Source organism: Cydia fagiglandana, chromosome 14, assembly GCF_963556715.1.
Source record: "Cydia fagiglandana chromosome 14, ilCydFagi1.1, whole genome shotgun sequence".
NCBI lineage: Eukaryota > Metazoa > Arthropoda > Insecta > Lepidoptera > Tortricidae > Cydia > Cydia fagiglandana.
The window spans coordinates 13,470,999-13,543,087 of NC_085945.1; the positions used below are offsets into that span (position 1 = coordinate 13,470,999).

Here is a 72,089-nt window from a genome sequence, read left to right on the forward strand (position 1 = left end):
TCCATGCACCATAGCGTCTTGAAACATCGAATAGCCAGGGACATTCATTTTCTTAGACAACCTTTAGGATGTCAGTAAGAGACATGACATGATGGCTTGAGATTTCACGCAAAATCTTACAGGAGAGAAAAATTTACAGAATAGATGACAGATCGGTAAAAAAAATATATTTTTTACAATTGGGCTCATTCGGTTTGTCAGTCACGTTTAACATAGAAACATTTGTGCGTAGATGTAAAAAAAATATCTAAGTATGTATATTACTGATAATGGAGCAGCAGAATGGAGCAGAATGGACCCATAATTTATTTTAAGTTACTTTACTTTTTTCCTCAATTTAAAAAGATTTAGGAAACTATTAAAAAATAAACCGATTGCAGGAAACCTCAAGCCATGAACCACAACACGATTACGCCTGACACTCTTTGCACGCCTCCCTCTTCTTTCTACTCTCCTCGTCTTCCTCGTCCTCGTTAAATTCCTCACTATCCCTCCCAAGCCTCAAGAACTGGTTCCGAGCCCTGCTCTTCCTTTCTTGGTACACACCAGGTTCTTCAGATTTCTCACCGGATCTGCCGAGCCTCATGAACTGCGGGCTCCTTCCGAGTCTCATGAAGGTGGTTCCCCTCTTGGTTGGTTCTTCGTATTCCTCGTAAGATCTTAAGAGGGATATGAGGTCGTCAGAATTCATGGTTAAGGGTTGAGATCTGCCGAGGCGGAGGAAGCTGGTGCCTCGCCGTACGGGACGCTGCAGCTGTTCTCGGATGTCTGCCGCGGATGGTTCTGCCGGATACGATCTGCCGAACCTGTGGAGTTAGTAAACCGCTCAATTTAGAAAGAAGCCTTGACATGCAGCGTGCAATATTAAGTATTGGCTAAAAGTCAACTAAAAGGGAACCTGGGTCTAGCATATTTTTGATGTTACTAAGTACCTCAGTCAAGTAACATGCAACGTTTTTAAGTTTAACTAAAAACTTACGTGGTGACTTGTAGAATTTTTGGGGCATGCAACTTTCATTGAATATACCTAATCGTGAAAATATCCGTCAAGACAAGACATATCAATGTTTTTTTTTCTCCAGCTGGAACTTTCTGTGTACCGACCTACATTACTTTATTATTTAATCCTAGCTATTACAAGGATAGAACGTCCGTATTCGATCTATCCGGTAAGTGAGTGTCTCGACACAGATCTAAACTATAGCCTCAAATATGGTACCAATTATATTTAGGTACCCACTACAAAGCTTAGTCATCGAGCTAGGTATGGTACACTGATTCTATACCGTAGTGTTCAGGTTATTATATACCTAGAAACCTATTAAAAATGTTAAAATGCTTTATTAGGATGTATGAGAAATGCCCGTTATTTGAGTTATAATAATAAACTCGCCCCTTATCGGAATTTTTTGTTGAGATTTAATTCTATGAATCTTTTTTGATGTGGGATTTTTTTTATACCTAGAGTAGGTATGTTCATAAAGTTGACTTCATGTTTTTACAACATAAGAACTACTTATGCTATTTCTAGGCTAAGTGGATTTGCTCTGAGTTTTATATTTAGGTACCTAGAAAACTACAAAAAAAATATAAAGACTAAGAAAAAAATCGAGCTTCGAATTTGTTAGTTAATATAGGTATAGTATGTCGATGTAAGGCCCCGTACATCATAGGTCGGTCGTTGCCAAATTGAAGTTGGCGTTTAAAAATCTATTACAACAAAACAAATGGCTCCGTTTAGTTCAGCTGCCAATTCGAGGGCACGATTTTTTCTTAGATATATATTTTCTTCTACAATTAATTACTTTGTAGCTACAATACATCGGTCCTCACCTGATCAGACTCCGGTCCACCGCGCTCCGACGCCTGGCCTCGATGTCCTGCGACCTCCTGGCCGGGTTGGCGGCGGCGCCCATCATCAGGCACATCACAGTCATCGCCAGCAGGTTGCGGTAGCCGGTCTTCATGGCTGTGGCCTGCAACAACGTTCCTTGGTTAGCCTCCTGACACAGAAGCAATTGTTTTGTTATTGAATTTGGAACCCCTAGTTATACAAGTTCAAAATATAAATAAATGAATAAATGATTATGATTATATTTAACACTTTAAACTCTCGTGTTTTGTACACATAATTAATGTCGGGTAGTTTATTGTTGTTTACCAATAGAGCTAGACCAAGAAAGTCTGCAGCGATTTTCACAGCACAGGCAATGCAAGTGTTATTTATACGTCATAATTTAATAGAAGTTTGACGCTTAAAATAACACTTGCACTGCGTGGGCTATCAAAATCGCTGCAGGCTTTTCTTGGTCTAACTTTTCTTGGTTATCTTTTCACGGATTAGCAAAGTAATATTTTGGTTTTAACATCATTCAGATTCAGAATCAGACCGGTTGTCAAATAATAATAATTATATAATAATATTAGTTATGTGTGTTATTATAATATTATGTTTAGTTATTTCCACGTGTTAAATGGGGACCACAGTCACCAATCGTAAAAAATGTAGGCTCTTCCCCTCTCTCCTGGCTTTTATGTTAAGTGTTTTCCTTAACTTCAAAACAGTCAGGCCGCGTAGCCAAGATGCCAATCGCTTACGCTCCGTAGCGATCGAAACGCAACTGTCACTGTCACACTAATGTGGAAGAGTGATAGAGATACATAATGCTTTTCGTTGTCGAAGCGTTAGCGATTGGCATCTTGGCTACGCGGCCAGAACCTTTAGATGTATGAATGCGTTTTCCAATGCTGTAACGTTCAAGATATTAGATTATTTGACAGATTAATTAACATCTGCATTCAAAGTCAAAGAGTTAATTCTAATATTTTAGTAGCGTAAAATGGGGTGAGTTGGGTGAAATTTGACTTTCAAACCTCGATAAAATTTTATTTTTACATGTGAAAACTGAATGGTGTATATAATAAGTGGTTCGGACGTTTGTATTTTAGTTTGTATTTTATTTTGAGTAGTTCCATTTCATAACTTTGACGATAAAGAGGAAAACCCATCTCACCCCGTAGTGCCTCATATTTGGGGTGAGAGGGTTTTCCATACAAAGGTGATTTTGGAAGATTGTTGGATCGATTTTTTTTATTATGCGTATTACTATAGCCCCATTTTAAATTGGAATACATTATTTTTGTAGCAGTAGCCTTAAAATCCCTTCTCACCCCCCTCTCAAACCTCCTCTCCCCATTCATAACCCAACTCTCCCCGCGAAACCTACTCACCCCGTTTTACGGTACCTAATGCTTGTAACAAGAATTGAAGATCTAAAGAAGCTCATTCCAATTATAAATATAATAATAACATGAATAACCGTTCAGCGAATGCCGAAGTTATTGTAAGTCCTTTTGTCTATAAAAAGAGGTCGGCCTTCAAACCAGCTCGTTCATCTATTATTAACTTTTCAGCCTCTTCATTACTATTGACCGGGACATGTAGTCACAATAATTTAATAAAATAAATGTCATTTTTAGGGTTCCGTACCCAAAGGGTAAAACGGGACCCTATTACTAAGACTTCGCTGTCCGTCCGTCCGTCCGTCCGTCTGTCACCAGGCTGTATCTCACGAACCGTGATAGCTAGACAGTTGAAATTTTCACAGATGATGTATTTCTGTTGCCGCTATAACAACAAATACTAAAAACAGAATAAAATAAAGATTTAAATGGGGCTCCCATACAACAAACGTGGTTTTTGACCAAAGTTAAGCAACGTCGGGAGTGATGGTCAGTACCTGGATGGGTGACCGTTTTTTTTTTTGCTTTTTTTTGCATTATGGTACGGAACACTTCGTGCGCGAGTCCGACTCGCATTTGCCCGATTTTTGGTACCTACCGTAATATCAGGTAGGTAACTATAGTCCTTAAGTACTTACAGCTATGGTCCAGTTTTGAACGTTGATTCTAAACGAGCCTTTATGATTTGTACAGTCAGCAGCAGAAGTTGCTAAGTGGGCGAGGTGTTCATAATTACCTTGACACGCTCTTATTCTCTTAACAATAAAGTCGCGTCAAGATTATTTTGAACACCTCGCCTGCTTAGCAACTATTGCTGCTGACTGTCGTTACATTTGTTTTGGAGCTTACGCTATGGATACACTATTAGGGGCGGATTTATACGGCGGCGCGCCAACTCGCATGCGATTGGAGTTACACCGACAACCGACCGAAAACCGCAATGTAATGAAACTAATGCTCTTTCTATATTATACTACATACTACTATACTTATACTACATACTGTACACTCAACATAATTTGAAAATACTATAAGTTATATTACTGGAACTTGAATTTGGACCATAGTTGTAAGTTGTGGACTAAAGTTACCTGATTACGGTACAAGCTTTTAAACCTAAATATAACTCAAAATAAAAAAAAAACCGGGCAAGTGCGAGTCGGACTCGCGCACGAAGGGTTCCGTACCATAATGCAAAAAAAAAAACGGTCACCCATCCAAGTACTGACCACTCCCGACGTTGCTTAACTTTGGTCAAAAATCACGTTTGTTGTATGGGAGCCCCATTCAAATCTTTATTTTATTCTGTTTTTAGTATTTGTTGTTATAGCGGCAACAGAAATACATCATCTGTGAAAATTTCAAGTGTCTAGCTATCACGGTTCGTGAGATACAGCCTGGTGACAGACGGACGGACGGACGGACGGACGGACAGCGAAGTCTTAGTAATAGGGTCCCGTTTTACCCTTTGGGTACGGAACCCTAAAAAACAAAAGTGTTTAAATGTTAGCCGAACCATTTGGATAAAAGGAAATTGCAGTGTGCAAGCTGTGCCAACCCGCGAATGCAACGAACAACCCAGTCAGAAACTTTAGCAAAAATTTTATATTAGGTATTGCAAATTACCTTTACATTTAAATGAGAATTTAAAGTAGGGTGTGCAAAATCTTCTCCAGACTGTTTAGCATGCATTTGCCAGTAGGAACTAGTTACTGAGTTTTCTGACCCTGCAAACCACTTTTAAAAGTTTTCCTTGTTTTCTTTTTTTAAATCAACCTAGTTTCCTTCTACATTAGTTTACTCGGAGCCTTTGACTCTGTTTTATTTAAAAAGTACCTACTTTAATACTTATTTTTAATTTTAATAAATTAAAGTTCTTGCAAATATTTATAGCATCAGAAAAATGAAGCCTGAGAAGTAGTGCGTCCTTTGCTCTTTATAAGAATTAATTAACTGGGTCAAACACAAAACTGTGTTTACATGTTTAGGGTTCCGTACCCAAAGGGTAAAACGGGACCCTATTACGACTTAAGACTCTGCTGTCCGTCCGTCCGTCCGTCCGTCCGTCCGTCACCAGGCTGTATCTCACGCACCGTGATAGCTAGACAGTTGAAATTTTCACAGATGATGTATTTCTGCTGCCGCTATAACAACAAATACCAAAAACAGAATAAAATAAAGTTTTAAGTGGGGCTCCCATACAACAAACGTGATTTTTGACCGAAGTTAAGCAACGTCGGGCGGGGTCAGTACTTGGATGGGTGACCGTTTTTTTTGCCTTTTTTTGCATTATGGTACGGAACCCTTCGTGCGCGAGTCCGACTCGCACTTGCCCGGCTTTTACTGTAGACATACCAAAAAGTAAAATACGTACATCGTCTAGGTATATTACACACACATTGACTGAATGCACAATAGGCGAGAAAACCCGGGTATAGTAGATTGTTAACCAAGAAACGAAAGGCACTCATTTCTGCCGAGGTAGTTTGGCGCTCAAACGCAGTGAGAGCGCCAATAGTCCGAGGCTGAAATGATGCCTTACACCCTAGTTAAGGGTCAAACAGAGAACTGTGTTCGCGTCTTTTCTGTAGATATACACAAAAGTTAAGGGCTATAAAGGTTAATTTTCTTATTTAACCCTTATCCACGTGAAAAGGTACTCCTTTTATTTAGAGAACTATGATAAAATCGTTACCTACATGCCCAAAAGCTGTTAACTATTGCCCACAAAAGAGAAAATTGTACAGTTCGCGCGAACACACTAGTTTTCTCTCCTGTGGGCAATAGTTAACGGCTTGTGGGCATGTAGGTAATGATTTTATCATAGTTCTCTAAATAGTCTAAATAAAAGGAGTACCTTTTCACGTGGATAAAGGTTAAATAAGAAAATTAACCTTTATAGCTCTTAACTTTTGTGTATATCTACAGAAAAGACGCGAACACAGTTTTCTGTTTCACCCTTAAACACTCTACTTTTCATTTCGAATACGAAGAAAGTCAAATGCATGTGTTTTTTTGAGGATACTTTCAATTTAGGCAAAAGTATCGACACCTTAATTACACTTCAATTAGTGTTAGAGTGAAAGATACCCGCAATTGTCGAATATCGATGTTCGCGGTAGGTTCTGCCTTAATATGGATTCAAATTGAATTTAGAACCAATCCATAACTTAACGTCGGTTGTATAATCTCTCATTATTCGTTGTACAGTCGCCATCAAATATATCGGAGCGGCCAAGGTGTTCACAATATCTGAACAAGCACTCTAACGCCTTGACAATAGAGGCGTGTTCAGATATTTGTGAACACCTTGGCCGCTCCGATATATCTGATGGCGACTGTAGGTTACTTGTCAACCCTCACGTGAGTGTTCACGTGTTTGTCAACCTATTTGGACGTCACGTGTTTCTCACACTATTTTGGTTAAGCAACAGTAAAATAATTGAAATCAACACGTTGCCAGACGATTATTCACTGTTGTTTACGTATTCATGATTAAATAAAGGTCTTTGTATGGATTCTTGTTATATAACGTACCTACCTATACATATAATTCTACTATTAGTTACAGGTTACTAGTTATATACAGCAATAATCCCTAAAGGATGACTCATGCTAGACCGGGCGGGCCCGGGCCGAGGCGTCCGACATGTCATTTTCTATGACGGCATGACATTTCTATTTCTATGTCGGTGATCACTTGGTGCTTTCCATACAGGCCTATTCGGATTTCGAGATAACCACAAGATCTAGAGACGATTTAGAGATCAACTAGATCTACTACTACTAGATGTGACTTAGATATCTAAGTCATAACTTGTCGAAATCGTTCAAGAGGACCTCCAGAATCGCGGAAACGTCAAATTTGACATATCTATCTTACAAATATCTTTAAATTATCCATATCGTAACTTGTTGAAGTCTAGTAGAAATCTAATTCATTTTCCGAATCGAGCCCATACAAGAAGAAGCGCCGGAAGCTCCGGCCCGGTCTAGCGTGAGTCACCCTTAATAGCTACACGAACCTATAAATAATACAACATAGAATCGAAGTTAAGGTTGACCACGTTAGACTGGGCCGTGTCCGGGCCGAAGCTTCCGAAGCTTCGTTTTCTATGGAATGCATCACGTGATCACCTGTCATAGAAAAGTAAGCGCCGGAAGCTCCGGCCCGGACACGGCCCGGTCTAACGTGAGTCATCCTTTACGCTCTTATTTTAAAACAGCATTCTGAAATAACATGGAATATGACATGAAAATATATTGCATGTAAAATTACTACTAATACATATATTATTATATATGTTACGTAAACATATATGCCAAGGTTCATGTACCTAATAAAAGCAATTCGTTTTAAATGAGAGCGTTAAATCGATTGTATGGGAGCGGCTTTTTAGAGGTAGGTTCATGTGATTCTTAAGGCGTAATTATATGGTACGTGCAGAGGGGGAACGCGGCCAGCGTCCTGGGAGCAATGCCTCAGGCTAATTTAGGGCTAGATTTATGATTTATTTATTTTGTTATTTAATATCTGTTTTAATAAATAAATATTGATTCGTGTTTATGCGCTGAGTTTTATTATATTTCCTAAATGTGCAGTGGTGTGTATGATCCCTTATTGTCTTTTGTCATATCCGGGCAGGATTGATCCCATCATTTCCGGTACCTAATAACGTTCGCATCAGTTTGAATTTATTACGACTTCCATTTACGCTACGTCTTACGTAGGCGAACAACGCGCGAACGCGGCGCGGCGCGGCGCGGCGAAATCAATCCTTTGATGCCCATAGAAGTGTCCTACGTAAGCGATCTCGTTGCGAACGCGGTGCGGCGCGATTTGCACGCGAATGTCAGGCGGCGCGGCGCGGCGCGGCGCGGCGGCGGCCGCTTTCGCCGCGCCGCGCCGGGCCGCGTTCGCGCGTTGTTCGCCTACGTAAGACGTAGCGTTAGTGTCCATCCAGTAAATTTGACGTCGAGCGCATTTACATCCTACTTTTAACCTGTTGTGTATGAGTGAATTGCAAAAAAATGTATATGATTAAGCATAGTTAAGGAGCAGTGATTAGTCTTAATTTAATTAATTTATTTGTGTTACGAAAATTGTATTGTATTTATAGTACGTACGTTACATATCCTTGTACATATTCTCTGGTGGAAACGCACCCTAAATAAAAAAATAAAATAAAATAAAAAGCTTTTATTTCAGGCAGTGGGTAGTGGGTACCCATATAAAAAATGCATTAAAAACCAAAACTACAACTAAGTGTTCTCCATTTAGTACAGTCAACAACAGAGCTATGAATACAGGCAAAGTGCCAAAAATATGTATACACGACGTTAATGTACAGGCAATAAAGTACTGTATACATATTTTTGACACTTTGCCTGTATTCATAGCTCTGCTGTTGACTGTACATAAATATTTATTTATTCTAGCGAGATAATGAAATGGCAAGATTTCAAGAGATAATAAAACGTTTTGTATTACGCAAGTTAAATGCCAAGGTTGTAGCGCGAGACTTGCAGGCACCAGTATATAATCATACATGGTACGAGTATGTAGTTACCTACCTATATACACATTATTTAAATATACCTACATTTACGTAGAGATTTCTAATAGCTGAAATATGTATTATATTTACATACTACCGACATGGCAGCGAAAACAATGCCTAATGGTAACATTCCATTTCTAACCGCAGCTGCACTACCGGTGAACGCGTCGCTGTCATTGTCAATTTCCATAGTAAAATGAACAGTAGTGCAGCTGTCGTTGGAAATGGACTGTCACCTTTATGGTAACATTCCATTTCTAACCGCAGCTGCACTACCGGTACTAAACGCGTCGCTGTCATTGTCAATTTCCATAGTAAAATGAACAGTAGTGCAGCTGTCGTTGGAAATGGACTGTCATCTTTAAGGAGCTCATTGATTACCAGTCCGCTGGACGATATCGGCCTGTCACTTAAAAGCAAAATTTGACAGCTCCGAACAAATGACAGGTGTTATCGTCCTACGAACTGGTAATCTGTGGGCCCCTTAAAAGATGACTCACGTTAGACCGGGCCTTGTCCGCGGCCGACCACGTGATGCTTTGCATAGAAAACGACGCGCCGGAAACTCCGGCCCGGACACGGCCCGGTCTAACGTGAGTCATTCTTTTTCTTTAAAAAAATATCATACGCCTTATAAGTTCTGACAAATGCAAAGATAATCCACATTTTCTCATACATTAACTAAATAACAAGACGGTAACCTGTTCAGCACTTCGTGAACGGTATTCTTACTAGGTAAGGCCCATACGGGTAAGCACCTAAGGTATAGCCTTCATATAGGTGTATGTTTACACATCGATTATTAGTGTTTATTGTTGTTTAATACATTTTCTGCTTGCTGTTTGCGTTTAGTGGCCAATGTATGAACGCGCACATAATGTGGGTAATTGGTCAAAAATCAGTTCTGCAATAAACACCGTATGAACAACACCGTTCCGTTACTTCATCCTTAAACAACCGTATACCATAGGTAGGCCAGTCACGTATCCCTCAGCCATATGGCGCGATTCGGGAAATGAATTAGAGATTAACTAGATACGATATAGTAAAGATATGTGACGTCCCACGGGTAAAGGTACCTTATAGCGGTTGGCGCTTACGCTATTATTAACGCCGCTCCAATATTACTGCGGCGCTATAGGACGTAAGCACCAGCCGCCATAAGGTACCTTTTTCAGTGGAACGTCACATATATTATCTTCACTATTTCATATCTAGTGAATCTCGAATTCATTTCCCGAATCGCAGCGCCAGCCGCAATAAGGTACCTTTTTTCCGTGGAACGTCACATATCTTTACTATTTCATATCCAGTGAGTCTCTAATTCATTTCCCAAATCGAGCCGACATTTAAGTATCCGTATTAACCGTATTCATATTTCCGAGAAGTTCATTTGCCAGCAACATTGCCAGTCAGTCCCAATATTGCAATCGTGAATCTCCGCTTAATCTTTGGATATACTGTCACCCAACTGACCTGCAGCCCAATTCAGTTTTAAACACTTGGAACGGTTTTGGTTTTATTTTGATACGACCTTGAAGCCCTAGCCCTTGACGGCCGCCGACGCTAAGGCAGACCAAAAGCAATAGCTCGATGTCGTGAAATTAGATATGAGCGTGAACGGGCTCACACGAGACGACGCCCAGGATCACGCAAAGTGGAGGAAAGCAAGTAGGAAAGCGGACCCTGGCAAAGGCCGGGATAGCGCTAGGTAGAAGAAGATGACCTTGTAGATCGCTCATGCTGTTTAGTGCATGCGATGTGACAGTCGATTTCAAAGTCGTATCAAAACCAGTTCAAACTATAACAAGAGGTTTAAGCTAAATTGGCCTCCCGCTCTGCCCTTTCATAAAAGTTACAAGGCAATTTGCCGACTACTTTTTATGTCTCTATATTAAAGCCTTTATAAGGCTTGTAAGTTTTAAGGCTTTGACATGAACTCGCCGAGAATTCTTTCTTAACTATGTCTACTCGTACGTCGTCAAAAGTAATAAATAAGTAATTGAAGGATACTCTGGGCGTAGGCGGGTCGTATAACTAAAGTAGGTAAACTTAAAGGATGACTCACCGTTAACGTAAGAGATCCCTAATTCGTTCGCGTCTTTCCTGTAGACATTGTAAAGTTAGGGGAATCTAAGGCTATTTTTTACGCTGCACCCTTATAGGTGGGATACATTTTAGGGATAAGTTCCCTCCCTCTCTCCCTTTTAGGGATAAGTTCGCCTTTGTACATAACATTTTTATATTTGTTTTGTTTTTGTCCATTTTATGTAAACCTGTTTATGTGCAATAAAGTGACATACATACATTTTCAGTGCCTAAATACTTGAAACTCAAAGAAGAAAAACAGGATATACATGTATGCCATTATACAGGGTGTTTGGTACATCGTTTGCCAAATTAAAATGGCAGATAGGTTGAGTTATTTGCTATCTTCTCGGGCCAAGAAATTTTTATAATTTGGTGCAAAAAAAATTTTTCACGTTCTGTGACAGTTTTTCGTAAATTTCAAATTTTCACTTGCGTAATAGAAAAAAAAACCATGGCCAATTTTGTTTTTCTAGGCATGAGAAGATAGCATATGACTCAAGCTATCTGCCGTTTTAATTTGCCAAATGATGTACCAAAAAACCTGTATAAATGCAATTTTTTTGACACATCATATCCTGTTTTTTTTTAACTTAGAGCCTGCATCTCTGTGGTATTAAATTCAGATATTCCGTCACCATAGAGATTCTCTTATACAAAAAGGCACGCAGAGTTATTCAAAGAAAAGTCTGCAGAGATTTTGACAGCACACGCAGTCCCAGTTTTATTTATACGTCAAAATTTCATAGAAGTTTGACGTTTAAAATAACACCAGCACTGCGTGTGGTGTCAAATCTCTACAGACTTTTCTTTGTTTAACTCTAGACTGATATTTAAAAAATCAGGCTATTATAAATTATTGTTTTGCGTTATCTTTCCTGGGCTAGATTGAATTCTTCAAGTCATATGAAGAATCCCAATACAGCTTACTGACATTTCAAGCACGTAACAAGTGGACGGCATGTGGGTGGATATTTAATCTTGTCCAGATTATACGGTTGGATACGCTTGATTAAGTACAAGTATTTCATCTTAAATGTTTGAGTCAGATATATCTACACTACCTACAGGCATAGAGATAAGTAAGCTACATCATCATCATCATCATCAAGACGTCCACTGCTGAACATAGGCCTCCCCCTTGGACCTCCATTCGTACCGGGTGGAAGCGACCCGCATCCAGCGTCTTCCGGCGGCCTTAACAAGGTCGTCCGTCCATCTTGTGGGTGGACGTCCTACGCTGCGCTTGCTAGTCCGTGGTCTTCAGTAAGTAAGTAAGCTTAGCATAGACCAAATAAATAGGTATAGTATATGTATAGGACATTCTTACACAGATTGCCTAAGTCCCACTGTAAGCTCAAGAAGGCTTCTGTTGTGGGTACTCAGACAACGATATATATAATATATAAATACGTAAATACATAGAAAACAACCATGACTCAGGAACAAATATCTGTGTCATCACACAAATAAATGCCCTTACTGGAATTCCAACCCAGGACCAATTGGCTTCATAGGCAGGGTCACTACCCACTAGGCCAGACTGGCCGTTAAAAAAAGTCGTTAAATAAAAGGTACAAAATATACGTAGCAGGTTTCATCGAGTAACAAATGATATGTCAAGATGTCCGATAACCTCGTTCTAAGGGACACGTGCAGTCGGTCTCATGAAATAAGAACTGAGGGCGGCGAACCACTTTCGACGTGTTTCCTCTCTGTCGCACTTGTTAATTCGTACGTAAGTGTGACAGGGAGGCAGCACGTCGAACGTTGTTCGCGGCAGGCCCTCTGGTGTAGTATAACTTGGCTTGTAGGCACATACGTTTTATTTTTATATTTAGCTGCTGGACGATATTATTTTTATGAAATTGCCGTGCCTAATGGCTCTTTTACACGATGGGCCAACGCCGGCCACTCTAAGGGACGCATTTATGCGTTAGAGGGAGCAAGTGATATTGCTATCTCATTCTACCGCATGGCTGCGTCCCTTGGAATGGCCGGCGTTGGCCCATCGTGTAGAGGAGCCATAAGCTCACTGGCCAATACCAGAGGGCTTACCGCGGAGCACGTTCGACGTGTTGCCCTGCACCTGTAAATTTGTACGTAAGTGTGACAAGGAGGCAACACGTCGAAAGTGGTTCGCGGTAGGCCCTCTGTATCAGTAGAGCTCTACCTACGCTCTATCGACCCCTATGTATCCTTCATTCATATGCCTAGAGTTGTGCCTTTCTAGAAAACATTTTCTGTTTGCAGTTCCCGTACAGCACAGACAAAACATCCTCCAGACTTAGCATAGTCGCGCTACCCCCTCTGCCACGCATACGGTAATTTTACTCCGTTCGAGTCGAAAGTGTCTTTGTGTGACGTCCGTGTCTTTGAACGGACCAATCACGGCACGGGACTTCGCTCACCTCGTCCCGCGCACCCCCGCATTTTTGGCATCATCGGTTGCATGAAACAATTGCTCTAAACTCGGTCTAGAGGATTCCTAGTCTATGCCGTACAGTCATAAATGAATACATTTTACTTTATTAATCACACGTCGGCCTAAATCGCAAACCACGTAACTCCATTTCAAGGAAATTAGTAATTGCTACCTTGGACAACAATACTTATAGCCACAAATCTCGTAACTCCCCCGGAGGAGTTACGAGGTTTGCGATTTAGGCCGACGACGTATTACTATAAAATTCGCACTTGACATTTGACAAAAAAACGTAAACAATGTCGTATTGTAGGTAGGTAGTAGCGAGATCTGTCCTAACCTTTCAGTTTGCCTCCTCATTCTCATTACCATATTCATTATGGGCCCGATTCGGATTTTGAAATAGACATCTATTAGACATCACCAAGATACGATAACGATATGTTTAAGTTCTAACCTGTCAAATTTGACATTTGCGCGATTCTGGAGATACTCTTGAACGATTTCCACAGGATATGACTTAGAGATCCAATTCACATCTAATATATATCTTACTCTAACGTAAAAGTGACATTGGTTGCCCGAATTGCGCTGCAAAAGAGAACTAGTTGATATCTAAACTATAACGTATCTAGAATGGATCTAGTACGTGTCGTCTTGAGAATATCTCTTAGTAGTGTGAATATCTCTTAGTAGTCATGTAATTAGGTTCATTGGGTAGACTGCGAAGGTTATTTGATCTATTATCATTCAGTTAATCTCACATTAACCTTTCAAGTAGCCGTTGTGTTTATCATTAACGCCTACGCAATTATCATCTGTAAATGTTATACTAAGCTTGATATATTAAATGAAAACACATGACAGATCTTTAAACTCCTACACAAGATATATTTAATAATAAATGAATTAATGTTTCTTTATTCACGGAATAGACCCATTACATTTTCATTACAGTCTCTTTTTGTAAGGTTTTCCTTTAACATCTTATTATATATTAAAACAAGAGAATAAATAATAATGCGTTCTTTTATTTGGATACTAATAAACAAATGAAACTCATCAGCGTAAAGAAATGTACATGAAATGTGTAGAAATGTTAAAAATACTCGAGAAAACAAGTGAATGTCAAAGAAGCTATCACTTATAGAATTCATCTTTGCCAAATTGTTGGGTATTCAAAGATAAATAACGTAAGTGAAAATTATCAAAGCGCGATTCAAGAAATCGGGTCATCGTTATTACGCCATCTATCGGAGAATCGGATCAACCTGTATCTAGGGTTACATCGGCACAATACTGACTTGCCAATACAAAGAGCCGGATACGATAGAGCCCGACTTGGAGACAATATCTGAACTAGTATTATTATAAAAGCTATTCTAGGCTATCAATGGAAGTCTTAATTCATTCATATTTTCTGCAGCGCATAACAAATGAGCTACGGTGTACGGTTCACATAAGATAGTTATTGCTATGAAGTAATTTTAGAACCAATCTGTAATCATTTTTATACAGTCAAATGAAGAAAATTATCCACTAATTTGGGTAGAATGCGTCCAAGTCGCCCCGCCATCTCCTTCACGGCCTGCCTGCACCCCGACACTGCAACATCTATGGTGTTCTGTGGACCTGGGACCTCAGTGGACCTGTGTGGGAACCTGGGTGCAAGCGGGAGACATGTCCAGCCCAGTCCCAATTTACCTAAGCGATCTTGACACCTATATCTATGTACATTTCGAGTTTTGCTGCGTAGTTCCGTGTTTATGATTCGATCAGTTCTGCGAACACCTAGTAAGTATACTGTCCTCTGTGCTCCATTGCTCGCAAACTTCGAGTTAAAACAAAGACATACCTTGAAATAATCATCGAGTTGCTGCCTCAAATTGAACTAGGTAATTTTGTCATTTAGGAAATCCTCATCCAAAATTCACTTCATTTGTTTGTCAATTTTGTGGTTGGAAACTAAATCAGTTAATTTATGCCTTATCACAATAGACATTGGGTCTAACATTCAAGCACGGTTGTCATTTGCTATTCTGAATTTGCTAGATTCATTTTCTGCGCTTTAGAGAGCTGAAAATCGACTGAAGGCAACGCTGAATTGTGTTTTGTCAATTCCGTTTAACGTAATTGAGGGGAAAGTTGATGAATTATTTGCAACACAATACAAGGACAATGGTTGGGTATAGGATCTATTACTTGTATGTTGTGTTGTGGTGTAGGGAATCGAAGAAAAATATAAACAGATATTCCTGGTTGACAATTTTATATAAATAATATTGCATTTGATTTTCAAAAGGCTTCTGACCGCATGCGCGTGGTTTTAACAGAATCGCCGCCAAAAATGCACTAGTTGATGTATTCATTTTGCAATGGAAATGGGGCACTTGGCACTTAAATGTTAATAATTAGGTACGTTGGCTAAACCTGTTCTAATTTTCTCCTCGATATATGCGCAATAGGGGCCCCACTGGTTAACAGTCCGCCGGACGGTATCGGCCTGTCAGTTGTTGGGAACTGTTATAATTTTGTTCTAACTGACAGGCCGATACCGCCCGGCGGACTGTTAATCAGTGGGCCCATATAGAGCAAACTGTTTATTTCCCTCTTAAGGGTCACACAAGGTTCAATTCTGGGTCTGTTTATTTTTATCCTTATAATTAAAGAGTTCAGTAACTTCGTATTAAATAAACCAACTAAAAGCATGTTAGCCTGCCATGACCTATGATACACCTACAAACCAAATTAACTACAATTTAATAATAATAGGCACCCATGCTTGAAAAGAAATAAATTATACATATTAAATAGGTCAATACTCGTAGTAATGGGTAAAAATATAAAGTACCTATGTTCCGTAAACGTAGCTAAGTAGGTACTATTACGGAAATTCAACTTTTATTATTTTTGCGTGGTTTAAATAAAATTTTGTTTGGTTCACACAATCATTTGCAGAGATTTTAGTACCTAGTCATTGGATCTGCAATCATAATTGCATGCAAGCTTGTAATTTGCATATAGTAGATAAGTCTTATAACCTATGTATATTAGGCAGTAAGCATCCCGAATAAAATAAAATAAAATGAAATAAAAATAAAATAACGTAAGTGCGCCTCGACAACATATATTAGCAAAATATTGATTTCCCTTTTCTTTCTATTATATAGTTGATACCAATTAAAAGAAAAGGTAAGGTTAGCTACCTCACGTAGGAGATTACTATACATACCTATACCTATACGATTAATCCGACGAACATTGAAGAGGACTTCTCTTTGGTTAAGTCTACAATATTGTTTGGACTTACTGTACGGTGAACCACAATAGACGTCAGCGCTTTGTATCAAGCGGATACTACTGTCGCGATGTCGCCGGGTATACACAGATACATTAATTATCTAATCTAATGCAAAATGTTTAGGTATAAAAGTCAATGACTTGGCAAAAAATAAAGTTATCATTGTATCAACTGTTGACGTAATAAAAGAAAAATTTATAAATTGGGACGTAAATAAACCATTCCTATAGTTCGTTTTTTTTAGCATTAGAAAGAACTTCGCAGAAGTAAGCTTGTGGTTCCAAATCCGGCACTTTTAGCGGTAATAATTTGAAGTAAATTATATGTATTGACCGTGCTACATTAGATAATTCAATAATTATTAACAATTAAAGAGCCTGATAAAAACTGTACGCTTACTTCTGTGGAGTTCTTTCTAATGCTAAAAAAAACGAACTATAAGTATATTTATATAGGTTGTGAAGCTCAAAGTTCCGATCTTTGACCTTGGTAGGTTTTTAGAAAAGTTGGTTTTTAATGTTAGTGTTGGGGGATTTAGCTAAAAGTAAGAATATTGGGGCTCGAAATTTGTATGTAATTAGATAGGTATATAAAGAGCGTAGTCTTTGCCAAAAACTGATATTGTCGGTATTAACTTGCTTACGCCTGGTAAGTAGGTAAGGTGAATCGGGGTAAAAGCGTCCGGGACTAAATGGGCTTTCTCAAGAAATACAAGTACTTAGGTACCTAACTGATTAAAGTTATATTTCAGCACAATAAATGGACTTAGGTTCAACTGCCTTCATACCTATTTAGGTAGGTATTATAATTTTGAAGCTATGCTTTGAAGTATGAGTATTTTTTACCGTCTGGCACAATTTTCCCGGTTTTAGCTAGATACTTACATAAAGATTAATTTAAATATATATTATTAATTTCATTTCATCGTCTCACTGTCGCGACCTCTTTGACTATATCAACTAGGATCTAATATGTAATAACTCATAAACACAGACAAAACATCCTCCAGACTGAACATAGTCGCGCTACCCCCTCTGCCACGCATACGGTAATTTTACTCCATGTTCGAGTCGAAAGTGTCTGTGTGAAGTCCGTGTCTTTGAACGGACCAATCACGGCACGGGATTTCGCTCACCTCGTCCCGCGCACCCCCGCATTTTTGGCATCATCGGTTGCATGAAATAATTGCTCTAAACTCGGTCTAGAGGATTCCTAGTTTATGCTCATAAATAATGAATAGTTTAACCCCGTGACGCATTTCGTCTACGATGTACAATTGGAACATTGCCACATTATTAACATGTTACTGTAATGTTTTACGACCTAAAAGGATCTAGATTTTCATTTTATGACTCATGTTACGTAATAAAATGAAATAAAACGTCTGTAACTCATGTATTATTGATGTCTGAATCACTTGTACTATGTTGAGTAAAACAGGCCACTGACGAGCCTTTCAAATGGATGCCGTTACAATGGACGGCATCCTAATATTAAACATTGTACGTTTTGACATTCACGGACCGATTTTGATTTGCAGCCACGCAATTTGGACTGTTGGAAGGCTCGTCAGTGGCCACCTTAAGAGATTGACGAGAAAAACTATAAGTAGGACACCAATTATTCTACCCTTAGCACGAAAACCTCGAAATTAGATTTCCTTACCCCGCATAAGTTAAGAATAGAGTAAAGTATGGTCCCATCCAGGGATGTAAATTGTCACGCATGTAGCTTCTTATCTCCATTTACAAACACATACACGTTTACATAATCTGTGTTTTATTTGTAGTTTTTTATTTTTAGAAAAACAATATTGAACAATATCTTCTCTACTCAATACTCTGCAGTTTTTTCGTCGGATGAAAACATGCATAAAAACCGGGCAAGTGCGAGTCGGACTCGCGCACGAAGGGTTCCGTACCATAAAGCAAAAAAAAAACGGAAAAAAATGCAAAAAGAAAACGGTCACCCATCCAAGGACTGACCACGCCCGACGTTGCTTAACTTTGGTCAAAAATCACGTTTGCTGTATGGGAGCCCCACTTAAATCTTTATTTTATTCTATTTTTAGTATCTGTTGTTATAGCGGCAACAGAAATACATCATCTGTGAAAATTTCAACTGTCTAGCTATCACGGTTCGTGAGATACAGCCTGGTGACAGACAGACGGACAGACGGACGGACGGATGGACGGACGGACGGACGGACAGCGAAGTCTTAGTAATAGGGTCCCGTTTTACCCTTTGGGTACGGAACCCTAAAAATTCCTATATTTGTTAGGGCCTGGGCCCACAGCTCGCGTAGTACTCTCGACATCTTGTAACGTTTGATAGTATAACAGGAAATAAATATAGTTTTTAAATAAGGAAAAAATTACGAGTAAGTATGAGTTGCATTGTAAAGCAAACTTTAAAACTTAACTTCATCATCATCATCATCTCAGCCATAAGACGTCCACTGCTGAACATAGGCCTCCACCTTGTTATGGGGGGTGAATGCCAATAATCGCCACGCTTGGCAGGCGGGTTGGCGATCGCAGTCGAGTACACCGAATTTGAGGGACGCTGCTACCCGTCCACCGGTGGTCTTGGACGTAGTTTAAGGACATACCCGGGTCCGGGTCAAACTTAACTTACAAAAAAAAAACTTAGGAATGGCACACAAAATACACATATAAACAAATTTGCCATTTCAAAGGTTTCACCATCCTAATGACTATTAAGTTAAAACAGCTGAAGCATATTAAACGTAATAATTATTCCATCTCCCATAAATATGGTTGGATTTCTTTCAGACACATGAAAATATAGTAATTCCGTTTAACTAGTTCTTTAAAAATACTCCTTATCTGAAATAACATAAGGTTGAGTTTCAAAATTCAGTGAAGTATGACATAAGTTGTTTTGAAAGAAATGCCGTGCTTCTATTTGAGATCTTGGGGCCAGATTAAAATCTCACTCGATACATTTTCTGGATTATAGGGGGCACAAAAGAAGGCATTTGTCAGGCTTTGGTTTCAAACAAATTTATGTAACGGTAATCTTTGGCATACATGCTTTCATTTAGGATTAAAACGCTTTGATCTGCCGACAATCTTGAGGTTCTGAATATTTTCGCCTGGAGTGTACTTAAGAAATTCATTGATTTAAACTTTCACGATTATAATTTAACATTATGAAACTGCTTTTAAGGTAAATCTTAAAACTTAAATACGCGATTAAATCCTGTACAATCTTGGACTCTGGTTTCGAAGGGAAAGCAGCTTCAATCAAACACCTTGTTTTTATAAACAGAAGTATGTTTAATTTGGCACACAAATCGTCTCAATATACAAAAATAAGTTAAAAATCCTATGTATTCTACGACAGACAACCGTTCGCTAGTTCTAGAAACAAAAAGCGACATCTATCGGGAAATTCGGTAAATACAGTAAATAAGGCGTTTTATACAAATCCCGTTGTGCAGTTTCATAAGAAATTCATTTATTAGAATCGTTTTAGCAAAATAAATCTTCTTCGAGACAGCTGTTTACTAGTTACGAATGTACAAGGAAACTATGAAGCATGAGGAAAGAAGCTAAGTATATTTGTCATAGAAATTAGTACTGATAACAAATTTACGAGTATTTTTGTTCAGTTAGGAGGGCGAACTGTGTCTCAGCATCGTGCAAGACATCAAAAGCTGTTCATACTTAATTATTCATCTCATCATTTTAACTACATAACACATCTCTAGCATTTTAACTACAGTACCGTAAAACGGGGTGAGTAGGTTTCCCGGGGAGAGTTGGGTTATGAATGGGGAGAGAAGGTTTGAGAGGGGGGTGAGAAGGTTTGAGAGGGGGTTGAGAAGGGATTTTAACTGCTACAAAAATAATGTATTCCAATTTAAAATGGGGCTATAGTAATACGCATAATAAAAGAAAATCGATCCAACAATCTTCCAAGATCACCTTTGTATGAAATGAAAAACCCTCTCACCCCAAATACGAGACACTACGGGGTGAGGTGGGTTTTCCTCTTTATCGTCAAAGTTATGACATGGAACTACCCAAAATAAAATACAAACTAAAATACAAACGTCCGCACCACTTATTATATATACACCATTCAGTGTTCACATGTTTCACCCAACTCACCCCATTTTACGGTATCAAAGAAAACAAGTTGTTTGTTTTAATGTGCAAATGTATTAACTAGTGCTTTTGTCAGGAAAAATAACGAGAAATAGAGAAATGAGACCGTGGAAAAGCACCAAAATAAACTAGATTTTAATGATAAAAAAACGCTTTTGAAATAGTAAATAAAAGCTAAAATGTATTTCCTATATTGCGTTACTCACAGCCGTGATAAAAATATTAATTCCTGGCTTGTGAGCAAAACGGAATTTATAAGTAAATATTTTGAATACTAGTGTTAATTTTTTCGCAATAAATATACAGTACTATTAGGCCAATTCGAACGTACATTGATATCAGAATGACATCTATACGGTATGTAAACTAACGAAAATCCTTTACTCAAACCTGTTAATGTGTAGGTCACACTAAGCAACTTTTACTATGGCACCGACCCCTAAATCGCGAAAAAAAAATTAGGTCGTTTCATACATTTTGCTGATCTAGCATTGAAATTTTCTATGGGAGAGTCAATTTTTTTTTTTGCGATTTCGGGGTTGGTGCCATAGTGAAAGTTGCTCAGTGTGACCCATTCATTAACGGGCTTGAGTAAATGTTTTTCGTTGATTTACATACTGTATAGATATATATTTTATGTTTTTTTTTAAGGAATGTAATTTTTTATATGATTGAATATATTATAATATACCGGGTGTGGCCTGTAATATGAGCAAAAATTTAAACTGTAGGCTGTACTCCTCATACTGACCAACATTTTTTCAGCGACTTTTAAAAATAACTTGTGGTTTGATTTTAAATACACTTTAAAATTTATTCTAAGACGCAATGTATTGCGAATTTTGTTATGTTTAAGGCGTGACAAGCAACGTCAATCAAAATGAAATGGCGTGGCGATGGCGTCCATTGAAGATAATATTTATTTTGTATGAAAAATAGTGAGTCTAAATATCTACTTCATAATTTTAAAAAGTTGTTGAACAAAAGTGTCACCGTTTGAGGAGTGCAATCTATGTTTTAATTATTTGCTCATGTTACAGGCCACACCCGGTATATTTTTATATAAAGCTGTTGCTATGGAAGGCTGTTGCAATAATGCTTACATCTATAAGTATGACATAAATAACATAATTCAAATATGATTCTGATGTCAGTTTTTGTTCGAATTGGCCTGTCAGTTTCTTTATAAATTGTTGTTATTTATTAATATATTTGACGCAAAAATAATATATCAGGATGATTATTAAACTGCTGCCTACTTCTATTATTATTTATGCAATGCAGAAATTATTTTTAGACATCCTCATAGTAGACTCCGACGAAGACAAGTCTGCAACGATTCTGATCGAACACGCAGTGCAAGTTTTATTTTAAACGTCAAACTTCTGTGAAATTATGACGTATAAATAACACTTGCACTGCGTATGCTATCGAAATCGTTGCAGATGTTTATAATTCGGTAATCGTTTTAGGTTTCCAGTAAGTAAAATAGGGAAACCCTTTTCAGTAGGTTATTTTGGTAGGTATGTAGTGTCGAAAATAAAAAGTAAATAAATGTAGATAAACCCTTGTAAATGGCATTCAAATAATCTCATCATTTACCTTAGACCTTTGTTTTGCTCCCTCAGAAAATTCGGTTAAATATTTATGAGAGCATGTTAAAATCCGGGCCTACAACACTGGCTAGATACAGGCTGAGGTCCCAATTGAATTTACGTAAGTAATTTGACTTGTTTTTTTGGCCTTCGTCTAAGTAAGCTAATAAAGACCTTCAATATTAAGAAAAATTAAATCTACATACGGTAATTTTTAGTATTCCATACCCAAAGGGTAAAAACGGGACCCTATTACTAAGAGTCCGCTGTCCGTCTGTCCATCCGTCTGTCTGTCTGTCACCAAACAATCCTAAACCAAATTTTACTACCGAGCTGGGTGAATAGCAAAAATTTAACCTTCAATTAACCTTAAGTTAATTGATTCCATTGTGTTGGTTAAATTAATAATGTAATTTATTGTTCATATCTACAGACGTATTTATACCGTACGCCAATTACACACTCTATATGTTAACTTAAATAGAAATTGCTTAGTTGTCGTTCTACAATAGAATCAATTAACTTCAGACTAATTACAGGTACTAAGCTAATACATTTTTTTATTCACCTATACCCCAGTTTGATATTTAAATTGGCAGCAAATATAACTGCAACTTATTTCTTTAATAGTCAATTGATATGGTTAAACCTTTATCTAGCTATAATTTAGTTTTCACCACACCAGCTCGTAATAAAGGTACTCTTTATTCTTTAAAAAATGATAAGAAAGTTCCATTTTATGTACAAGAGTGGCAAAGTAAATTAAAAATAAATAAAACGGCTGTATCCGTTAAAATGAAGCCAAATTATAAAAAACCGGTCAAGTGCGAGTCGGACTCGCGTTCCGTACATTATCCAATTTTAACAATGCATTTTTATGTGGAATCAAAAACGAAGTTATTAAGTCCGATTCACGCTTGACTGCACATTTCTAATAGGTTTTCCTGTCATGTATAGGTAAAGAACTATTTTGTGTAGGTACTTTTTTCAAAATTGTAGAACCTCTAGTTTCTGAGATAAAGGTCTGGGGGGGCGGGGAATAGTCGGACAAACAGACAGACAGATGCACGAGTGATCCTATATTTTTTCCATTTGCGGTACGGAACCCTAAAAAACTAATCAAGGGGAAAATCTTGAAACTCTTCCAGATACAGGATTACATAAAATTAAATCTAATATTTTTCCTGTAACTCGTGTAATCCAAGCCAAATCGCTTTTATTCGTGACGATGTCATTTTGACTTGCCTTTAGGCTATTTGAGTATAATGTTACCAGTACCTATTTTTCTTGCATAATAAGGTAGTAATATATTTATACCCTATTTCATAATACCGGGTGTAGCCTGTAACACGAGCAAATAATTAAAATATAGATTGTACTCCTCAAACGGTGACACTTTTGTTCAACAACTTTTAAAAATTATGTAGTATTTAGACTCCCTATTTTTCATACAAAATAAACATTATCTTCAATAGACGCCATCGCCACGCCATATCATTGTGATTGACGTTGCTTGTCAAGCCTTAAATAAAACAAAATTCGCAATACATTGCGTCTATAAAGTGTATTATACCTTTAAAGTGTATTAAAAATCAAACTACAAGTTATTTTTAAAAGTCGCTGAACAAATGTATATTTCAGCTCTACAAAGAAATCCTTCGGGCATACTAATAACAAGAAGTTAAAAGAAATGTAGAATCTACATTGTAGATTACTATAGTTATTTGTTTTACAAGGGGGCAAAGTTGTTGTTTAACCGCTCGTGGTATTAATTGATACCCGAGCAAGCGAAAGATTCCAAAATTGAACCACGAGCCTAGCAAGTGGTTCGAAAAATGGAATCTTGAGCGTTGCGAGGGTTTCAGAGCACGAGGGTTAAACAAAATTTGCCCGCAAGTGAAACACAAAAATTTTCACCACACCAACCCGAATCAAATATAAAATGTAAAATATCAAACAAAATCAAATGAAATTAAATCCAAATGAATGTTATTAAACATTTATCATCGAAAATTATCATTTAAAAGTCAATTCTACCAGCAAACATAAGAAAACAACTCAAAATTTGCATTTGATTACTTTGCCTCACATGTGAATAAAATGCAACTTTGCTATCAGTTTTTGAAGTGCAACGAGCTTTTCCGAGCTGGTGTGGTGAAAAGTATATTGCGTACCTACATCATCACTAATAAATAAAGAACTGGCCGGCCATTTAGTTAAGCAATTACCTAAAAACAACCAATAAATTATTTATAGTCCAACAAATATTTTCCCTGTATAAATAAAAAACTGCAATGGTATAAATTCTGAGCAGTTTAACAAATAATTAAGCCCCATTCTATCTTTGAAATCAATTTTATGGTTTGATATTTCTAATAGCAGCAACACACAGTTAACAGCCTCAACACAGGCTGGCCCAATATTACATTTTCAAGATAATTGAAATTCAACTTAAAGTCACTATCTGCCGTATTCGAACTTCAAGATATTCACAAGAGATGACACGTACTAGATCCATTCTAGATACGTTATAGTTTAGATAACAACTAGTTCTCTTTTGCAACGCAATTCGGGCAACCAATGTCACTTTTACGTTAGATAGAGTAAGATATCTATTAGATGTGAATTGGATCTCTAAGTCATATATCCTGTGGAAATCGTTCAAGAGTATCTTCAGAATCGCGAAAATGACAAATTTGACAGGTTAGATCTTAAACATATCGTTATCGTATCTTGGTGATGTCTAAAAGATGTCTAATAGATGTCTATTTCATAATCCGAATCGGACCCTATGACAATGTTCAAATTTCAGTTCGATTAAAGTGAAACATAGAACCATGTAATATTGGGCCAGCGACTTAAAAGCCGTATTGTCAAATTACTTAAGTTGATTTCTATAGAACTTAAATAGGCTTCCTTGTTATACGTCATGCCGCCTACACACCTCGGTGTATTTACGTAAATTCGATTCGCTTTTGTTTTTCTACAGTTACGATACGTATTTCATATTTATTTATTTCGTATATGCACGGACACATTACACGGCTTTTTGAAAATATAAAACGGATTAGTGCACGCTATCAATTTTAAATAGTACACCAATTTAGCATTCGCAAAATGTATATTTTACACATTTATACGGTACAGTCAGCGTAACGATAGTGTACTCCGAAGGGACCTAACAACACTGATAGTTTGGTTCTACTTTGGTTTGCTACATTTGCCTACCAACAACAAATCGGTCTATTCGTTAGATCTCAGTGTGGGACTTGGTAGAGTTAGACCGTAAAAAGTCTGCAGCTATGTTGATAGCCCACGCAGTGTCATTTTAAACGTCAAACTTCTATGAAATTACGACGTATAAATAACACTTACACTGCGTGGGCTATCAAATCCGCTGCAGACTTTTATTGGTGCGACTATATGTGTGTTAGAAAGAAGTATGGATGGTATTAGTCACTACTAGTCATGCAAAACAAGGAGAAAAAACTTTAAGAATCCCGATAAAGGTTCATTGTATTGATCCTAAAATAACACCATTATATAGTGATCCAAAAATATTTTTTAAGTTTCTTTGACCACTTTTAATTTTAAATGTCAATTTAAGACCTACAGCGAGTTAAAGTTGATACATGTTTTTTTTTATTATAACTGTAAAACTCCCGTGAGTATATATTTATAGTTTTACCCCCTTATCCATAAACGTTTACTAAAGTTGACAAGCCGATAATAATCGTTTGTCCCTTTCCGACGTATTGGTATGATGGAAAGGGACAAAGTAAACGATTATTATCGGCTTATCAACTTTAGTAAACGTTTATGAATAAGGGGGTTATACTATTAATCAAGGGATAACGGTTAATTTATGTTTATTCCATGTTTTATGTTTGTTTTAACATGGTTATTTCACCCGGGATTCTATTTATATCTTGACGTTAGCATTGTAGTATTACGTATTACCTATATAGCCTATTCTTCGGTACCTAACACTTATACTTTAGTAGGGCAGTGGCAGTAAACCAGTAAATTAGATTGGCTTCAAAATGAGGCTGCGGATGTTTGATCACGGTAGCAATCCTAACCTTTACAATAAAACTGACATAAAACACTTCTTTTTACGAGTCATTTTTTTTAGGGTGCGTGTCTGTTGGCTACTAGGGACCACATATTGTAGCGTTAAGGTTCTGTAAGTTTAGCTAGCTTCGTCAAAAGTTAACGGGCCAATAAACGTATTTTTTTACGGTCTCCTACCTAGTCGGCGGTGACCCTGCCTACGAAGCAGGAGTTCCCGTATTTGAATATTGACCACTTACGGTGTAAAAGAAATAACAATTATGTTACAGTGATCCGCGCATGGTGAAATCACCATGCTGACAAATTATACGACACTGACAATTTTCTGTAAAAAAATATCTTTGTTTATTACTTGTTTAAGTAATAAAGCTGAAGGAGCTGAAGATCACCACACGGCTCTCTACAAAATGTCAAGAACGCGCACTCAGCTTCTTTGGTTATATCATGCGATCTAAAAAGCACGACCTAGAAAGGCAGATTATCTTGGGCCAAATAGAGGGCAAGCGAGCGCGAGGAAAAGCACCCACGAGATGTTCTGATGTTGTGAAGAGGGTGGTTGGCGGCAACATGCAGTGCGTGATCCATATGGCCTATGATCGCACACTGTGGAGACGTAGCATACATGATCGCGATCCTCAGCAATGAGGGACCGAGGAAGAAGAAGAAGTAATAAACAAAAATTGAACCAGCAATGTGCGGGAAATCGTCAGGTGACAATTTGTCTCAGTGGTGAAACATAAGATATCATGTGAGATAAGCCTGACTGGAATACATGCGCTCGTAGCGGCCACAGCGTAGGTATATAGTAGGTAGCTAGGTATATAGTAGTAGGTATGTAGCGTAGGTTCTTCACAAGGTGAATAAAATAAAATTAAACACGGCAAATTCAATTTTAACGGCGCACTTTGCATACTGTTAATTGATTTTAACTAACAGTGTTGCAGCTGAAATTGAGTTTGTTCCGAGGCTGACTCGGAACTTGGAACCCCGTTTGGTTAAAATAGTATGGACAATTTTAATATTTAAACTAATATCGTGTGCGCTAGAACTCTTTGTAGCAATTTAACTTGTGATAAATTAATCGGAAATTGCCAAATTTCTATAGGAAATGTTCTCAGAAATTTAAATTTAACAAACTATGAAAAAGTAGAAATTTTACAAATAAACAATGAAAAGGTGACGGAAAAAGTAATGGTCGTGTCGTATCAAAAACACACTGACACACTCTATAGACACTGTCTATAGAATAAGATCATTTATGTATACCCATTTTTGTACAAATAAATAATTTCATTTCATGTCAAAGAGAGCTGGCGCAAGATAGGTACTGATACTCTTTCCACATTGGTGACCTTCCGACATTGGACAGCCATGAAGACCTCAAGATCCTGGTGACGCCGCCTCGCAGCAAGCCATTTCTCTCTCTCTCTCTCTCTCTCTCTCTCCGCTCGCCTCTCTGGCTCTGAGCAACTACGCTCGTCACACTGGCTCTGAGCCGCTCTGCTCGCCTGTGACTCTGAGCATCTTCACTCGCCACACTTGGTTTCGCTGCACACTTCATACGTCGTCGCTGACCCCTCCGCTCAAAGGGGGGCTGATGTGGCGGCTCCTCTAGCTGTCACTGCCAACGCCGTGCCACAATATTCTAACAGATGGCGTTAGGAAGCTAAGAACGCACAAACTACTAAGAAGATACTACGTCTAGAAGGCAATTAGTATGTAAGACCTACATCGCGCTGACGGAGTTATAATGTTAGTTTCCATATATATAACTTCCGACCAACTCTCAATGGACTTCGGTCCCCAGGCATAACACCCGCCTGGAGAGAGTACTCTCTATTGCCTCTCTACCTTCTTCAGTGGAATTTGTAAATTAATGTAAATAATTGTTGTAAATATACTTGTACATACTTGTACTTACACTTTCTACATAGGGAAATCTGGAAGATACTCCACCGACAAGAGTAAATAACTCTTAAGTTAATGATGATGATGATGAAAACATGTTAAAGAGTTAATAACTCTTAAGTTAATGATAATGATGAAAACACGTCAAGACCTAAATAGATAGGTAGGTACGTACAGGCTTTATTAGATTAGGCAGTATTTGTCAGAATGTTCTCTAACTTGGCCAATTCTAATTAAACTTTTTAAGGAACTTTCAAAAAGGATTGTAGACTTCACTGGTGACCGAAGAGCTGGCAGCTTTCTCGCCCAACTTATTAGTTTAGCAATACAGCGGGGAAATGGTGCCAGCAAAGGGGCCCAATTTCTTAGACATATTTTAATTTAATTTTATTTTATTTTTTTGGTTTTTAGTTTTAATTTAGTTTTATTTTATAGATAAGTTATTTTATTTTTATTTTTAATATTTGTATCTACCTTATAAATATTTTTTTCTAATATTAAACCCTTTCCTTATTGATATTAAATTGTTATAACTGTAACTAGCGGCCGAAAGCCACTGACGTAGCATATAAAAAAGCTTTCCTTAATGGGGTATTTTACTTCGAAATTACAAACGTTACCTCTTTGTTCAGATGAGACCAAAGAATACAATATTGTTGAGACCCAGGGCCCGATTCGGATTATGAAATAGACATCTATTAGACATCTCTTAGACATCACCACGATATGTTTAAGATCTGACCTGTCAAATTTGTCATTTGCGCGATTCTGTAGATACTCTTGAACAATGTCCACAGGATATGACTTAGAGATCTAATTCACATCTAATAGATATCTTACTCTATCTAGCGTAAAAGTGACACTATATAACGTTTCTAGAATGGATCTAGTACGTGTCGTCTCTTGTGAATATCTTGAAGTTCGAATACGGCAGCCAATCAATTTTAAGTAAAGCACAATTTTATTTCTTCCGCTATAATATTCATAGCATGTAATATGTCTTAGAGACTGGAATTATAGCTACAATATTGTTTCCTCTCGCTTCCTCATTGTATCTTATATTTTATCTGAATTGTTTTCTCATCTCTTCTACTTTATTATAATTTTTAAAAAGCTCCTATACTAACTATGAAACCAAATTAAAAAACAAATAACGAAGCGGTGGTCAATACATCAAATAGTGTAAATAGTCAAATAGTGTAAATAATCAAATAGTGTATAGGCTCTATAATATTAATATCCAGAGAGGAAAACGAGAACTACATTTATATGGAGATGCCGTCGATCCCTTTCCTCTTAAGTAGGTACCTATATTCCGATTATTTCAAAGATGGACTCATGCAGTGTCATGTCGAATTAGAGATTCAAAATATAATGGAAAGGAAGACCTTTTTATAGGTCACTGGGCGGATAGAGGATATGTCTGTCTCATATCATATCCCCCAGGCTGACAGTTGAAATCCTCAGATAATACGTATTTCTTTCTATTGCCGCTGTAAAAACAAAAATAGTAGTTTGTGTTACAAGGGATCAAAATGATACTTATTCCGTCAAAGGCGTACATTGTGTCCCGAATGAAGCGATGGATTCTAAAGTAGAGTCCTGAGCGTAATGAGGGATTCAAGTGTTAACGCCCAAGACGAAATAATTTTGATACCGTGTGACACATCCTGCTTTTCACATCACCTATGAGGGAATTATGATGCTTAAACAGATTATTTAAGCTAAAAAAATAATGTGCAAAAAAATGTAAAAATAGTGTGCTAGAAAAGAAAAGTGTTACTTTGATCCCTTCTAGCAGGGAAGAATAGTGCCACTTTGATCCCTCCTAACAGGGAAGAAAAAGCCCTTTTTCTCTATTTATCTAAATTGTTTAAAAGATGCAGCATTACTATTGCTAAAATATTCTCGTAGTACGATAGTCAAATTGTCATCTTGGCTATTATTAAGACCCTCTTTAGTGCAATTTTAAACAAACAGATTAGAAACCATTTTCAACATGTTACAATTAACGTATGGGTAATAAATCATAATTGTCAAAAGTTATTAACTTAAAGGGAATGCTTAATCAAAGTTGAGCCTTCAGGTTTCACTTCAGGGTGCAGTAATACAATTAGTTGCCTTTTGTTTCAATATGTATTAAGTCGATTAATCTTGCCTTAGTATGGTCGAACTCGGAAATGGATTGGTATGGAATTTATTAATGTCTATGTTTAAAAGTTTAATTTCTTTATTCATCATCCTTCTTAGGCTAGCGTTTTTATAAAATATAAAACACTTACAAAACAATAAAAATACATATAAACACATTATATAAAACCTAACCTAGGGTGCCGCCAGCAGCGGGGCATGTTTAATTTTATTATTAGTGTGTTTAATTATTTAATTATTCGACCAGAAGTGACTCCACTTGGCCTTCCAAATCAGAAGGAAAACTAGGCCTTATTGAGACTGGTCAGGTTTCCTCACGATTTTTTCCGTCACAGATTGGTAAATATCAGATTATATATCGTCGTAAAAAAAAGTCATCGGTACTAAAAGTATAATGCCGGGACAAAGTTAGAAGATGATGATGATGACTAAAAACCATGTCCCAATTATAAATCCGATAAAAATGAGAAACTAAGCTCTTATGATTGATACAATAATTAAATTAAGTTAATTAAAAATAATTTCTCTTGGTGTAGGACATTTTGGTATTATACAGCCACAACGAATTCTTACAAAATGCCAGCATAATTGCTAACTTCATTGTGGGAATTAAAACACAATTCGTAAGGACTTAGTTTCAATTAGGTAATTCTTGGAAACGTCTATATAATATTCCTATTAACACAAAAAAGCTTTATACTCGTACAGCGTTGCCTTCTTTTTGCATTTGATATTTATTGAACAAAACGTATTTTTTGAAACAAATTTTAAAATCTAGGGCGGCAGATACTTTTGGCGCATTGTATCGTTAGCTACTATTGATACTGACTGTACCTGACATACCTATAGTTAATTAACTGTTTAGAAAAAACTTTTTATACGCAGAAGTAATAGTTGGTTTCACTTGAAGTTTACGGAGTTGTAGGTTCTCTTCAAGCTCACGATAAAGTTTGCGCTTTTAGGAAACTAAAATACCTTCTGGGTATTTTTATTAATTTTTTTAATCCAAATAAGTTATAATTACGTTGCTGAAAACTGCATTGCAGTTTGTTGGCAGAAAATCTATTTTACCCTCCACCATACTTCAGAACTCCATACACTTTTTGCACAGATTACAACTATTTGCAAAGACTTAATACCTATTTCGGTGCTTGTGCGAGAGCTTTTAACATTGAAGAGCGTGATCAAGTGATGATGGTGCCATGGCACAGAATAAATGATAGTACTAGGTACAGAAGACTCACTCTCTAACAAAACGCGTCTGTCACGATCAGCACAGATATGGCCGCTAGGTGGCGACAGCGCCACGCGCGGCTTATGACAAACCCCAAAATTGGGGCCGAACGGATGTACTTTTAGCTACCTGTAGCAAAGCGACGAAATCGCGGAGTGAGCCACGCCTGGCCATGGGACATGTGTGCATTTTCGGTACAGCTAATAAGTGAAGACTTCGTGGTTTGAATAGTATATTACGATACAAGTGTGAAAAGTAGAAAATTCGCAACGAGTGGCGATAAATTAAAACACGACCTAAGAGTTTTAAATCGACACAAGTTGCGAATCACCTTTTCGAACGTGTATTGTACAACGTTTTACAGTGTATATGGCGTTTAAAATTTTCAGCATAGGCACGTATTGTACTACTTACCGCTCTAGGGCGGTAAAGTAGCACCAAATGTACTGTAAATTAAATTGGAGCAATATAACTAACAGGCGTACGAGCTGTGCAACCAGTTAAGGGGAAGTCCGAGTTCCCTCGCAAAATATTACCCACAGATAGTTCTCAAGAGTCCATATGAAGCCATTTATAAACGGACCCACGCTATCACGTCGTGGCCCAAATCCAATGTTTAAGTTGTATTTTGGTTTCGTGTAGGTATAGGGATTGTTTTTGTTTATTTTATTTTGAAGTTTCACAGTGCCTTGGTTTTACTGTAAAAGTGACATTCCATTTCCAACTGCAGCTGCAATACTGTTCATTTTCTATGGAAATTGACAATGACAGCGACGCGTTTCCCTAATAAAATGAACAGTATTGCAGCTGCAGTTGGAAATGGAATGTCACTCTTATGCTGTGTTACTTATGTGAGTAATAAAATAATAAATAAGTATCTGGGAGACGGAGCTTTGCTCGGAAAACATATAAAAACTCAAAAATGCGCATTTTCCCGGGGATAAGACCTAGCTAGATCGATTAATCGCTCCCAAAAACCCCCATATAGCAAATTTCATCGAAATCGTTAGAGCCGTTTCCGAGATCCCCGAAATATATAAATAAATATATAAGTATAACTACAATATACATATATATAATCAAGAATTGCTCATTTCAAGGTATAAGATAAATAAAATTAGAATATGTTACTGAATGATAACAAGGAAACGTTTACGTACATTTATTCCTTTGGCTACTTTCCTACTAGTCAAATCAGCTTCTTTTTTAGAACTGTCAAAACGATTTGCTAATATGGAATTTACCTATATGAAAACTTGTGTAGTGACGTCACAGTCAACTCACCTACTTTTTATACTTCCATCCGATTTATTAAATATAAATTATGTTTAAAAATAATTGCTATCTATGTTTTTCTTATAATTATCTGGTGCTTTATTTCGTGCACGGTGTGAAATAATTTATTTTCAGTATAGGAAAGTACGCAATTACCCAAAAAACGCCACTTCCATCTTCCAAGAGAATTTATATGACCCCAATTTCCTTCTATAATTAATAATTAGGTAATAAAAACAGTATCTATAAATACAACACATTTTGTTTGCGTTCGGAGCATCTTGTTAATAAAGTTTCTTCCTCCGCTGTTTGTATTTTTAATTGAATCACGACATCTTTTCCTGGATCAGTTGTTGTGATTGTTTTTTGTCACGTTTTGCACTTTATACTAGTCACAGACCTCTGGACAATGGATGACTCACGCTAGAGGGTCAAACAGAAAACTGTGTTCGAATCTTTTCTGTAGACATACACAAAAGTTAAGGGCTATAAAGGTTAATTTTCTTATTTAACCCTTATCCACGTGAAAAGGTATGATAAAATCATTACCTACATGCCCACAAGGTGTTAACTATTACCCACAGGAGAGAAAACTAGTGTGTTCGTGCGAACTGTACATTTTTCTCTCCTGTGGGCAATAGTTAAGTTAAGCTTGTGGGTATGGAGGTAATTATTTTATCATAGTTCTCTAAATAAAAGGAGTACCTTTTCACGTGGATAAGGGTTAAATAAGAAAATTAACCATTATAGCCCTTAACTTTTGTACATATCTACAGAAAAGGCGCAAACAGTTTTCTGTTTGACCCTAGAACGGTCCGGGTCCGTGCCGAGGCGTCCGAAACTTCATTTTCTGTAGCATCACGTGATCACTGATCAAGTGATCTCCGAGACTCGGAAGTGGCTTTCTCTAGCCGCCCATACGTCAAACCTTGCCGAGCAAAATGAAATTATATTTCGTCAACACAAAGTTGAAATTAGAATGAAACAGGAGACCTTTTTATAGGTCTCTGGGCGGCTAGAGGTTAAAAACCAAAGTGAGCAAAGCTTATTAACAATTAATCAAACTACTATAATTAATCAAATTAAATATCGTGAAAAACATGAGCAGTTCCGTCTAATAGTACCTACAGAAGTGCCCCAACGGATTCTGCGCGGGCTACTTAATGCATCACAGCCATAATAACCGGTAACTACCTAGTTACAACAAAACTTGCTTTTTTAATTACTTAATAAATAATAAAATAAAATAATATTTATTGCCACACCTTAACACAAAATAAACAAGAAACAAGAAATAAAACTAGAAATACAAAATAAACTTAAACTTATCAACTAAACTTAACATAAAACTTGAGAAGTTAAACTTATCAACTTAACATAAAACTTTAACTTCGAAATAAAATTAAAGGAAAGATGTATAAAATCTTGTAAAAATTCTAATCGTGAGTGATTAAAGCCTTTTAGACAAAAATACAGTCTATAAAAATCTGACAGTCAATTTTCAAAACCAACTTATTTCTAAAGAAATTTTGCTACTCCAAATATCAGGAATTATGTATTTTTTTTCGTTCTACATTTTATTAAAAGTCTCGTCTTTTTCAGGCCGGATACAGCCTCTCTAGACAATAGAACCTTCATTTGACGCCGGAAGTTTGAAATGCTAAATTTTTGTAAGACATTAAGGAGTTCCCAAAAGAGTTTTCATTTTTTCCCCGACTGTGGCAATGCCTAAAAGGTTTGTTTGTGGTTTTAACAATCTAAACTTGTTTTGTTTTTTAAATTCATGATGATTTGACGACCCGTCTAGCCTAGTGGGTGTGACCCTGCCTGTAAAGCCGATGGTCCTGGGTTCGAATCCTGGTAAGGGCATTTACATATGCTCCATCTCCACAGTGTGCGATCATAAGCCCAATGTTCAATCGGAAATCCTAAGTGTTTAATAACGACAACGGCGACCTGGGGCAAATTTTTTATCTTTAGTTTTGTAAGTTGTATTATGTTTGTTTATTCCTTTCTTTGTTTAATAATGATTTTACTTTAACTTATTTGTGTTGTGATATGAGTCATGTGTCATGCTTAATGAAAACGTCGAAAGTTGATAGACACCTCATTAGGTACCAAAATCGACTTTGGAAGTCGATTTTTAGTACCTAATGAGGTGTCTATCAACTCGTTTTATGGTCACGATGACATTAGGCCTATAATTTTAACGACTTCTAAAAATACAATTTAAAAACATGTACCTACCATCGTCCACACTGTTAACTGTACATCGGTGGACCTTCTGCTTTTTGTAATAAGGTTCACCGATGGACGGTTACTAGGAGTATTGCTGTTTGTACTAAAGTATAAAATGTTTAACTTTCCTACTTTTGGTGCAAATATAACGACCACAATAATACCTATCAGGTAAATAAGTCTAATATTTACACATCTTATAACAAAAGTAAGGGTGTAGGTACAGCCAAAACAAGACAAAATAAGATAATTAGATTCGCAATTTCGCGCGATTTTTCGTATTTACTGAGGTATTCATTTATTGCATTAGTTTTACACCTGGGTCCGTAGCCAACATGCTAATCGTTCACGCTTCGTAGCGAACGATACGCAACTATCACTGTCGCACTGATGAGGGCTCGGTTACACGTACCGAGTAGAGTGGCGAAACAGTAAAACGAAGAATGGAATTTTTACTCGGCCGAGTAACAATTTCATACTTCGTTTTACTGTCTCGCCACTCTACTCGGTACGTGCGATCCTGGCATGAGAGACACAAAGCGTTTCGTTGGCGTAACGCAAGCGATTGTCATCTTGGCTAGGCACCCTGTACAGAAAGCATTAAATCAATTCAATTCAAGCAATAGTATAAATTATATTTTTTACGCATAACTAATTCAATCATCAAACTTCACATTGAATTGAATATAATTCCACTTATTCGTAGCTTGTTCATTAAAAATCCCTCAAATATTTAAATCAACATGTATCAAAGTTTTAAGTGACGAAAAAATATTCATAAAAGTTGTGCGAATATATTAATGCAAAAAGGCGGCATATTTATGCTAAAGAATGTAATGGATTTAAACGATTCCTCTGGGAAAGATATTTATATTTAAGATATCACTTTTTACATATTCATTTAATGTCAAAAAAATGTTTCTGGTTACAGATTTTTATCGCAAATCATCGGATAAGTTGTCAAGCGGACCCCAGGCTCCTATGTGATCCGTGGCAAAATGCCGGGATAACGCGAGGAAGAAGAAGACAGATTTTTATCGCAAAAACGTAAGGTAACTTTCCTTACAACATTTTTTTAAATAAGTTCTTACGTATTAACATTATTATAATAGTGTATCATTTGTCAACGTATTGTTGGGCCACCACGGATTATTAAAAAAAATAATTGTAACTACTTATTATTGCGTAGTTTTCGCGGTCGGTCAGATAACACTGTAAAATGTAAGTACGTTAGGTAAATCAAATTTTTCTATAATTGGAACAAAATAAAGTGTTCTTAGTGTTCTTAAAAACCGTATTGATATTTGAAATACTGACGTACATTTAGCATTGCTTTTTCATTTTCTTCGTGCAATATGTGTAAGCATTTTTCAATAAAAAACACGTAAAATTTATTTGCGCTTTTTCTAATGCTAAAAAAACAATAATAAGTTATAGATAACTCATATGTAAGTATGTATTATTATAATTCATATGTATGTATTATTAATTAAAATTAAGTATTTTCATCTTACATATATTTAAACCATAGCTAAAATGAGGGATTTTGTTTTTACTATTTCACCTAAATTATATTTTTGACTTACAATACATATTCATTTCGTCACTTTTTCTTCGTTTGATTTCTCCAACATTATTGACAACACTAAATCATGGAAACTTTCGTTAACTAAATCCATTATTTTAATTGGAGTGAATTCCAAATTGAAACTAACTACATCCGAAACCGATTAAAAACTTCGTAGAACAACATTTAACACAAAAGCTCCCCACACCATCCGACTTCCCAACTTTTTCAAGTTTCCAACGAGTTTACTTCAGCATAGAGTTACATAATTATGTATTAGTTACGTATTAGAGTTACATAATTATGTAAGTACTTTATAATAATTATAATTAACAAAAATTATACTAAAATAAATTTAGTTTGTTTTAATATAGAGTATTGTTTTCAAATGAGTTAACTTCAAACCAAAACAAAAATTAAAATATCTTTATGTTTCTTACTCTGAAATCCTCATTTCTCGTTTTCACTTACTAAAAATACAAATAAAATAACATACCCAAATACACGAACGAACTAAGTTTGCACCCGGTCGCGTCGCGTAGCGCGTCTACGCCGTAACGGTGGTTCTACGGTTTTGGCGCCCGTAGCCGCTCCGCGTAGCATTTTATGCGTGCCCACAACATTGATCCGCTACGCCAAAACGTCTTATCTCATGTTACCTTTAATGGCACATACGTCTTTCTTAACGATACACCCTTTTAAGTGTAAAATGTCGTATATACAATAGATATTTTAGTAACCGCCGCCATTTTGTAAGTGGTGGAGTACCTGGGATGACGTCACTTGGCATCAGACCAAGAGTCCGGAGATGGTGGGATGGTGTACAGTTGCGTACATTAATCTTAAGAGTCGGTTATTAGAAAATTAATTGGTTTAAAATATAGAGGGTTTGAGTCGTTATATGTAACGAGGTTTAAAGATGGTCATTTCATGGTTTTGATTTAGTGTGTGACGATGCTAACGAATACTGAGACTGTATACGTTAGATCAGGGCCATCTTTAACTGTGCTGGCCTTTGGGCACATAGGAATATGGGGCCTTTTTGGAAAGTAAAGAAAGCGAATTAAACTAACATTAATCTACTATGATTTATTATGCGTAATCAAATATACTGTTACTGTGTATCCTTCGAGGCCCCCTGAAGGTGGGGGCCCTGGGCACGGGCCCCATGTGTCCTTATGGTGAAGATAATACTGCGTTAGATTAATATCTCTGTTTTAAGTATTTCATCATCAGCACTTAAGAGCTATGCTCTTGTCGGTGGAGTAATCGCCACTCTTCTTTTTGCTGGGCCAGCCTTTTAACTCCCTCGTACGATACAACAGAAACTTTTTCTTTTATTTGGCTGAGATATGTAAGCCTGGGCCTTCCTTTGCATCTTTTCCTCTCAATTTTGCCCTCCAGGATGTTTAAAAAGAATCTGTCTCTGTGTCCGTGTCTGTGTGTGTCTGTCTGTGTTTTAAGTATTTCCTTAAATATATTTAATTAAACTTAAATCAGTCCTATAATTTGATTCCTTTCTTAATTATCTTTATTTAATACGCTGTTTCTAGGTAAATCCCTTGTGCATATTAAATTCCCAGTGCTCAGTTCATTTATGTAGGTACTTACATTGAAATACAAAGTAATTCCCACTACTACACAGTACTAATTCACAGTTCAATACAAACACATTCACATTTAAATATACTGCCGTATTCGAACTTCAAGATATTCACAAGAGACGACACGTACTAGATCCATTCTAGATACGTTATAGTTTAGATAACTAGTTCTCTTTTGCAGCGCAATTCGGGCAACCAATGTCACTTTTACGTTAGATAGAGTAAGATATCTATTAGATGTGAATTGGATCTCTAAGTCATATCCTGTGGAAATCGTTCAAGAGTATCTCCAGAATCGCGCAAATGTCAAATTTGACAGGTTAGATCTTAAACATATCGTTATCGTACCTTGGTGATGTCTAAAAGATATCTAATAGATGTCTGTTTCAAAATCCGAATCGGGTCCACAGTTTAAATTCGATTAAAGTAAATCATATTACAGATATGGAATGCATTTCATAAAATTGCAATGTAATTAATAAATTGTCCTGGTTAATTATTTCTATGATCCATGACATTTCAATTCAGAAACTAATAACAGTGGGCTTACGAGTATTAATCCATCACTAGTATTGAAAATTAATATACAAGGTGTATTTTATATAATTTACTTCAGTACCACTGGGCGGATACGTTATACCGGGTGTGGCCTGTAATATGAGCAAAAAATTTAACTGTAGGCTGTACTCCTCATACTGATCAACATTTGTTCAGCGACTTTTGAAAATAACTTGTAGTTTCATTTTTAATACACTTTAAAGGTTATTCAAAGACGAAATGTATTGCGAATTTTGTTATGTTTAATGCATGACAAGCAACGTCAATCACAACGATAATGGCGTGGCGATGGCGTCCATTGAAGATAATATTAATTTTGTAAGAAAAATAGGGAGTCTAAATACTTCATAATTTTTAAAAGTTGTTGAACAAAAGTGTCACCATTTGAAGAGTACAATCTATGTTTTAATTATTTGCTCGTGTTACAGGCCACACCTGGTATATACGGAGACCGTTTGAGATACCAAAATAGCTACGGCAAAGTTTGGGTACGGGTGGCGAGGATAGGTTATAGATTGTCAAACAAATCTTGTCAGTAGAAAAGGCGCGAAATTCAAATTTTCTATGAGACGATATCCCTTCGTACCTTTTTCAAATTTGCCGCCTTTTTCTACTGACAAGGTCTGCTTAACCATCTATATACATAAGAATTTATTAGTTAATTTTACTTTATTTATTCAATTATTACTTTATTTTACTTTATTTATTTATTTTATTTATTAGTTTAGTTTACTTTATTTATTTACTTTATTAAAAAAAAAAAGATAAGATAAAAAGATAAAAGATAATATTTATTCGTGACGTTCACAAAACATGTACTAACATGTACAGGCATTTATTAGTTTATTTAACTTTGAAACTATTTTTTCGCAGTTTTTTTTTTATTTTCAATGCAATGCAATATCTATTTTACCGTTTTTATATTTTACGGACAAGTTATGCTTCTCTATAGTCCGTTTTTTAGCATTAGAAAGAACTTCGCAGAAGTAAGCTTGTGCTTCCAAATCCGGCACTTTTAGCGGTAATAATTTGAAGTAAATTATAGGTATTGACCATGCTACATTAGATAATTAAATAATTATTAACAATTAAAGAGCCTGATAAAAACTGCACGCTTGCTTCTGTGGAGTTCTTTCTAATGCTAAAAAAGATGAACTATACAGTAAATAGTTTTTCCAACCCTGATTTTCGATGAATTGCAGCATCGATAATGAGGTATGATGATAAAAAAGGGATCGTCATAGACCCGGTGTTGTCTATAAGAGGCCACCGTAGAATAAATCAGAAATACTACTTCGTAGTTCATTCAAGCATGTCCATTTGCTATGCAGATCAAACTAATGGAACCTTAAAGAATAAGATGTTGGTTTTATGCAAATGTATTTATTTCCCGGTTAGTTTGTTCTATGAGGCGATTTTTTAATGTTTTGATTAATTGGGTAAATCAACTTTTTCTTGTCACTATACTTCAAAACGTAATTCAAGACCAAAAAAAGTGAGACAATGTTGCCATTGCAATAATTTGTTTCTAAAATTGTAAATTCCTTTTGATAAATAATCACGCTAAGATAATTTATTCATTAGTAATTTTACTCCTACTATTTAAAAAAGTACTTTTATTTATTTATTTGTACATAAATACAAGACGCGCTATTAAAAAAGTGGCAACATTTCTTACTTTTTTTGGTCTTGAACTACGTTTTGCAGTATAGTTGCCATGGTCTCTTGGATCACTCTTAAAATACTAAGTTATTTCATATTTAAATAAATGAACCACGTTTGATTTTTTTGGTAGTTATAAGGCCTAGTCTTCGCCTGCGCGGTACGGGGGCGACGGGGTAGGAAGACTACGGGTGGCAGGGAAGATGCGGGCGGCAGGCGTACGTCGTTCCCCGCCATCCTTAGTCGTCCTACCCCCTACCCCATCGCCCCCGTATCGCGCAGGCGAGGACTCATTTAAGCGGTCGGTCTATACCTTATAATATTGTCGACCTCCCCTCCATCCTCCATCAAGTCTAGTAAAACAGCCTATAGTAACATTTTAACACTTTTGCAGCTATCTGTACGTATTTATGTCCAGGACTTGACCTTGTCGACGCAAAAATCTTCCACACACAAAGAGATTTACTGTTTACTTTAAATTGTAGTTTTTAGGGTTCCGTACCCAAAGGGTAAAACGGGATCCTATTACTAAGACTCTGCTGTCCGTCCGTCTGTCCGTTCGTCCGTCTGTCCATCCGTCCGTCTGTCACCAAGCTGTATCTCACGAACCGTGATAGCTAGACAGTTGAAATTTTCACAGATGATGTATTTCTGTTGCGGCTATAACAACAAATACTAAAAACAGAATAAAATAAAGATTTAAGTGGGGCTCCCATACAGCAAACGTGATTTTTGACCGAAGTTAAGCAACGTCGGGCGGGGTCAGTATTTGGATGGGTGTCCGTTTTTTTTGTGCCTTTTTTGCATTGTGGCCAGTGGCGGATTTGCAGTCTTTGCCGCCCTAGGCCCCAAGCCTTGTAGCCGCCCCTTTCTCAGCATCAGCACCCATCATATTGACTACATTTAGATCAGGCAACGGAAAGATATATTATAGAGGGAAATGCTTGGGACACATTTTTTACTTAGTAACTTTTTTGGACTCGTTAGGAGGTGAACATATCAAAAGTTGGGGGGTTTGGTTTGAAGGTCACATTTTTCGGTTTTACGCTTATTATATCTTAGAAACTATACGTCCTTGTGACATGATCATAGGAACATAGGTTTTATGAAAAAAATAAGCAAATACTTATTCATTTTAAGTGTCAGTTTTACCAATAACATTGACTTTCATGTACCTACAAAAACATTAAAAACTATTTTCTTGAATAACTGCTAAACTATTTATCCTAAAATTATTAAAAAAATCTGAGATTCTTACAATGAGCTCTTTGATTTGATATGTAACACGATATAGTTTGAAAAACTTTATTTTTAAATTTTCTCATTTACCCCCCAAAATATGGAGGCCATATTTAAAATTCATTTTCATCGCACTCGCTCATGTAAATGTGGAATTGCACGTAGGCGTAGCGGGAGTTATAGAAAATTCGTTTTCCATAGGGAGTTATGAAGTTTCTAGTGCCATAATTAACAGTTTTTTGTCTTTAAACTTATTTTTTGTATCGCAAGTGTGATGAAAAACATTGTGTGTATCTCGGGGCGTAATATCAAGCCGTCGCGATTTAACTTACCTACTCTCGTTTGCAATATTCAACTTACGCCCCATGTTGTACAATGTACTACGTTACACGTCCATCTTTGGGTCACAAACTTACATATGTGTGCCAAATTTCAACTTAATTGGTCCGGCAGTTTCGGAGACCTCTCTCTTCCCCTGGCTCAAGGGCTACGGCCGGGGACTTTTGATATGTTCACCTCCTAGATAGTTCAAATAAAAATAGGTACAAAGTCAAAAATTGTGTTGCATTTGTTGCCTGGTCTAATTTTGAGTTATTTTTTGTTATCATCAGCGAATTTTTTGTCACAATTTGCCGCCCCTAATATCTTGCCGCCCTAGGCCCGGGCCTACTGTGCCTTATGGGAAATCCGCCACTGATTGTGGCCCTTTGTGTGCGAGTCCGACTCGCACTTGCCCGGTTTTTTTTTCTTTTATACGATCATTGTGACTAACAAGTGCGTATACAACTTTGGCGCATACAATACACGTTTTAAGGTTGACTCACGTTAGACCGGGCCGTGTCCGGGGCGAAGCTTCCGACATATCGTTTTCTATGGAAAGCGTCACGTGATCGTCTGTCATGTCATAGAAAAGTAAGCGCCGGATGCTCCGGCCCGGACACGGCCCGGTCTAACGTGAGTCATCCTTTACTTCTTTTTGAAATTTGTTATTCTTATAATTTTTCAATTGTCTCCAATCTACGTCATTTTATTTGGTAATTTTTCCCCACAGACTATTTGTGGCTTTCCTTAAAAAAGGGTCCTTATGAATATGAATCATAAGGACTGCCTTCTGATGGAAAGCTACATTTATTTTCCACGAGCAATGTAAGTTGTTACATTTGAAATCAGATAAATAGGTGTTCGAATTTAAACTGTTGTGAGACATACTACGAGTATACTAACATTGAATTGAATTAAGCACTGTACCTACAAATTTGAACACAGTTGTCAATCGCTCTCGCAAGATACAGGCTCAGCTTAGTTTGGAGTCTGATAGATATTTTTCTGTACATGTAAACAACTTTTATGATAATAAATTATTTGTATTTGTATTTGAATAATTTAAACTGTTGTGAGACATACTAACATTGAATAATTTAAACTGTTGTGAGACATATATTGAATAATTTTACGAGTGACTTAAAACAAATGAGTCTAAGCCGTAAAATTATTCAATGTTCAGATAAATATTATTTAGAAAGTTAATACATAAATTCATATTACCATAAGTTGCTGAGCGCATCGCTTACACAGAGTAAATAATTGTCATATTCAGTGGAGTCGTGGGCGTCTATTTCATTCTTCAATTTTCTTGGACTCTCGCCAACTTGTCCGTATTCGAAGACAGAGGGTCAAAGATCAAAGAGAGCTTAAAAAAACCGGGCAAGTGCGAGTCTGACTCGCGCACGAAGGGTTCCGTACCATAAACCAAAAAAAAACAAAAAAAAACAAAAATAAAACGGTCACCCATCCAAGTACTGACCCCTCCCGACGTTGCTTAACTTTGGTCAAAAATCACGTTTGTTGTATGGGAGCCCCATTTAAATCTTTATTTTATTCTGTTTTTAGTATTTGTTGTTATAGCGGCAACAGAAACACATCATCTGTGAAAATTTCAACTGTCTAGACACGGTTCGTGAGATACAGCCTGGTGACAGACGGACGGACGGACGGACGGACGGACAGCGAAGTCTTAGTAATAGGGTCCCGTTTTACCCTTTGGGTACGGAACCCTAAAAATTAAGATATTACGTACAGTAAATACTAAATAGGGTCATCATCATCTCAGCCATAAGACGTCCACTGCTGAACATAGGCCTCCCCCTTTTTTATGGGGGGGTGAATGCCATAATCGCCATGCTTGGCAGGCGCGGTGGCGATCGCAGTCGAGTACACCGAATTTGAGGGACGCTGCTGCCCGTCCACCGGTGGTCACAAAATAGGGTCATCATCATCATCATCATTTCAGCCTATATACGTCCCACTGCTGAGCACACGCCTCCTCTCATGCGCGAGAGGGCTTGGGCTACAGTCCCCACGCTCACTAAATAGGGTATTTGACTTTATTTAAAATTAATCATTTTACACCATGCAAGAAAAAAAGCACGAGAATATTAATAGAGAAACGTAGACGGCAGTTATTTTTAGACACAATTTCTATTTTAAAACTCGTATAAAACTATAAAGAGTAGCCGATTTGATCGTGACGTCACATGCTAGTATTTCATACAAATTCCATAGTAGCAAATCGTTTTGACAGTTTGAAAAAAGAAACTGATTTGACTAGTAGTCAAGTAAGTACCCTATATAATGTTTAGTTTTGAATGCAGGAGGAGGAGGTAGTGCAACCCGTCTCTTAGCCCCCCCCCCCCGCATTTAGCGTCTTTCGAGCGTCGGCGTCTGGTCAGCGCTATGGAAAATGACGTCGCTGCGCAGTTGCGTCGACGTTGCGTCGAGCAGCGGCCATAGAGTTGTAGACGCCGACGCTCGAAAGACGCTTGATGTGGGGGGGACCTTATTCGTCAAGGTTATATGTAGACAGCTGGTGATATCACTCGCGCGAACACTGCAGCGAACAGGCAGCAGGAAAGAAAGATACATAAATAAATCAGTAGGTACATATAGTGCTTTTTTACCGCACTAGTGCGATAATTAGCACATTACGTGACCATGCCGAAGATGTTAATGTAAATAGATAAATACATATTAAATAAATTTCACCACTCGTTTCACATTCCCTACTAAATAACTATTAATTTAGTCAAAAAAATGCTCAAAGCCAATCAGTGAGAAAGAAAAATCTCTCATATAATTATTTTACCCCTATTAAGTAGGTATATTATTATTTGTCATAGCCGTAAAGTTACGTGATATTGAGCTTCCATTCATGAAGTCTTTATTCATCCCTATTTCTAGTCTAGTGAACATAAACATCGTATATTTTCATATTTAATATAGTTAAGTAGTTTTTATATTTAATGTTTACACAAAACATATCTTATGATCATTCTCACTAGTCAACACTAGTTTTCACAGTATACTGCTAGTGTCACAAAATAGGTGCGATTTATAATCTATTTTTAACGGAAACGGTACAATCGGTATACATTATTAGGATTTAACACTATTACATAATATCACAAAACAGATAGGTACAGAAATCAATCTACATATAAAGTGCGCTCGAGCAACGCACACATAGACACTGCTCACGGACACGATATCTCGGACCGGTTGGGACCACTGCGAGCGCGAGTACCATCCGCTTGTAACACGCGTCTGTGAACTTTTTTGTGCAATAATGGAGAAACAAACAAAAAGTTATTATAACTGTTCAGTGGACGGTTGTTTAAATTCAACATTAAACGGTGAATTGACGTTTTTTAAGCTACTTATCAGTGGTTTCAGAGATAATGCGAATTTATTACATTGTACATGAGAATGCGAATTTATTATATTACACTTTAAAATATAATAATCGTGCTTTTCGCCAATCTCGAAATCATCGCAAGATATTTTCTGTGACAAATTTGTAATATAACAATGACATTAAAATTTTAATATTTGAGTTATTAATGTCATTATTAATTTTTATTTCTATTCTTCCCGTTTCATCCTCAACAGCAACTAATCAAACAACTAGATACGAGATACGATACGATAGATACGAGTGCCACTACCACGATAGTTTTTTGTGCATAAGCCATAGTTGACAACCCTAGAGCGACCGCCGAGCGTAGGTATGAAAAGTAAAGTACATACATGTGATTGACTTCTGTACCTATCTCTTTTGTGATAATATTATCATCATGAGATATTTTTACTATATTTTTCATTTATTTGATGATAATGCCAAGGATAAACGAATTATTTCAAACAACATGATTTATGGACAACCGATGTTCAACAATAAGATCTATAAGTTAACTATACCGTAAAATGGGGTGATTTGGGTGAAATTTGACTTTCAAACCTCGATAAAATTTTATTTTTACATGTGAAAACTGAATGGTGTATATAATAAGTAGTTCGGACGTTTGTATTTTATTCTGGGTAGTTCCATTTCATAACTTTGACGATAAAGAGGAAACCCACCTCACCCCGTAGTGCCTCGTATTTGGGGTGAGAGGGTTTTTCATACAAAGGTGATTTTGGAAGATTGTTGGATTTTTTTTTATTATGCGTATTACTATAGCCCCATTTTAAATTGGAATACATTATTTCTGTAGCAGTAGCCTTAAAATCCCTTCTCACCCTCCTCTCAAACCCTCTCTCCCCATTCACAACCCAACTCTCCCCGCGAAACCTATTCACCCCGTTTTAGGGTAATTATTAAGTACAATTCCAAGCTACATCTATTTGTTACGTAATATTCTTATGGATTCCATCAATCAATGCTATAATCTAAAGTGGTTTTACGTAAAAACTAGAGCAGTAAGTAAGCGAAAAAAACCGGGCAAGTGCGAGTAGGACTTGCGCACGAAGGGTTCCGTACCTATAAAACAAAAAAAAATGGAAAAAAATGCAAAAAGAAAACGGTCACCCATCCAAGTACTGACCACGCCCGACGTTGCTTAACTTTGGTCAAAAATCACGTTTGCTGTATGGGAGCCCCTTAAATCTTTATTTTATTCTGTTTTTAGTATTTGTTGTTATAGCGGCAACAGAAATACATCATCTGTGAAAATTTCCACTGTCTAGCTATCACGGTTCGTGAGATACAGCTTGGTGACAGACAGACGGACAGACGGACGGACGGACGGACGGACGGACGGACGGACGGACAGCGAAGTTTTAGTAATAGGGTCCCGTTTTACCCTTTGGGTACGGAACCCTAAAAATGAAAAGAGAAATGGGAAAATTTCTTGGCGCTTACTATTGTCCACTTACGAAATGAAATCACTTGGTCGGAAAAAATTTAATAGAGAAATTGAAGTGTGTACACTGTACATTTTCCTCGTGGGAGATTAGAGGTGTTAGATACTAGTGAAATTATAGAGGATTTTTTTATGTGTTCGGATAATATTATTTTGGATCTCGTTATGCGATTTGCGTACAAGTTTCTTGACATATTTTCTCCTATTATAATATATATTATATATTAGGTTTTCTGCACTTGTATCCCTGATAATTGGGTAATATATAATTTACAGAAAATAGACATTATACGTAGTTACACAGCTTTTCCCCCACAAGGTAGACTGACGACCTGGTAAAGGTCGCGGGAGTCCACTGGATGCGGGTGGCGCAAGACCAGTCATTGTGGCACTCTTTGGGGGAGGCCTATGTCCAGCAGTGGACGTCCTGATGATGATGGTGACACAGCTTTTTAGTAGAAGGTAATTTACCTAGTTAATCAAAAAAACAAAAAAATAAAAAAAAAATCAATCAATGGGTATCAAAAAGTCAAGAGCTGGCGCTAGATTAGGGAATGCAAATCGGTTATTTTGTGTATGGAAATAACCGCGGTTTCGGTTAGTAACCGATTATTTCCATACAAAAAATAACCGAAAATAACCGATTTGCATTCCCTACGCAAGATAGGGAAAGCTGAAAAATACTGACAAGAGAATAACTCTTAACTTAATGATGATGATGATGAATGTTATGTTAAGAAATGAACTAGAGCTCATAGTAAGGGCACAGCCTGAACAAAGATGAAAATCTAGCCCGAAAGGAAATCCGAGCATGACGCGTGAAATACGCCTACAAAAGAAAGGTCTCATGTCCAGACCGTCGTGTATCCAGCTATCTTAACTGTTATCTGACACAACGTAATAAAGGTTGGAGCACACCCAAACCATAGAGAAATATAGTAAGAATAGAGTGCTCACTCCATACATCAGTTTTGGTACCAAAACGACTATTATTTTCGCAGTCGACATCTAGCATCGAGTAGCGGAATTATCAGTACCGCTACTTGATACTAGAATTCTCTATATAGTGTCGCGACTCACGAAAATTGTATTGAACAACAATTTACAACTAATATTAAAAGCAGATGGAGCTGAAAATAGAGTTCCGGTTAATCTTTTATTAGCTAAAAATTGTTGAGCATAAGACTTTTCGTTCGTTGGAACATCTATTGTCAAGTAGCAGTACTGATAATTCCGCTACTCGATGGTAGATGTCGACTACGAAAATAACAGTCGTTCTGGTACCAAAACTGATGCATGGAGTGAGCACTCTATGTATTTTTTTCTCTATGCCCAAACTTAACTTTTTCAATTCAAGCACCATATTACGTGCCAATGGTAATGTCATTCATTTTACTATGGACATTGACAATAACATCGAAGCATTCAGGCCGCTGCAGCAGTGTCGGAGCAGTAGTGCAGCTGCTGTAAAAAATATGGAATGTTACTTTTAGCCCCCATTCGCACGACAGATTTTCAACGCGCGTTAAAAAACGCGCCTTGAATCTGTCCGCACTCTAAATTCGATATAATGACCAAGGCTTAAAGTCGAAAATCCAACAACGCTTGATAAAAAGCGTCACCGCTGTCGTGTGAATACATACATGGTTATCCATTTGTATCATTCAGACGCTTTTTTAACGAGCGTTGAAAAAGCTGCCGTGCGAATGGGGGTTTACGGTATTCAACCATACTTCTTGCAAAAAACGTAGGTAAAGTCCACCGATGGTCGATTAAGAGCTAGCCGCCGCTATACAAACGACTTTACGCTGCCATTTTAGAACGACATTCTGAAATAACCGGGTTCTATTTTTCCTTTTGAGGTACGGAACCCTAAAAATAAATATAAAAATATGGGTGACCTAGCCCAATATGTATAACTATATTAGGCTCCCAGGTCCGATCCCTGAGAAAGGGTGCCCATAAAGCTGGATGCGTTCCCCCTTTGGATGGGTAAAAAAAACATGTTACATATTTCAGAATGTACTTTTAAAATGAGAGCGTAATCTCGTTTGTATGGCAGTGGCTCAGCCTTGGTCTCCAGTAAAACTCGGCAATTTGTGCCTATGGGTATTTCAATAGACATCTATTTTCATTGCTCCTCAGTGTAATTGTTTATTTATTTATTTTATTGAGAAGTTCAACAGCGTTTACATTAAATAATATACAAAAAACATGAGAACTTATAGCATAGCCAATAATTGTTATGAATTTTGGGATCAAATTACGCTAGGCTACGGAAAGTGTCACAGTTGGCACAGTGTTATTTTCTTCTTAGTTGTCGCATGTGATGTTTTCGAGATACACAGAATGACGCACAAATCTGGAGATTTAGGTGACGAATGGTGCCTTATCTTGAGGACGCTTTTACAAGGTTTTAACCAACTTATTTATACATACTTTTTGTGTTTTTATCAATCATCATAGCACGTAGACGCATGTCTGCGCAATTCCAGGTAAAGGCGTGTAATCTGTTATTCTCTTTTCAGTTTTTTGCTTGAAGCTCGAAAACGGCACGTCAGACGGAAAATTTACTCCAATCATGATAAAAATTGATATCTAAGGATCCGAAATTTTTGTTAAATAAAGTTTATAGATATGGCAATATTATACTAAATTGATATGAAAAAAAAAATCCTTTTCATACATTGTATGGGAAAATCTCATGAAAGTCGGCACAGGTTACAGTTACAGGAATGACCTGATTTTTTTACAGAGCTGCCCGCCCTCCTAAGCTAAAAAGCGGTATTCGCATTATATTTTCGTTGCAAATACGTCCTTTTAGCTTAGAAGGGCAGACAGGTTTTTGGGATAAAAGAAATTGATTTAGGGAGTGTTCGTTATTTATTTCTGAAAATCGTAAAATAAGGGACACCACCTACCTACGTCGATGAAGCTAAACTAATCATCAGAACGCATTGGTATTCCAGCTGAGTCCGTCCCTGTTTCATGACACCCATTCAGTGGTCACTCGCTTCATTTCTCAGGCTCAGCCACACAATACGAAAATGACCACAATAGGATGGATGTCAGTAAATCTGGCAGCGACTTTATTTGTATACGTAATACTTGAAAATATATATTTGTGTAGGCTGCAAGGAATACATAAGTACATAGGTAGGTAATAGTGGCAGAATTTAGGCCTTAGGGCCAAGTAGGCAAGATATTAGGGGCGGCAAATTGTGACGAAAAATTCGCTGATGATAACAAGAAATAATTCAAAATGTAACCAATATGATCGGTGCTGAGAAAGGGGCGGCTAAGGGACTGGAGCCTAGGGCGGCAAAAACTGCAAATCCGCCACTGGTAGGTAACTATACAGGGTGGAAAGATAAGCCGGGCCCCGGAGCCCCCAGAGGGAAACTACCTTAAAACCTTCCAGAGGAGGACAAAGGAGACATTCCTTTATTAAAAAAAAGAAACAAAACTGTATTCGCGTCATATTTTCGAGTGATAAGGTGTCGAAAGATGGCAGTAAATTTACTGTGACTACATAATTTATTTTAACTATACGCCTCTATTCAAATTATCTTTGCCATAAGCAACAATTTTTTTCATCTCAATCAGGCTCTACAGTTGCCTCCAGAAACTCGCGAACTAAATTGACATGAGTTTGACAAATAAAATGATACCAGGAATAGCAAAGAAAAAATAGGCAGGGGTATATGTCGATAAAATGATATCGATAAGTAAGATGCACTTACTATACCCATGTGATAATTATAAAGGGGTCACAAACGATTTCGATTTGTATGAATGTGACGAGAAAAGTGGTTGATTCGATTGTAAGATTGTGACGTTACCAATCAAATCAGGAGGTGCGGATGTGAAAGTGACAAATTTCAATCTTAAGACGTAACAGGAGCTGAGTTTTAAATATTTTAGGTAAATATACCCATCTCACTAACGGATCGGCTCCTAAAACTAGTGCAATAAAGACAAGGCGAAAAATCCTGCGTCAGATCAAAAAATCAAAAATAGAGGTTTCGTACTCGACTGTTTCCTCCTCCAAAAATTAACCAATCGTAACCAAATTTGGAAATATAAATGATTATTAAATTATCTATGCCGGACCGTTTTGCTTTTTTGGCTAATTGATATCAGTTTTGAATACTACGCCTCTCATTGCGGCATCGAAAGGCTCTAGCGCCTTAAAAAACAAAAATATCAAAAAAAGCAAAACGGTCCGACACAGATATTGACAATATTAATCTGTATTGAAAAAATCATTGCTCTAGCATCAAAACCCACGGAGGAAACAGTCGAGTACGTTTGTATGGAGATATGACCACTCCTGTTGGCTCTCAATATGCAGGTTTGGGGGCAAGTTGTTTATATCAAGAGCTCGCGGTTGTCGCCATAAATCTAAAATTAGTGATTTAATTTTATACAATGTGACCGGTAGATGAGATTAATCGATAATTAAAGTAAGACCAAGAAAAGTCTGCAGCGATTTTGATAGCCCACGCAGTGCAACTGTTATTTAATACGTCATAATTTCATAGAATTTTGACGTTTAAAATAATACTTGCACTGCGTGGGCTATTAAAATCGCTGCAGATTTTTTTTGGTCTAACTGTATTTAAATTCTGACCTAATTGTCAACTTGAATGTCCAGTTTAGGGACTGGTCTTCTTTACAATCGAAGCAATAGGGATCACCGGGACGATTTAATTTTTACGTCCACACCACACAAAATAAATGAAAAATCTTATTTCCCCGTCTGGGTCAGCCTTATTTGTATTTTGAGCCAAAATCACTGTTTCTATGTTATCACCTACAACTTGTTACTCTAGCTGTAAGTTTTCCTAACGAATAAAATAAAATAAATATAATAAAATATTTATTGAATTACCTACAATATGTTTATCCAATATCCTTGTATAGATTACTATAAATTTGCATAATTATCGAAACACCAATTAACATTTGTAAAATCATTTAAATTACTTAAATATACATTTTAACTGACCGCGCAACAGTAACGCCGCTAGCGGTGAATTCTCGCGATATTCTCTAATTCAAACTTTTTTCAAAATATCGATATGAACAGCACTGGCCAAACTGTGGTATCATTTGTGCACATTGACCTGTCAATTTAGTTCGCGAGATTCTGGAGGCAACCTTAGGCACAACCACGAGGACTGCTAAAGTCTCGAGTGGCTATGACCACAACATAATAATTAGAGTGGTTCACGTTTGTATGGGAAAAATTCAAACTCTAGCTGGAAGAAGCGGCACCCTCTCATTTTGTTACACTTGTTCTGTTGACTAAATAGGTATGCCAAGTTTTGTAATCTTATCTCAACTACAAAGGGGTGCTCAAACACTTTGAAATTTTTCAAAGTTGTATGAAATTCAAAAAATCAAGTTATTATTTTTTGAGTTTTATGTAAGTACTGTATTTTTTTTGGTTTTCATACAACATACAAAATTTTCAAAGTGGTTGAGCACCCCCTTGTAGTTGAGATAAAATTACGAAACTTGGTGTATTTTATCAGCATATTAAGTGTAACAAAATAAAGGGGTGCCCCGTCGGAAAATAAAAAAAAATGTTTTATGAACCACCCTAATAATAATTCGTCAGGTGACAAGCAAGTCACTAATTACTAAAAAAAATTAAACAAAAATCGACCTTCTTTTAGTACTAATATGGTTCACTACGGCTATGAACTTGTGGTGGTACTTACTGACTTTTGCTTGTCGCCCGACGAATATAAGTAGGTATACAATACAAGAGTCTCACGGCGCCAGCTAACTATATAGTAGAAGACGTAACCATAGAGTTATATATTTGACAGAGGGAATGTCACTGAAGACAAACTGTGACACTGCAATGGCGGACGGTTTGAAGGTGTGCGTGTAGACGAGTGATACCATGTAACACAAATTCTCCCCTAATGGGGAAACAAATATTTTCAATATCGTCCTTGTTTTTAAATATTAAAAAATAGGCCAGTTTTACGTTAGACAAAAAAAAAGTGTGTACCTAACTGATTTTATAGGTCTTGAAAATGCGCATTGTTGCACAATTACTTTGTGCATAAATGTACTAGTGCTCGACATGTTAATGCCCAATAGATGACACTTTGCTGTCACCTCTATTGACAATGACTTAAGTCAAGTTTCAAGATGACATGTACGGGACTGGGACCGCGTCGAGCACCATGAGTATGTTTACCTTACATAACAAATAAACTTTAACTATCAAATATTATTCATGTAAACGTCCTTAATCTCCTTTTTATCGGGAAATTACCATACCGACCTAGTTTGAAATGCAAAATCGATAATTTAGCTATTAAAAATGATGTACATAATGCTTTAATAAGAAGGGCATCAATTACCCTACTTTCGGGAAATTGCCCTATTCAACTTACTGGTCACACTCCTGTTTCGCATTTATAAACAATGAAATATGGAGATTTTATGTACTATACCGTGATAATTGGTCAAATTAGCTATGAAAAGTTATTCCGACACTTTTTTTCTTTCGATCGGTACAATTCTTGCAGGATTTAACTACGCATGCCGGCATATTTTACATTTTTCTTGGACAAATTTACTTCACTAACGTTTCGATCCGTCTGACGGCAGATTGGTGGATGAGGGCATTGAGATAACTGTCAATGTGTGTGTGTCACGCGTAAATACTAGGAAATTGGTGGATGATGGAATCACAGTTTTTTCTTAGCAAAACTACGTCCGTAGTATTCTAGGTCCATGGACGTAACCAAACCTCTTAATAACACAGTGTTCCGTTTCACATTATAACGAACTTGCACGTAATAATCATTTATAATGCTTAAAAACCGTTTGCTGTCCGAACTATTTTGCTAATGAGCCACCACGGCTTCGTAAGGTATAGTGTTATGAAATATCCTTAATATCTACAGTTCTATACATACATAATATATCTTAGTTACGAGTAAGTTAGGACTAAAAACTCTGTAAGTAAATACATCAGTAGGTACGCGTAGTTATGGTAATTCGATATGGAATATGTTTTAGGTTGTTGTTCGAACTATCTGAGAGATTTCGTTGTTACCAACTGTTAGCGCGATACTGGCGTTAACTAATATTCTTGTCCTTTTGTTATTGAATTATTGAAACTAGATTATAGTAATAAATTCGTAATATTTATTGTACTTTTACAATGAGATGTTGACATTAAGTAAATTGTTTTTTTCTTGTCATTGACATATTTCAAGTATTTCAAACTTAGAATGCGCGCCGCATCGTAGACTCTTCTGGCGGCGCTATGTATAAAGGTTGGATCATTAACACCAACGCTAACTATAGTCTGTATTTAGGTATTTAAATAAAAGTAAACATAAATCGTTTACGAATTTACAAGTGCGACAGAGAGGCAATACGTTGGGCGTGGTTCGCGGGAGGCCCTCAGTTCTACGAGGCCGTGCCGTACAGCTGGGATCGTGGCCCACCAAAATGGACTCGCCGGAAGACCAGCGCCGACTCTCGGGTCAGCATTATGCTGAGGCGAGCCCATTTCGTGGTAAACAATTTGTAATTATGTTTGTATAAAAGCCTTTCATGTTACTTCTGTACACTGAGAGAAAAATCATCACCAGGAATTAAAAAACAGTTCTGTACTGGGGGAAAAAATGAAGTTTTAGTAATAATTATGGACGTTTCACTATTTCTGTAAAGTTTATTTATTTCTACAAACAGCTCAGTAATCCCAAATATAATTTCAACAAACAGATAATAGAAATTTCAAATTGCAAGAACTAATAGAAATTGCAAAGGATTAAGTTTATTTTTGTAAATCTAAGTGTATTTTTGTTGTATTTTTCTCTCAGTGTATGTACACTAAGTTTATCGCGAAAAATAAATGATTTATGATTTATAACTGGCTTAAGAGCCATTTGAGGGTAGTTTACTTTTATGTAAATACCTAAAGATATAGAGTTTACATAAGAGCATTTCACTTGTATAAACTTTTACAGTCTAATACCTATAGGTAAAATAATGAATGAAAATAAACAATGAATGAATTCTAATGTGATCAGTTTTTGTTCAATAGGTAGGTACCTATTCTTTAATAAAACAAACGTGCAAGTGCCACGTGAATACCATGAAACCTACCGGTTGGTTGGAAGGATTTTAAAACATTTTTGAAGCTTCTTTGGTTAAAGAAGCTACAAAAAAGTTTTAAAATCCTTGGTAAAAACAATTCCATAAAAATCCCAATAGATTCATTTTTTTCCTCGTTTCTTAGCTAGAAAGTGGGCAAGTTAAATCAATGCAGAAAACTCTTATTCTCTTGACCTTTTTATTCTATATAAACGCTACAATCCTTTTCTTTCGATGTAAAGCATTTTATTCTAAGAGAACACTTTTTTGGCCGCATTTTATTTAATTGTTTCGTTTTTTGTTTCGTCAGATTTTGATAAAATTTTATAGGAATAGGTGTTTGAAAAGCTTCTCATTCTGGGTGGATTATATCGGGTGGAACAGAACGAAGGACTTTTACGTAAACGGGGAATTGCTTAGGCTACGTAGGTATATGTACTATAGGTTCTGTGTACCAACTAATTTCACTAAATTGTAAAATCAATCCCCATCCATTTGCATCAGCTGTTAATTCGAATAGCACATTTGTAATAGACTAGCACAATCAATGAATCTTTGCCACCCGTCTTTATTTCTACTCATCTCTGGTTCTAAGTCAAATTAGCAAGAGGAACTGTCTGAAACGACGCAATCTTGCCACCTGTCGGCTATATCCCCGTATTTGAACTGAATTAATCTTACCTAATTTCTCTAGGGTTATATCAGGAACAAGACGTTACAGTAGAGGACGCATTTAATTACATACATAGGGGCTATTCATAGATTACGTCATTTCAAATTAGGGGGGGGCTGGGCATCGTATGACGGTAGCATGAAGTAGGAGGAAATGGGGTGATTTAAAGCATGATTTTTAGATGATATTAGGGGGGCGGGGTCAAAAATCGACAAAAATCGATGACGTAATTTATGGACAGCCCCTTAACATAGAGATACATGCTTAGGCACTAATGTCTAGGTATGTGTTTGTTTATTCTGGGTGTTTCCTGTAACACGAGCAAATAATTCAAACATATATTATAAAGAGTAGAGTTAGACCAAGAAAAGTCTGCAGCGATTTTGATAGCCCACGCAGTGCAAGTGTTATTTAAACGTTATAATTTTATACAAGTGAGACGTTTAAAATAACACTCACACTGCGTGGGCTATCAAAATCGCTACAGACTTTTCTTGGTCTCACTCTGTGAACTTAGACCAATGTCTGATTCTGATCTGACAAGAACCAGTCGAATAAACGCTGAAACTCTGATCTAAAAGAACCAGTCGAAAAAATAAATATTGTACGCTTTTGTAAGGCAGGATATGGAGAACATAAATATTTTGTACCACCTTTGTAAACCTCACCCATAACCATACAATAAATATTTTTTGATTATTGATTTTTGAACGCCTACAAAAAAATTTTAAGCAAAGTTTTGCGGAATCGTGAAAACGCTCAATAAGTTTAATTTTTAACACGTTCACTGCCAAGCTCAGTAGCGCTGATCTCGTAGCCGATTCCAGCGTTATTGCGCTTTGTAGAGGAAAGCGACAACGAACAGAGAACCCAATGTGATAAGGGCTCTCTGCCATGGATTGAATGCGTTGCACCTTGCACATCATCAGCAATGTATCGCAAAACGCATGTGATTTGTTGCAAGGTTAACTACTAACATTAAATGCCTCCGTTGGTTTTATTATCACAGTAGGTCTTCAGAAGGTACGTGTTCCATTGTAAAGTCGAATACACTTAATCGATTTTGATGAATTAGGTGTAATTAGAAAAAGTGGGAATTCTTATACAAAAAAAAACAGTCAACAATCTCATACAAAAAAAAGCCATCCGCGTTTTCCAAAAACATGTTTTTTTTTTTATTGAACATGAGGCTGATTGTTCAACAAAACTTATTGTCTGTGCCTCGCCAACAGTCATCACGACCATAGACAAGCGTCATTATTGTTTGACGTTTGTATTTTCAATTTTGCTTTTCATCGTACGCTAAGCGTACAATATTGTGAATATCGGTGATATTATCAATTAAAAACTCTTCTTAACAATGGTAAGTCATTTATAATCGTTTAATAACTTTCAGTGCTGTGTAGGTATTGCAAATCCAGCAATCTATAAACTTAAAACTTGCATTGTCACCGGAAGAGTTACCAATGTAAAACTCGATTAGTGAAGGATATTCTCTTTCTAGACTCAATTCGTTTATTGAATGATTGCAAAATATAATGAAAGTAATCTATTTCACATCTTGTAAATATATTTTCACAAAAAACTTCTTCAAATGTAACCTTAACCTCAAAAAAGTTTTCTTTGTAATTTCTTACAAATTAAAAGTAGTAAAACGAACAGTTAGCTACAACCAATTCTTTTTAATGTAATTCTCTTTTAAATATAACTTTATTTACGTTCCGTTACTACAGTTAACAGCCAGTACCATTTTTTTTTCTTACTTTTACAGTTCAGAAACCAGTATGACAGTGATGTCACAGTCTGGAGTCCCCAGGGCCGTATCCACCAGGTGGAGTACGCTATGGAAGCCGTCAAGCTAGGTTCGGCGACTGTAGCGCTGAAGAATAAGGAGTTTGCAGTATTGATAGCTTTAAAACGGGCTGTCAGTGAGTTATCGGCATATCAGAAGAAGATTATTCCCATTGATGAGCATATTGGAATTTCTATCTCAGGATTAACTGCTGATGCTAGAATGTTAAGGTAAAAATTTCTCTGGGTGACTTTATTAGGATTTGAATCATTGAAAATTCATCTGTAATCATCAGTTAATGCAAATTTTTTATAGGTATTGATTCGGAATAAGATTCTGGCACTTAACTTTTAACCTTAGCAGTAAACTAAAATAAGCTTCTTAATAAGTCTTGGTAAACTACGAGTTTAATGTAACAGTGTCAAGTGCCTGTCATAAATCCCATCACCCATCAGGCGGCTTGTGTGCTCGCATGCTGACTATTACATTAAAATATATATATATGTATATAATCTGCTTTTCCAGCCGTTACATGCGCACAGAGTGCCTAAACCACCGCTACTCCCATGACTCTCCGATGCCTGTGGGCCGCCTCATCGCCATGGTCGGCAACAAGATGCAGATCTGCACGCAGCGGTACGACAAGCGGCCGCTCGGTGTTGGCTTGCTGGTTGCTGGTTATGATGTAAGTACATAATCCAATCCGTTGTGATGGATAGCATTTTTTACCACCACACTGGACAAACAAGCATCTAGCCTGTTTGGTGTTAAACTATCTTTCCCATAAAGGGACAGCGATACACCAGACATGGACATAGTAGTAGACTAGTTAAATTATGATGATGATGATGCATTGCATGATGATAGTTCTAACAAATAATAAATACATCATGGGCGACTTCAACAGCCATATTGGACTCCGACAACCGGGTGAAGAAGATACACTAGGACCATATAATTTTGGCATTAGAAATAAAAGAGGAGATGGACTAATTAACCTGGCACGGACCTTGAATCTCAAAGTAGGAAATACCCTTTTTAACAAAAGACCAAACAGAAGATGGACTTGGGCACACCCTAACCAAACAAATAAAGCCCAAATAGATTTCTTCTTAATAAAGAACAAACACAATATACAGGACATATCAGTGATAAGGAACATAGACTTTATATCAGACCATAGACCAGTCGAGATAATAATAAATACAAAGCAAAGCCGAAGAAAGATCTGTCATAGTCAGCAACGCATACAAAGCGACTCTGCAGACGCAGTACACACCACAACAGAAAAGTTATTTACAGACATTGATGTTAGAGGCTGCGAGACAGTACAGAAAAAATACAATATTATTGAAGAAACACTGAAGAAGGCTATAGAACAATCTACTAAAAGAAAAGAAAATAAAGGCACAAACATATACTCCACCGAAACAAAAAGATTCTTAGAACTGAAGACACAACTGCAGGAAAAAGAAAAGAAAACCAGGGCCGATAAAAACAGAATAAAAGCAGTAAATAAAAGAATAAGAAAACTAACAAAGAGAGACATTGAGAATCAAAAAATGAAAGAAGTAGAAGAGCTACTGGCTTCTAAATGCGCTGTAAAAGGAGCAGAAAGAAAAATGACATTAGGAAAAGAACTAATTTCTAGCATAAAACATAATAGTAAGAAATCTGAAAGTAGGAAAGAGATAGTGGACTCTGCAACAGACTTCTTTAGACAGCTATACTTAAATAAGGAATACGACCCAACAATATATAACAGGAAAACATGCATTGAAGTGGAGCCATTCCTTACGGATGAAATATCGGCAGCAATAAATAAACTAAAAACTGAGAAAGCAATAGGACCAGATGGGATTTGCAGTGAAATTCTAAAATACTCAAGCTATGAACTACATAAAGTCATTGCCTACGTGTTCAACGAAATAATAAGGAACGAAATAATACCCGAACAATGGAATATTTCCAACATTACTATCCTACATAAAAAAGGAAACAAAGACGATCTAGACAACTACAGACCTATAAGTATCATATCCTGCATCTATAAACTATTCATGACAGTGATGACCAGACATAGAAGTTTTTGTGGCATAATCGAGTGTTTGAGAAAATGAAACATCGATAAATCTGCTATCGATAAGTCTGTGACAGATTAATAATTAAAAGATGTAACTTCTACTTGCTGTAAATAACCTACAAATTTTAAGAATGCAAATCAATTACAAACTGGCACATATATAATTTCTTTTTTACTATATTTAGTGTACTAGAAAATAAAACAAAAACTCTAGTATACAACGCCCAAAGGACAGAAAACAATTAAAATATCAAAGAAGATATCGAACCTGTCGTGTACTTCGCGATAGCTATGTTATTATACAGTGTTAAAATCGATGATAAAGTTACATCGATAAGAGAAATGTCGATAGTTAATTTTGTCAATCACTTTATTTTGCCACAATAACTTCTATGTCTGGTGATGACCAAAAGAATACAAAATACGCTAGAAGAACACCAGCCAGTGGAACAAGCTGGATTTCGGTCAAATTACAGCACAATGGATCACCTACATACGCTTAACCAACTTATAGAGAAAGGCACAGAATACCAAAATAAAGATATATACATTGCGTTTATAGATTTTACAAAGGCCTTTGACTCGATAGACCATAAATTCCTATTCAAAACACTCGAAGAACAGGGCCTAGAGGTAAAGTATGTCAACATACTAAAACGGATATACCAACATAGCAAGGCCAGAATAAAAACAGATAAATATGGTGAGCCATTCAGGTTGCAAAAAGGCGTAAAGCAAGGAGACCCTATCTCTCCGACACTGTTCAACGCATGCCTAGAGGCCATATTTAGAGTACTAGAATGGGAAAACAAAGGTATAAATATAAATGGGAAGTACATAAATAACCTACGGTTTGCGGATGACGTTCTAATTGTGGCCGAAAAACCAAAAATACTGGAGGAAATGATCCTAGAATTTGACACAGCATGCAAGGAAGCAGGCTTAGCAATGAACATGAAAAAATGCAAAATTATTACTAATGGAGATAAAATACCAATAAAGCTTGGAAGAAACAATATGGAATATGCTGAAGATTTCACATACCTGGGACAGATAGTTTCCTTCAAAGACAGACTCGACAAGGAAGTAGACTACAGAATAAGTAGAGCGTGGAAAAAATACTGGTCTCTAAAAGCAATTCTAAAGAGTGACATGTCGATGGCCATTAAGAAAAAAGTATTTGATACTGCTGTCCTACCTACCTTAACTTACGGTGCCCAAACCTGGAGCCCCACCAAGAAACACACACATAAACTGAAGATTTGTCAAAGGGCAATGGAACGGTCCATGCTAAAAATTCAAATTAAAGACAGAATCAGAAATGAAGTTATAAGAGAGAAAACTGGAGTAAAAGATGTAACACAAGCAATAAAAAAGAGTAAATGGGCCTGGGCTGGCCATGTATGTCGCACTACAGATAACCGGTGGACCAAACATGTCACAGAATGGTTACCAATAGACACACCGAGAAAACAGAAAAAACCGAATACTAGATGGAGAGATGAGCTACGAAATTTCGATAGATTCTGGTGGAGAACAGCACAGAATAGGAAGGAATGGGAAAAACTGGGGGAGGCCTTTTCCGCACACGCGGCATGCAAATGAATAAAATAAATTGAAAAACAATAAAAGTTAAAAAAAAATTAATAATTTAATAAGTATAATAACAAAGAAAGTGTAAAAATAACAAAAAACGCATGAAATAAAGGCTATTACTATTACTACTATTACTATTACTAGTTCTAACACGGTTATTACACAGATGCGGATTGGCACACTGTTCCAGTGTGGGAGTGAGATAGTGCTACGCACATACATCGCTTTGCATCCATTTGTGAACTAACCTAACTTGTCTCACTTCCAGGATCAAGGCCCGCACATCTACCAGACCTGCCCATCTGCTCTCTACTTCGACTGCCGCGCCATGGCCATTGGCGCGCGCTCGCAGTCCGCCAGGACTTACCTCGAGAAGCATCTCAACACCTTCCAGGTTTAGTTCGTTTTTTTTTAGCATTAGAAAGAACTTGAAAGAAGGTTACCTGGCTTAACAACTTCAAAGCTATTAGAATAGAATAGAATAGTTTTTTTATTCGTAAACACACAGGCAATAGACATACATAGAAAAAACATAGTGAAAAATAAAGTGTCACAAAATGGCCCCATCTCAGCATGTTGCTGGCGACTTCTCTTATGCATGCCATGATATTGAATAAAATAACTGCCAAATGATGTTGAGTCAGCAGTACAGGAAGATATGGGGTGAGGTAATCAAAATATTGTACTGCAACATTTATATACCTACAGCGTACGGCGTCAACGGGAGACCAAGAACTTCCCTGACAGAAAATAGGGGATAGGAGTATTAGGAGTGTTATAAGCTTAACGTGTGTGTACATATGTAGTGCATAATTATTTTCACGGAAACACCCGAACGTGTCTTGCTATTTCAGTTAGTCTCGGTACAAAAAGTACTGAGGTTGACTGAAGTAGCAAGACAAATACGAACGTTTCCGAGAAAATACGATGGAAAACAATTATACGCTACATCTGTACCGTGTGTATTTTTGCATATTTGTGCACGCATACGCATATTGTGAAACGCGTAGCAAATTTGAAGTGGGAATGGGCGGGTCATATAGCAAGAAAGACCGACTCGTGGAGTAAACGACTACTGGAGTGGCGACCATGGGGGGAAGAGCGTCCCCAAAGTAGACCCAAGATGCGTTGGGACGACGACATCAAAAGGACTGCGGGGAAGAAGTGGCTCCAGGTTGCAAAAGACCGTGACAAATGGCGTAAAATGAAGGAGGCCTACACCCAAAGGGTAGAAAAAGGCTAGAGAGAGAGAGTGCACGCATACGGATAAACTAGTGACCGTTACCGGTTTTACCATTAGTAACTTGTTTTATTATTGTTTCAGGATTGTGACCTTCATGAGCTGGTAGCTCACGGCTTGAGGGCTCTGAGAGACACGCTGCCCAATGAAGTGGATCTTAATACTAAGGTGAGTGAAAAAAAATAACTGATTAGAGCGAAGTGATCCCATAAGTGTCCCGCGAACAAAGTTTTGTGCGGTACACTAAATATGCGAAGAATGTTTATGAACTGTTAAATTTTAATGTAGAACTGTATTTAACTGGTGTTACCTAGACTAGAACGACTGACATAATTGCTATTGTAGAAAATGTAATGGAGATTATTGTTCATTGGCAGTTTTGTTGTAATTTCAAACATTTTAGAAAAACAGCAAATTTGGACACAAAAGTTGGAGGAGGAGAGAATCGATCAACTAGACATGTTGACTATCAATTTTTTCGACCCTGTGAATGTAGCGTACAGCAGTACGAAAAAAATTATAGTGCTTAGTGCTATCAGATTTATTCATATGGGACCAAATTTTCGAATTTGTTTGGGCTGCGAGCCAGACCAGCGGGCAATCTGAAATTGTAAAAAGCCTTGTTATCTGGCTGGCTATTTATTTAGATTAGAAGGATCATCAACCACTGTTTAAAATAAAAATATTGAAATTTTAGAACGTCTCCATCGCCATCGTCGGTCCCAAGACCCCACTGCGGATCAGCGACGAGGCCGAGCTGACGCAGTTCCTGGCGCTCGTGGAGGGCGAGGAGCGGCGCGGGGGCGGCGCGGGCGCAGCGCCCACCGGCGACGCGGGCGCCGCCCCGCCCGGGGGGGAGGGGGACGAGCGGGACGGCAGGGACAGGGAGCCGCAGGTCGCGGTGAGTGAACGAGACGGATAGCTCCGCTTCAGATTTCTTGGCTCTAGTCGATGCGAGGAGCGACGCGGAGGCCACAAGTATTATCTGCGACTAAGGCCCGACCGAGATCTTGGTCTCGGCATTCTCGGCCTAAAATCGAGTCGAGAGGCACGGTTCGAACTTTAAGATGGTCAAATATTACGACTAGATACGATATGGAATAGATATGTCAGTGTCAAAAGTGACCTTTTGTGTTTGAAGAAATGTCACTTTTGGCACTGACATATTATAAGCCAATACCAAACGAAACAAAATAAGCCAAACTATTAATACGTTTCTAAAGAGAACAGGTTTCGGGTGTTAAAAATACATTTTCTTTCTCAGGTGGCGATGGACACAGAATAAGCGCCAGCGAACGGCTGCGGCCGGGTGACATCCGTGACCCAGTGGACACAGTGATTTACAAGACCTCGATGTCCATCTGTCCCCCGGTCCCGACCATAGCCTTCCTTCCTCCCGCCCGTTGGACACAGAAAGACCTGCCTTGGCCAGTGTTCGAGGTTGCTTGTTGACTGGTACTTTTAAATTTTATACGTTAAATTTAAAAAAAAACTCATCACGTGGAGTCACCGGACAGACCTAGCTTATAGTTCGTTTTTTTAGCATTAGAAATATGGTAAACAATTTTGATGTGTATTTTAATTGAAAAACACATTTTAAAAATAAGTAACGGCAAATATGTAACAATTATGAATCTAATACGATCGTTTATATTCTTTTGCTTTCATAAGTAATAGTTTTTGATTTTATAAAAGCATTTTTCAATTAAAAGACATGTCAAGATCGCTTACCTTCTTGCAAGTTCTTTCTAATGCTAAAAAAAAACGAACTATAGTGTGTACCACTAAATAAACCAATGTAAATGTAACTTACTGATTACCAAAATAAATTTTACTTTACTATCAGTACATCATCGTGAACCGTATTTGCAAAAAATAGTCACGTGATCGTTGCTCCATACAAACATAGTTCCCATTTTCCGCTCAGGATATTAACGTTATAGGAATTATTATTACTCAAATTGATGTATAGTATGCCCCTCGTTATTTTTTCTTTAAATTTTTAAATTATCATAAAAGTTAAGAACTTTTGCTAGAATTCGTTTTTCACTCCTAACTCTTATCATAATCAAATAATCGAAAAAAGTGGCATGTTAATATACAATAAATTGTATAAAAACATTTTCCTTTGTTGATATTTATGTCGCTAGAAAATTGGCTTTGTGACTGAAACTAGGCATCTATATTTCTGCACTATTTATTGAACTCAATAACATTACATAAATTGAGTCGCTTAACTTCAAACTCGGGTAAATCCATCCGTCAGATTATGCAATTTTGGTATTAAGAAAACGTAATAGGGTAGATATTTGCTGAGAGGGTCCAATGGATTTACCAGAGTTTGAAGTTAAGCGACACAATTGTCATTCTAAGGAACATTCATTTTATTTTATTTATTAGGAGAACAACAGAGTAAAATGTACATAAGATCTTAAAAACTAACTTACATACTAAAACATGCATTTTCCTCCCTGGCAGTTCTCACCGAGAACTAAAATTCTATGTCATTCTATGTAAACAAACCGCCTTATTAAAATTATCTCTGAATGTCCATTTACTAGTGACTTGTTTACATGTTAGCAAGTTCCGTAGAATGACACTTTATATGTAATGTTCGACTAATAGTTTCCATAATACTGAAACTGCCAGTGACTTGATGTCTCGAGCACTGGCCAAGGCAGAACGAAAGTAAAAATTGTATTTTGCATTTTTAGTATCTATTGTTTGTTTCTGTGTAAAATAAAGCGCGCATATCTTTATATTTATTGTATTTTTTTAATTGACCTTAATTTGGCGAGGCTGTCTGCTATAGCCGTCTTTGCCGTCCTTGGCAAGACTTTCCGATGACGCCCACAGCCGACTAGCGCTCAAAACGTTAACCTTTTCGACGCCGTGTCAAACACAAAAGCTGTCACTGACACCGAAGTGTCAAAACTGAAATTGAACTTTATTCATATGCTCGTATGTTGCTCTGTGGTCTGACCGATTAATCCGTCTAGCGTTGGATCTGCGGTGGGGATATATCGGTCATTGGCATCCAAAAGGTTAAAAGCTGTCATTATCTTATCATAAAAGGGTATTTAGTGAAACCACATGATTACTATATTCGTTGTATATTTTTCTGTACACAAGGTATAAACATATTTAACAGTAAATATAAAAATAATGTATTAACATACTAGTCTAGCCGAACCTACATAATCAGGTCATTAGTGGAAGTTATTGTAGAATGTTTATCAATTTATGGGTTTGTAAAAATACTGTCAGGTAATTTTGAAAATATTAGAGTCTGTGCGGAAATATAAGAGTTGTAGAATGTATTTGATCCCATACATTTCACGATTCTTCTCTTTCCGCACAGACTATAATAGCAATGAACTGACCAAGACCCTCGCCTTGTCTTAGGGTGGTATTTCACCTGTCCTATGTGTATTTGCGTCTCACGTTTTGCTTAGTGAGAGAGTGGGACACGATGCACGTTGGACCGAGAAATGGAACAGGTGGAATACCAACCTCAGACATCACGAATTGCCAGTTAAAAATATGGAGGGCACCTAGAGTCCGCTTGGTTACCCAAGACACCATCAGGTAAGATATGAAAGGTAAGGTCCAAATGGATAAGTAATTTTGTTACAAATATGATTCTTCTGTTTCCAGAAATAATCTCGTTTCAATATTTTTTACAAACCCAGTCAACCTTTTTCTGCATTGTTCCAAATATGGAACAAACATAATTTGTTTTGATACATTTGAGCTCAAAGTCCGACAACGTAGTATTGTGTGTGTCTCAATATTTGGAACAGCAGAATAAGATGTCATTTTGACTAGGCCTAATGGTACCCATTTGCTAACAATGACACACAACAACATCTTAACAACACTTATCAATCGTGTGACATCGTTTAGTGGATGAATACCCTAACTTACTTACTTACATACAGTTGGTGGTTTTTGTCATATATTTTTGGTATTGGACTCGAATATTAAAAAAATGTATGCAATGTCATTTATTTGGACGTAGCAAAAAAAGGATGAAATCTAAACAATATTAGAACCTTATTTCGACTCAATAAGGTCGAAATTGCAATGGTTTTTCTCGATTTCTTTTATCTTAACTACGTTTAGGTTTTTACGCAGTAAAATAACATTCTTAGGTTTTAAACAGCTTAAGCACCACAGTTATTGTCTTATACTATGTTATTTATATAACTATTGGTTTTAAACGTACAAAGTCAATAATTTGCGTTCAAATATTAAAGCCAATCAGAGCTCTGGAATATAACCCAATCAAAAGAGAGCGTGGAGACAGACATCTATTGGTTTTGATTTGACAGTTTTGTATGCCTTAATGAATGAATGAATGATGACTTATTTAGTCTTATCACTGTAATATTGATCTCTCGTGAGCCTAAAAGTAAGGGTACACAAATCGCTCAATATATACTCGATTATCAGTTTTATTTTAATTTATCACCGTTGGGAAATGTAACTGTACCTACCTACAATTTCCTTTGAAAGTGAATTAAAGCAGAATGCCTATTAAAATGTGAATTGGGTACTAAAATTTGTTCAGAAACTGAGATCCATTATCGGTTTTTTGTACCCGATTCAAAACTCACAGGTATTTAAAGTCCCCAAAATTTCCGAGGAGATTGCTGGTAATTTCATACATCTTTGGGACAGATTCATAATTAAATCTAATGTCATACGAGCGTGTCTAACGCATAACTAGGTCCCCCGTAATCGATAGCCGTGCCTTGGTCTAGGACAGGTACGTAGCTATCTTGCAACAAGATGGGTTGTCGACTCGACGCCTCATTCAACTGTCTTTCCAATATCGTGTTCTGTAGCTCTTCCTCTTCTAACTCTAACGTCAACTCGTCAAGGAGTTTCAATCTCATCTCTACTTCTCTCTCCGCTTTAGTTAGCTCTAAGGTGTTATCTTGCATCTCTTTCGCCGTCCGTGCTAACTCTTCTTCTATTTTGTCGATCAGCATCGTGACTTGAGATACATTTTCACAACTATTCGCTTTGTTTTCGTCTGTATACCTTTTTACTTTCGCTGTTAGTCTGACGACAAGTTCCTCTTCGCGGTGTAGTCTTTTGTTTATGATTGCAAGCTTTTCGAGGAGTTCGATTTCTTCTCTTATTTTTGTGAGGTCATCTGCTGAGGCGTCTGAGTCTGTGTCGTTGTGTGTTTGTGTGAGTCTTTCGGAGTTGACTTGGCAGATGTTTGTGAGTTCTTTCGTGAAGTAATGTTCTCGCATAAGGTGTCTTTCTCTTCTGGACTTGTGTTTGGTGTGTCTTCTGGGTGGTGTGCCGCTGCCGACACCGACTCCGCTGTCGCTGTTGGCCGCCTGACTGTCGTTGACTTCGGTGTTGCGGCCCAGGTCTCGAAGGTAGGATTCTAGAAGGTAGTTTGTTCCGTGCTTCTCCATACGGCTTTTATGCGTCTGATCTTCTAGTTGGTCGATGAGCTTTTCTTGTTCCCTGCAAAGATGAACAAATAATGAATAAATTGGACGTTTTTAAATTGTAAGAAAAGTGCCCATAGTTATACTCTGTATCTTTAAGTACTTAAATAAAAATAAACAAATAATTTGTACATTTTCGGGTAGTTATAACATTTATTGATTAACCAACCAAATACGAAACACAAACAAATATGTGCCAGATATTCACCATAGTTTGTCTCGTTGCTAAATTTTTTGTTTTGAAGATGTTTTACCATCACCGCCTTGCGACAGTTTTCGTTCTTCGCCCAATTGGTTGGAAACATCTCGGCAAAATCTAGGTAGATACCCATAGCACAACTATCAACTCACCGAAGTTTGTCCAGCTGCTGATGAATAGTTCTGCTCTGATGCTGTATCACCGTCACCAGTCTCGCAGCAGGATCCTCGCTTTTAGCCCGAGGGGGAGGGGTGGTCCGACCGCGTCGCCGCCGTCGCCCGCTGCGGCTTCCGTCGCTGTCGCGGCCGGAGTCTTCTTCGCCGCTGGAGGCGCGACGGAGGGACAGGCGGACCTTTGGAATAAGTGGGAGTTATTGTGTGTGTATTCGTATGTGTACGTGTTACAGAAGTTTTCTTTTAGTGCCACTTTGTACCTTGTCACATTAACGATATTATGAGACCTAAGCCGCTTTTACGAGTATATCGCTTTTTACCTTTACCTATTCTTTGTCGCTGATAAGGTACGAAGTAGCATAAGGCAAAACCTTGACTGAAAGAGGCCTTTATTAGAAGGCAAGGCAAGGCATTCTTATAAGTGGTGTAACGGGCTAAATGGCCTATATGAGGTGGATATTACTAAAAAGTTGGAGTATGGATCCTGAACTCTGAAGCAATTAGCTGCAGATGTATTTCTTACTAAATACAATGTAACTGAGGGGCTACCGCGAAAACCGAAATTCGCAAATTGCGGGGATTTTTCTCTGTCACTCTAATTACGCCGTCATTGGAGTAAAAGAGGAAGATCCCCGCATTTGCTAACTTCGAATTTCGTGGTTATAGCCCTGATGCTAAGGTGAGAAAGAGAGAGACTTAAGTACCTCATGCCGTGCGTCTCCCCACGCTGCCAGTACCAGGAGCACAGGAGCGTCAGGCGGTAGAGGGCGCTCCACGCCACGCCACCGCTCCGCTAGGATCCATTCAGAGTGCTCAGTCAATCCGCCCGCTGGAACAAAAGGGTAGACAGTTAAAGGGGTATCCAGACGGGACTGACGAAATCAGTCGATTTGTTCAGGACAATAATTGGTCAATATCATCTAGCGTCCACACGTACACAAATTAAATCACCAATTTGCATTCTACTATGAAAATTGGCATTTTTGTGTCCGCACCTGCTGATGTGAATTGGTATTTGCGTCCGCACGGCCCTGTTCGATCGGAGAATTTCATCAGATTGGCGAAAAATGGTCTCGTCTGGATACAACTTAATTTTTATAGGGTTTCTCCTTCGCCCTATATAGTTATTTCAATGACTCTGCTCTAAATTTATAGTCTGTCAAGCCATTTCCGCCAGCGGAAAATTTAAAAAATGTAGGTGCGTTTGGTAAAAATCCTATAGAAAATTTGAATTTCGCGCATTTTACTACTGACAAAGTTGTTTGACCGGCTATATCAGGGAGGCAACAAATTGGTGACCATAAATCGGCTAAATTTAACTGGCTCTACTAGCTCATTAGATCATTACTTCATTAGTTTTCGGTTTAGTCCACTAATGTCTCGTCTTACATAAATGGTTATGTTCTTAAGTTCTAATTAGGTACACTTCATGGCCGCGCGCGTCCACCTCAAGACGTCTGACGAGGATAGCTGCAGGTCTACCATTCTTGTCTAACTTGTACAGAGACCAACCTTCAGGCGCGTACAGACTACCACTACCTATCCCTGTCTAACTTGTACAGAGTAGACAAACCTTCAGGCGCGTCCTGCAGTGCGCGCACGATATCCGCGCATGTTGTATGCGGACGCACACCGCGCACCCACAGTTTCTGTCCACGCGCGAGCACACCCACCTCCTCGTCGCTGTAATCTGACGAGGATGGCTCCATAATGTCACCTGGAAAGAGTGAACATTGGTCTTAGTTTTTGGGTTAAGTCACTACTTAAGACGTATGGTCGCCTGGTCGGTACCCCAACTTAAGTACTCACGTCGCCATACTAATTGTATACAAAAGTGGACTTGTATGACTATATGTGATTATTCAATTCCCATGTAAACATATTTTATGTCGAAGCTTTGTACGAAACAAGATCTCCATTAGATACTATGGTTACAATAAACCAAACAAAAACAGTCTGATCAATCAACTTTTGTACTATTATCGTTTAGTCTATATCTTAAAATACATATTTCAAATTACAGTAAAAAAAATTATAGGTATTGTATAGCTTTGTCTTATAAAAATGGCTCTAACTATACAAATACATATCATCATTTATACAAAGATATCGTTTAGGTTCTAAATCGTATGCCTAGAGTAAAGAACTTTGGTGGAACAATGCCTGGTGTTAAGTACCTATGTATTGACAGCTGGATACTTAAAATAAAATAAACAATATATACGAAAAAAACTCCAATAAAACATATTCACACTTCACACAACCCTATGCGTTAACATTAAAACTCCAGAGTCATCGCCACACAAATATATGCATACATAGGTATGTACATGTACCCCAGAGTAATTAAGGTAAGGGTGACCTATAACCACCCCTGCGAGGTGAGTTGCATGCCCCAGCCGCGCCTGGTACTGAAGGGAGGCTCCCCAGGAAACAACCGTGATGCAATGTTGGGAATGCAGAATTTTGCAGGAAATTGGGGTTTTGGCAACGTAATTTGCATTAGATATTGCTGATGTGGGGTAAAGATAGTGTATTAACGTGGAATTATGAGCGGTAAGCTTGTGAAACGTTAAGATTCTTAGAAAACTTAAATTCGAAGTAGGTATTACCAAGGATCATAACCAATAGGACGAACAATCGCCATATTGAGTAGCGTACCCCGGAAGAAAACATTTTTTTGTAATAAAATTAGATGGCGTTTGTCATTCAGCGGGCTGTAGGTTGTGTAGTGTATTCCGCAAGAGGTCGCTGCCACTAGAAGAGTTGTAGACGTTGTAGTTGTTAGGTGTAGTTTTTAGTTTTTCTTAAACGAGCGGAAATGTTATCCATGGTATTACTTATATTTATAAGTTGTAGTTGCAACATGAATACCTAATACTTTTTTACATTATGATGTTTGATGAATTCAGTACGTTAATGTGTGTTTTGTCAAGTCCAGTAGTTTTCGATTACTTTAGGTACTTAAGGTTCACTTATGGCATAGGTATACCTATGCCTGTACCTAGGAGTTTAAAATACTTAGGATGGTATTCCACCTATCCAATTTCTTTGCCCAATGTGTATTGTAAAGGTTTGCAACCTTTACAGCCTTTTTTAATCTGACTGGCTAGTACCTAACGATATTCAAATTTAGAATATGAGCCCGCTGTCAAATAGAACGCGGTGCGGAATTGGCATTCGATTAGTTAGAGGCAGCCATCGAGTGTAGATATTTAATTGTAAACTAGCTGAAAATCAAAAGAAGTGATCGACGGTATTTCTATGCCCACAGCGTCCTCCCATTTAGGCCGTCCCCCTTACAGTATTACGTCTCACATTTTGATGAGAGAGTGAGACGCTCTGATATTGGCCAAAGAAATTAGACAGGTGGAATACCACCCCTAGCAAAAATATACTTTACAGTATTACTTTTTATTACAACTTTTTACTACCAGCACGCCCGCCAAAAATCAGTTACCAACAATAGCGTGAAAATAAAATAATAAATCTATAAACTGCTTTAGTCACATTAACTTGGTAATTTGAGTGTTGGATTCGTGACTTGGCACCATTAGGCATATCCGCCCCTACCCTAGGGTTACCCCTTATCCCCCCTTACCCCACTTTTACCCCATTGTTGGCCCACGCCCGTGGCATTTAGGCCACCCTCCGCCACACCCAATG

The 72,089-nt window shown here is 37.3% G+C and overlaps 3 protein-coding genes across 4 annotated transcripts; 1 reads left to right on the plus strand and 2 right to left on the minus strand.

Moving 5' to 3' along the window:
• Positions 1-383: 383 nt before the first annotated feature.
• LOC134670549 (FMRFamide-related peptides-like) lies at positions 384-37,744 on the minus strand. 2 transcript variants are annotated; one of them, XM_063528358.1, is made up of 3 exons: positions 37,293-37,744; positions 1,834-1,976; positions 384-797 (listed from the first exon to the last, which is right to left on the minus strand). In XM_063528358.1, exons 2-3 carry the CDS (start codon positions 1,965-1,967, stop codon positions 410-412), a joined length of 522 nt encoding a protein of 173 aa, XP_063384428.1. In that variant the 5' UTR covers positions 1,968-1,976; positions 37,293-37,744; the 3' UTR covers positions 384-409. The 2 variants fall into 2 exon arrangements, with proteins under 2 accessions (XP_063384428.1, XP_063384426.1); XM_063528356.1 differs by having other exon boundaries at positions 384-806.
• Positions 37,745-57,108: 19,364 nt separating this feature from the next.
• On the plus strand, positions 57,109-65,338 carry LOC134670807 (proteasome subunit alpha type-1). Its single transcript, XM_063528629.1, has 7 exons — positions 57,109-57,229; positions 57,638-57,888; positions 58,184-58,343; positions 61,606-61,731; positions 62,662-62,745; positions 63,275-63,478; positions 63,842-65,338. Exons 1-7 carry the CDS (start codon positions 57,227-57,229, stop codon positions 63,860-63,862), a joined length of 849 nt encoding a protein of 282 aa, XP_063384699.1. The 5' UTR covers positions 57,109-57,226; the 3' UTR covers positions 63,863-65,338.
• A 338-nt stretch (positions 65,339-65,676) lies between these two features.
• On the minus strand, positions 65,677-70,140 carry LOC134670806 (apoptosis-stimulating of p53 protein 1). The gene is made up of 4 exons (XM_063528628.1): positions 69,997-70,140; positions 69,128-69,252; positions 68,403-68,602; positions 65,677-68,067 (listed from the first exon to the last, which is right to left on the minus strand). Exons 1-4 carry the CDS (start codon positions 70,130-70,132, stop codon positions 67,281-67,283), a joined length of 1,248 nt encoding a protein of 415 aa, XP_063384698.1. The 5' UTR covers positions 70,133-70,140; the 3' UTR covers positions 65,677-67,280.
• Between the last annotated feature and the right edge of the window lie 1,949 nt (positions 70,141-72,089).

What these genes read in the sequence shown, in the direction of transcription:
- LOC134670549 (XM_063528356.1), bottom strand. Translation starts at nt 1,967, where the DNA reads ATGAAGACCGGCTACCGCAACCTGCTGGCGATGACTGTGATGTGCCTG. An exon ending in GTGGACCGGAGTCTGATCAG is followed by an intron (nt 807 to 1,833) that starts GTGAGGACCGAT and finishes CTAACTCCACAG; the next exon opens with GTTCGGCAGATCGTATCCGG.
- LOC134670807 (XM_063528629.1), top strand. An exon ending in AGCATCTCAACACCTTCCAG is followed by an intron (nt 61,732 to 62,661) that starts GTTTAGTTCGTT and finishes TTATTGTTTCAG; the next exon opens with GATTGTGACCTTCATGAGCT. An exon ending in ACAGGGAGCCGCAGGTCGCG is followed by an intron (nt 63,479 to 63,841) that starts GTGAGTGAACGA and finishes TTTCTTTCTCAG; the next exon opens with GTGGCGATGGACACAGAATA.
- LOC134670806 (XM_063528628.1), bottom strand. Translation starts at nt 70,132, where the DNA reads ATGGAGCCATCCTCGTCAGATTACAGCGACGAGGAGGTGGGTGTGCTC. An exon ending in ACTGCAGGACGCGCCTGAAG is followed by an intron (nt 69,253 to 69,996) that starts GTTTGTCTACTC and finishes CTTTTGTTCCAG; the next exon opens with CGGGCGGATTGACTGAGCAC. An exon ending in CAGCAGCTGGACAAACTTCG is followed by an intron (nt 68,068 to 68,402) that starts GTGAGTTGATAG and finishes TCATCTTTGCAG; the next exon opens with GGAACAAGAAAAGCTCATCG.